We start from the raw sequence: 72,089 nt of genomic DNA on the forward strand, positions 1-72,089 counted from the left end.
ATACGTACGCGCTCTCTTACATAAATTCGTTGGCACGCTGCATATGCTTGTTTGGACACACACACACACACACACACACACACACACACACACCGTGCCTGTGTATATTGACAGAAAGCATGCACTGTCACTTTTGATCTTGCTTCCACTCCCAACTCAGGCTACTCATGCATAATGTTTAGATAGTTGGCCATGTTAAGATCTCTCAAAATAATCAATAGTGAGTGCCGGTCTTGTCCACTGTGAACTAATCAGCATCCAGTACATCCACTGTGCTTCAGGTTAGGTGCCTCATTGCTCTTCAAACAGCGTACAAGCTCGCAGCATGTAGTACTCTACCATGCAACTCAGGAATAGTGTTCCGTAGCACATCAAAAGCCTGTTTGAGCTCACATTCACTACGAATACAGTGCAGCATTGTCAGTACAAGGAACGCGACCAAAAAGAGTGTTTTCAAAGAGGAGTCAACCGTAAGCATATCTACTTTACAGAAAACACAGAATGGCAGTAGATCACATCATTACAGTGGATTGGCGCAATAGAGGCCACAGAGTAGAGTCCTCATGAGCAGTCCACAGTGAAACCTCCTGTAACGTCTGCAAGGATCAAAATGGAATGGACATGAATTTGCGAATCATCGAGTTTGAGTCCAGTAAACGTTGGGTCGCTGAGACCATGCAGCCAGACCATTTAAAATCTGTAAACAATGTTGACACCGATGTTGCACCAAAACCCCTTTTCCTTTGGGGTTTGACAGAAGCAACACAGAGTCAGAATACTTAGCTTCTCCATCCCCGTGGCCATCCATTCTGGATTTGTTAAGTCAGATCCTTTAGGAGTCAAAAGCACGATCTTCACAGATCTCCAGAGCAGCTTTAGTTGCCCCGCCCAGCACTTCCACATTAGCATCAATCCAAGGAATCACGTTGCCGGGCATGTAAGCGGAGCAGTTGGCCATGCCCATGATGTCTACAGGCCGCAGGACCCGGTCCCACATGTTGAACTGGCTCAGCTCGCCCACAAAGGCCTGGGTGGCATCAAAGCGGCCTCCTACTATGTCCTTTAGAGAGAAAGAGAGGAAAATAGTTTATGACACATCTTTGGTTTTGAATAGAAGGTTTTAATTACAATGAATTCAGTCTGATTGTTTTTTTTTTTTTATCAAACTGTGTTGCAAACTACCAGCTGACACTGGATATTTTTATGCAAACTACCCCTTTAAACATTGTGTTGTACCAAGTATTGTGCAATCTCCTGCAATCTCACCTTATCTGTATGATTGCAACACAAAGCTGCACAGCCTTCCGTAGGCTCCAAAGCGTATGAATTAATGGATCTCCATGGGGATTATTCATATAACATCACTGTACATTTCTAAAGTATATATAAGGTGCTGTCATGGAGCTAACCGGTAGAATGACCCACTAATGCAGCTCCCAAGGGTGTAGTGGAGCTGTTTAAAGGGAGATGTATGAGGTAATGCTGAAAGGGCCATGATAGCGTGAGAAGAGCCTCTCTACCTCCTCTCCCCTGCTCCCTGTTCTGCGCCTCCGGCTGTGGGCTCAGGGGAGAACACACACCGGGATCACACTGACACATGGAAAAACACACACGAGTGCACGTGAACTCACACACACCACACACACACACTCACACACACCTACCCTCCACCATCTACGCCTCTGCCTCTCCCTACTGATCTCACCTGCTCCTGCCCCAGGATGATCACCCCTCCAGGTTTAATTGGGTGCCAAGGGGCCAGGTTGTCCCCGGTGCCCAGACGCTCGCCATCCTGGTAAGCCTCCCAGAAGCCGTCTCTAGTCGTCCAGGTGATGCAGATGTGGTGCCAACGCCCGTCACTTACAGACAGAGGCAGCTGGGCCACCTGGCCGGGGGTGAAGGGGAGAGGGTGAGCGACAAGAGGGCGGGAAGTGGGGCAAGGAGGGTATGAATAGGGGCAAGAGGGGGCGGGATGAGTCAAGACAGGTTTGAGATTAATTGCGGCACATTACAAACAAGGACAGCAATTAGATGGGTGACGGCTTCAAAGAGACGGCACTCTGCAGAGAGTTCTCCAGATGAGCCAATGCGACATATAAAATGTAGATTACCCAGGTGACATCAAGGGATAGAACATCCTTCAAAGCAGTGGGGTAGCTAACAGCAAAATAGTGTCCTCTTATGCTTTTGTGCTTTGTTCATAGATCAAAGAAAAACAACTGGTTACTCTACCAACCCAACGCAATGACATCATGGTCCACTGAGGATACAGCGCAACACATGAGATTGCAAGTGTATAACTCATTAGCCCTTTTTTTTTGAGGCTGCAAAATAGCTTCACACCCCTATCTGTCAGTGCTGCTTTGTTCCAGCTAGGCGTAAACCTGAAAAGATGGGAAGAACTGTTGAAAACAAAACTCAAGCCACTGCCAATCACAAAAGCTATTGACCTGATTACGGTTGCCAGGGGGCGTCTTTACGCCACTGTGGCTATCTTCATAGACAAATCTTCATAGATTTACTTGTCGTCTTTCTAAAATCTACATTTGGAGCATGCTGGACCAGATTCGTAAAGCTCTGAGCATCAGATTACAGATGCACGGTTGCCAAAAGAACACAGTGTTAATGTTCTACAAGACCAGTCCAACCCATTACAGATTAAAACCCTGGCGGCCGTGTTTGATTGGAAAACGGAGATGCGGGAAATGTTTACTGAACTTGAAGCTGAACGTACAGGAACAAATGGAGTTGTGAGGCATAAACAGCACAACCACTCCGAACTGAAAAGAGAAACGGAGCATGTCTATTCGGTTTCAAGGGCAAATCTGACTATCTTGATGAAGATTTTCCTTTAGGACCATACAGAATCCCTTTCTGCATAGTCATCCTCCGATAACAAAACACAGACAAGGCTGCAGTGGTGTCAACAAAAGTGGTAATACTGTCGAGGCAGCCTGCCGCCTCGCTCTCAACATGCAGCCAAATAAACAGCATGAATGATGAGCCCCAATGGACCCTGTTACCACTGTGAGCAAGTTCAACACATGGATGTGCTACATACGGTAATCATATTCAATGCTCTCGCTTTCACTCTCACTCTTCTGCACCTCACTCTCTCGCTGTCTTTCTCTCAGTCGGGGTACAGTATAACTTCCCTTTCAATACATCTTCTGATCTCTCTCTCTCTCTTTCTCTTTCGCTCCCTGCACTGTCACCTCCACAGCTCTGCAACTTTTCTATTTCCTACCCTTCTCCCGCTCTCTTTTTCTGTCCTACCCTCATCCCTCTCTTCCTCCATCTTCCTCTCATCTATCTGACTTACACACATGTATAATGCATGGTGAAGGGAAAGCTGTGAGGAGATGTGCCAGTGCCAATAACACCCAACGTAAACAAGACAGGGGGGGGGGGGGGGGGGGGAATCCACTCCAGTGAGAGAACACACTACTCCAAAATCCTCCCGATCCACCATTACAGTGCCGCAGCCACTGTATTGTCGCAAAGAGGAAAAAAAACTATTACCACAGCTTATACCAACGTAAAAATCACCATGGTTTTATTCCTTTGAAGACAAAATGCCATGAAATATTCAGCTATGTTTCCATTGGTTTGTTTTTAATTGTCTTAAATCAAAAAGCATTAGTTAAGCAGACTGAAAGGCTGTGTGACTTAGCCATACTGTATACAGAAAGGAAAGAAGTTCAGATGTGGCTTCTAATTAGCACACATGGCAGGATATGTTCTCAACTGAATTACTGGTATTCTTGGATGTGTGTGGAATATGGGTCAGTGATATTAAATGTTTATAAGGTTCAAAATTAAATATTAAAAAAACGATGGTCAGTGAATCTCGTCTCATCTGTCTCTTCATTGTCCACTGATGCACAATAACTCTCTAATTCTATCACACCACAGCGCGGACCAATAAGATCACATTTCATTAGCACAGATATGTATCTGTAACTTGTTTACTACCATCACAACAGCCAGTGATGAATGGGGGTGGTTCCAGCCAAATGATAAGTGACAAGGTGTCAATGTCAAGCTTGTGACTGGAAGCTCACCAACTCAAATACATCTTTTCCGTTCAGAAATCAAGGTAGGAGGAGTGAATGAGAAGCGCTCTGCCCTCTATCAACAACTACCCACAAAACACTCTTGATCAATGCACTGAGTCAGCTGCTCCAACAGTTACTCACTAGCTAACAGTACAAGACTGTGGTGTGAGTTTGTGAATGAGTGTTAACCTTCGTCTTCCTGCAACTACTATCCCAGACTGTTGCTGTAAATAAGACTGGTATCATAGCTTCCACGGTTACATAGGAATGAAAAAAGACCAACACAATGGACCTACCTTATCATTTACTAGTAGCTCAATGGGGTTGTTCCCCCATTCGATGAGCACTATCTCGTTTGCCTGGCCTGGCACGCCGTAGGAGAAGGGGGTTCCTATGCCGGGACTGGCACTGGACTTGAGCCACATGCACACTGTGAAGGCATACATCTCTGGTAGGCTCTTCTTGATGCGTCCATACAGGTAGTTAGTACGCAGGGAGAGGGACACCTTGAAATCCTCAGGTGACTTGAATGCATTATTACCTGTTGATAGATAACATTATGGTTATATGTTGATTGTGAACTTTCCAGTATTATAGATCTGATCATGATCATCCTCTGATGATAATGATGAAGATTTTATTAGAGAGTGCTATGAGAATGGTGGTGAGTTGAATGATGAGAAAGAGTAAGGAGGAGGATAAAAATGAAAATGAGAAAGAGGAGGATGATGTGAGGACCATATATAATATATTATAAGAAGCATATTGGTTGATAGCAATGCAAAATTTGTGGTGCAGAGGTAAGCTAGCCTTTTCCAACGTCAAGTCGGTGAGAAACTGGGTATTCTTTTAGCTGTGACTAGTCACTCTGTCGGTTGGTTGGTCTGTCGGTCGCAAAAAAAACAAAAAACCCCTATCGAGCTGCGAAATACAGAGATTCAATATATATGAGTTTCTCAAGCAGCCACACTGATGCTTTAACTCACACTTAGTAGAACAGCTGATTTTCATGTGGCGTCTTCGGTTTTAATCCAGGCTTGGCAAATTGGGCTTTTGTTTTTGGATTCACAGAGCCAAATAGGTCACAGCGTATCATGAATTACGTGCTTATTTGTCAGTTAAAGGAAGATTACAAGAGTGCAAAAATGTAAGAGACGCAGAAGGAAAAAAGTCAAAAGAAGAAGTGTAAACATGGGCGATAGATCAGGCATGATCAAGACAGAAAGAGATAGAGAGTGACAGTGATAAACTTACTGAAAACAGAATCTAAAGAGAGAGTGAGAATGAAACAGTGAGTTGAGAGGAGGGATGAACATAAATACACAGATACACACACGCGCGCCCACACACATGCACACAGGTACACACGCACACACTTGCAAACACTCCTGCTGCCATAGTAACCACTATAATAACAGCTGATGGGGTCCTGAGCACATATAGGTTTCTTAGCAGCAGGTTTGCACCAAGGAAACATGCTGGACACTTTTATGGGATTGAACCAGCAGGGTCTTCGCCAACATGTGGATCAGTGTCACCTATTGCCATCACCCTATTGTCATCACTACCAGCAGCAGCTGTGTGTTGGTATCATCATTTCCCTCGCTCCATGAAAGGTTTATACACTGAATGAGGTCTGGGCAGCAACAACAAAACACGTTGTTTCCTTGACAACAATACAGAAGGTGGGAAACCTGGAGCAATGTTGGAACCAGGGCTCATTTATGTCAGACCAGCCAAACTGCTTTGACTCACACTTCAAAACAAAAGAAAAGACAGAACAATCCATGTGACTAAAAACGATGATTTAGAGTAGAGTTGTCCCATGTCAGCCCCCTGAGCTCATCATCCATTCATCATTAAATCCTTCTCAGGATCATCTATCCCAGCATACATTGGACTGAGTGCAGGGAGACAACCTGCACAGGTTACCAGTCCAACAAAGATCAACAAAGTGTCACATTTAGAGTCTCCACCTGTGGACTGTGGGACAACACCCATGTGAACACGGTGGAGAACAGGCAAACTCCACACACAAAGGGCTGGGAATCCAATCTGGGTCTTTCTTGCTGTGAGGTGACAGTGCTAAACCACTTCTGAGCTGTTAACATCCGCTGAATTTAACTAAAGCTTGTATCCTCAAACATCGGCGCTGTGCTGGAATCGACTGAGCCTCAGGGGACGTGCGGGCCTACAGGAAATGTCCAGTGACTGGTAAGATCATTTTCCTTCAGGGGGTGGTATTTCATGTTATTTTGGCATCCACCATCAAAGTGATACCCTGGAGTGTGGACATCTCTCCAATATTTCTTAAACTAATTAAGCATTCAGTGTTGCTTTCCAAGCCTTATTTTCAACACCGAGGTGCTGCTGCGAGAGTGGCTCTGAGAAAAAACACTATGTTGTGGGATTTTCACTTGCATCATCAGAAATTTGCACTGGGATAGTCTAATTAGTGCTAAATCTGACGGCAAAAAAAGAATCTGGTGTTAAATCTGGCCAACAACTCATAGCACCCATTCCAATCTCTTACTTCTCTCTAGCTCGGTGATCCTCTCCAGGAGGGAATTGAGCGTGTGCTCGGTGCGCTGGCGGTGGGCCGCTGTTTCATTGTAAAGCTGGCTCTTCTCCTCCTCCAGCTCGGCCACCTTCCGGAGGAGCTGGCTCTCTAGCGCCCCCAGACGCTGCCGCAGCAGCTCGCGCAGCTCGGCCGGCAGGGGAGACGGGGCCGAGACGCCCCCGGTCGAAACATTGGTACTGGGGAGACGCAACTGCTGCTGCTGGTAGGTGGAGTAGGAAGGGTTGCAGGTAAGAGCAGAAAGACAGGAGCAGAGAGAGAGGGGAATAGATAGATAGATAGATAGATAGATAGATAGATAGATAGATAGATAGATAGATAGTAATAGAGTTAGAGTGAGAGAAAACAAGAGAGGAGGTGGAGTGAGACATACAAACAATGACAGAGACATTTAATCCTGTTAATCCTGTACACTCAAACAGGCATTCGGTCTCCATAAAGACCTAGATTTGGGCTAGCCAACTGATCTTCTCTACCTTTTAGGTCAGATATTCATTTAGCACCATTGTTTTTAATACAGCAATATCAAAATGAAGACAGCGTGTCCCAGTAGAGGACTTTGATTGGTGACCTGCCAAACGCCCGTGGCTGGGCTGGGTATTAAAGGTAGACGCCACTGTGTGACGTGGCCGACTGAGTTCACACCAGGCGTCATCGCAGATGATTTTAAAAAGGCCACCGCTGCAGGAACCCTTGTTTAAAGCTGGTGCATTCACCCCACCGCAAAATGCCTTCAAGGTGTTCTTTTCTGTAGTGGCACGTTGATGTTGCCCTGCTGTCGAGTCCACTTTGGGATTCAGACACTTTGTGACACATTCACAGTGCTTGATTAATCTTTCCAGACACAATGGAACCAACTGAATAGCCCAAATGATGAATACCCTGCCCATCTGGCATTTTGGCCAGGCTGAAGCAAACACTTGCAAGGTCTTGAATGCCATTTCACCAAAGTCTGATTACTCTATGTTGATGTGCTGGTCCTGCTGTGATTACTGGTTGAGGCCCTGCTCCAGGACCATATATCCTATCAGCAACACTGATCTTGCAATAATCATTATGTTAAGCAGATTCTGATCAATAGAGATGTGATTAAAAAAGCAACATAATATGCAATCTATATCCTCACAGCTGCAATATATCCTTGATCATTGTATTAAAGCTTTCAATCAAATATAAGTAAGGAGAGGCGGAGGGGGGAAGGGACTGAGAGATGGATGGAGGAAGAGAAGCGGCAATGCAGCATGTACGGACAGAGCCTCCACTCTAAATGAACATTAGTGTGATTGTTTATCTTGGGAGCTTGTCACATTGAGAGAAATGTGCCACACTGTCGTTATGGCATACAGGAGATAAAGCCACAGCTTACATCAGCATACTGTCTAAAGAACCAGTCCTTCACTGCAGATGACCTCGATATCAGTTGAATGTGATCTCTGAGCCACGTGGAATTAATGCACATACCAGCAGTGAGGTCTTCTGGATTGAACAAAAAGCTGGCTCTAATACAAAGCTCTCAGTGTGGAAATAAACGAATCAACCATGAATAAGCATATGATTCAATTTAAACATTTAGTGTAGCTATATGTAGGTGAAAATTGCGGGAATGAATTTCATCAGCTGCTATGAATAATTAGTCATGTGACTGCCAAATAAAACATTATGTAGAACACATACAGCACCTCATAAATTATTCAAAGATGCATTGCCAATCCCTGCACCACACGCATGATTAGACCTTTGACAACATTTTTTGTTGCTCATTTCTTATTTATGGCTTTCACACATGGGATTCACCATCATTTTATCATTCCATGACTGAAAAAAAAAACCTATAGATGTGACATAGCCTATCTATTTCGTGACCCTTTGATCTCATGTTTCCCTGTGAGGTCTCTTGCAGCGCAGAACATTATCAGACGAGTGTGATGTGCGTATGCTGCATATTGGTGGTGAAACGGCTGAAAGACATTGCTAAGATGCACAGAGCTTTCATAACATAATTGTATATAGTGGTTTGTGATAACGGAGTGTAAAATCATATTGATATGTGAGAAAAGGAAAGAAAAACTCCTGGCCTGTTATGTTTATAGCGGCTGTCCATGTGTGTGCCATCTCACCTCCAAGTTCTCCAGCCGACCTTTGAGACTCTGCATGGTCTTGCCCAGCTGATCGATGGTCTCGCTGGGGTCCCGGGGCAGGTCTCCCATGGTGTTCTTGCTGTACTCCTTCCGCCTGGAGCCCTGACCCCGGGACTTGCCCTGCGACGACTCGTCAGCGGCCGCCTCGCAGCGCGCCAGCTTGGAGTTGAGCTCCTTTATGGTTCCCTGTTGGCTCACGATGGTCTCCTTCTGCTGCAGAATAGTCTCCCGGAGCTGGATGATCGTGTTCCGCAGCTCGTCCTCCACGGGGCTGCTGCTCTGGACGCGGTTCCCCGTAGGACCGTACCCGCACCCCGGTTCTGCGCCCGGGGGAATGGCGTTACAGACGAAGCGGCTACCTGTAGCATCCTGGGTGCGCACCGTGCGTCCACTGACCAGGTATAAAAGTCCAACTAATAAAGCAAGCATCCCGACTAGATGCACCAACTCCACGTATTAAAGGAAAACAAATGACTCGTAAATCACTTAAATCGTTGGAAGTCTCCCGTGAAATGATTTTAGATCAAAGAAACTTCTTTCATTAAATCAGGTGGTTGCGGACATCTTTCTGGACTTCGAAACTGACACGAGAGCATTAAACAAATTTTAATTTGTCTCAAAACCATTAAATTAAAAAAAATACAAAATCAGACTCCGCAGTGAAAATCATGCATCCATCAACCACACCATCTGTCCTGTTTGAAAGAAAATCTAAATTCTTACTTTCAGAATGGGAAAAACTCTGCAGGTTAAACTCTAAATTTGTTATCACCTTGCTAAAAAAAAAAAAAAAAGTTCTAATAATTTGTAAGGTTTGTAATATTGGAAAAAATAAATCCTCACTGGGTTGTAGAGAACTCTGTCTTGCCTCTCCGGTTGGCTGGTTTGTCAGTGAGCGGTGCTGAAAAGACAGCGGCGCTGCTCGGGCAGATTATTATGGGGAGGTGCGCACTGGCGCTTCCGCTCATCATCTGTGCGCTCCGGCAATTCAGCTTCAGCCCACGTCATCACCGAGTCCCAGTGGATACAAGTCATGCTATGGGTATTACTCTCCGACTCTTTTTGATCTGTTTGAATTGTGAGGCTTACAGCTGCCAAACAAAAACACATTTGGATTGGGTAGCCTACTCAAAAGGGCTTTTCAATCTTACACTTTGTCCTGCGCGTTTTTTTTTTGTTTTTTTTATTAGTTTGCTGTATCAAAGCAAGCCTCCGTAAAACAATGTAAGAACCTTGCCTTTTATGATATGTTGGATAGTCTTGTAACTAATGCCAGCAAATTTTGACTTTTCATGGATGACTTGACAACTTTCTGGATTCTCCGTTTGGCTTTGGGGAAATGCTGCACTCTCTATGCCCCGCAAAACTGTTTAAATTAGTTCAAAGTAAAGTTTTCTTCTTCCAGCTGAGCATATTCCACATCTAGCCTAGTTTAAAACTCCAGCTCAGTACATCCAGTTTAAATCTACAATTCAAATGGAAAGTTTAATCGTCCGTTTTGAATTAAAAGCATTACCCACTGCCTATTTCCATTTAAACACAATGCTTCATGCATAATAAGACAAGGACTTTCATTTTCTACACAGCATGCGTTGATGCATGAGTGGAAGGTGATACTCGGGACTTGGAATGACATGGTGCCTATTACCTCTCCAACCGGATTCTTTAATTAAAACATGATTTTGAATCATGTTGCTTTATGCCATCACAGATTGGATGTATTCAAATTGAAGACATAACTTTTCAAGCAGTGAACCCAGATGTCTTACTGTGGAAATTGATGATTAACGCTGAATGGCATCTGGGTCTTGCTGGAAAATGTCATAGGTTGGATCTTCCTAAAGATGTTGCTTTGAAAATGGTATGCTCTAATGGAAGTAGAAAACATCTAATTTCCTTTGGTGTTAATTCCTCAGTCAGTGCTGTTCACATTACAGGGTCCCTGTTTGGCAGAGTGCTCTCATTTCAAGAGGCTGCCTTCCATTCCTCCCTCCTGTGTCACTCGCTGTCAGTGCTCTTGTGCTTGTAGGGCTGTTCAGTCAGTAACAGGTTCTCATTTTATCAAGCTGATGGGCTACAGGAGGCTGCTGTTTATGAAAAAGCAGCGCTGAATACAGTAACTCTAACTGGGGTGTATGTGAAAGATACCTGCAGTGGTTCAGCATATAGATAGCTGTCATTGCTCATTCTAAAGATGAGGTTTATTGGAAGTGAAATTTCATGGGAACCTGATTCTTGCACAATCATTGCTCAACATTGTTTTTGTCATTGTCATTTGACTTGGGCCAAATAGCATTTGAAAATAATCCTTAGTGTTTGTTTTAACCTGCTTGAGTTACCAGAAGATTATGGTTTAGGTATTTGTTAACCTTTTCACATGAACAAGTGAAAAATGTGTGACAGTGTCAGTTTCGTGGTGCTGTCACATAATCCAATTTGTGGGACAAGAGGATAATGTTGACATAGTTCATGTCCACAACACACAATCTGCATTCCAGAGTTTGTACTAATTTTACAACATTCTATGAGAAATTCTATGTCTTGGCAATCAATCAGAAACACCTTTTTTAAAATGTAATTGAATTTTAGGATCACATTGTGTGATCCTAAAAAACTTTAGATGTCAGAAAAACTCAGAAAACAAAGAAACTAAACTATTTACATACATACATGCCCTTATGCTTATACAATTTATCTGGCATGAAAGGGGACCTCATCTCAAAATAAACTGAGAGAGAACAATATTGGGAAAATAGAAAAGAATCTTTCTGCAGCCAAGTAGATAGCAGTCCTATCTTGGTAATCCTTTCTGTATATTTAGAAATCTGCCTGCAAACGCTTGTCTGTGGCAGATCAAGCCATTAGCTACTTTCACAAAGACAGACAGTGAATAGTATCACAGCAGCCTTTGTTTGGCGCTCCCTTTATGTTTTGTCAAACCAAGACAAGGGAGCAGTCGCCTGTCAGATACCTGCTAAGAATCTTTGTAATATCAAAAACTTCAAAGCTAAACTTTGGCTCAAATCAGATTATGAACCAAGTTTTGGCTCAGCACAGCTCAGCTGTTATCAAGCGCTAAGACTTCTTATTCAAAACTGCCTTATCAATCTCTGTGTTCTCAAGATGTTCCTTCAGAAGTCTGGAGCAATACGACAGTGATAGCTCAGATGGGATGTTCTCCAGCGTGGAGCGCCGTGTGACCGTGCCGCCCATCGCAGCCGCCAAGTCCTATCTGCTCTCCGAGCCTGTGAGCTAAATGTCAGCCAGCATTAATGCACACTCAGCGTACAATGGGCACACAGTGCCGGGACTGACAGAGAGCGGCCGGCGAAGTCACTGCTAGGGAAGGCACTTTCTAATACGACAGGTCCCCAGGGAGAAGGGACAGACAGTCACCATGACAACCTTATCTCCCCTCCACCCCCCCGGTGAGCGGGAAGGTATGGAGTCGACAGAGGTGAAGTGGGTAGGAGAGAGTACTGAAGACTGAGCGGAGATGACAACTTTCACTTCAAAGTCGATGGGCTCAAGTTATTTCCCTTTCATGTTTCAAGTGGTAAGCATCGGGGTGAAGTAACTTTTTAAAGTGTTTTTAGTGAGCGTTAAGAAGTCAGCAGGGATTGAACTCTTATCCTAAGTCAAGTTCCCCATCTAAATTACTATATCTATATCTGAAGGAGGTTACTCTACCTGCCAAAAACACAAGGTAATAGGAATTTGTCTTTCCACATATACCTCCTATAACACAGGCCTCTATGGATATACATTTTATCCGGCATATAGGGGCCCCGGGGCCAACATGTCCTCTGGGCATCACCACCCTGCACTGCCACTGGTCACCATTCGACCGTGTACATTGTGCTTCTGCCCCATCAAGTACTCACCCAGTCAAGCACCCACCCCATCAGACAGGATAGGGATCGGCAATCATGTGCCATGGAGGACCGCGAGGCTGCAGGTTTACTACAGCAGCTGATTTCACTGATTAGCACACTTTCAACCAGAAAGGGAGCTGCTGCACCTGGACCTTATTTTTCAACACAGTAACACTCACTGCAATGGGACTTGCCTACATCTGATTTTCCTATTATCAATTTCTTGAAACTTGTTTATATTGCGGTATTAGATATGTTATTTTAACTAGCGTGAGCTATAGTTAGAAAGTAGAGCGCACAAGTACTCTGATGCTGCGTTCAAGTCCATCGGATGTTCTGTAAATACGAACTGCCGCCTGGGAAAAGCCGTTCACATCAACTTGCTAGTGGTAATTACAAGTAGGATATGTGGGATTTTTTGTGTGCTCCGTTAGCTCCCACCTGGCATCACAAATTGTATTATGTATAATACTCTAGTGTCATAGTGTCTAGTGTCATTTATTATCTTTCACTTTTGTTTCACTTGTTATTTTCAGATCGATTATTGAACAATCAATTATTGACAATGATGCGTACTTACGACAAATGAGAAATATCTGCTGTAGTTCATTTATGGTTTATTTTAAATTCATAAATACAAATGATTTTGGATGCAGGTGCAGAAAACCAGCAGCCAGCCAAGTAAACAAGGAAGTATTTGAGTAATGCTAAAAATGATAACTGAAATGTCATGATAATAGCTTGATCACAGCTATTTAAAGACGTGTAACTGCAGTGTGAGTGTTACTGTGTTGAAAGAACTTGTTTTATTTTGGGTTCAACTGTTGTGGATTGTGCTTGCCTTTGGGTGTGTATTGGACAGCAGCGCTCCCAGTGAAATTTTGAACACAATCAATCGTCATGATGACAAAAAGTAGGAGAATATGGCCCAGGTTGAAAATAGCCAGAATTATCATTTAAGGTTCTTGGTCTAGGCCAGGGCTATTCAATTACAAATTCAATTGGGCCAGATTTTAAAACCAGGAAATGTAGATGGGCCAGACATTTTCAGCAGCCTATTTAAAACCTTTTTTTAGCTTTTGGTAATGACAAATTTTAAACAAACGCAAATGAATGTAGTAAAAAATAGCAATGTTTATTGTTTCACTTTTGAAACAAAAAAAATATTTTTGGTCACATATCTGACCCAGGCACATCACAAAGTGCAGAAACAATAAAAAAGAGCTATCAATGCAGTAACCAATAACACTCTATCTCTCTCTACCAGTATCTCCCTCCCTCCCTCTCCCCTCTCTCTCCCACACACACACACACACACACACACACACACACACACACACACACACACACACACACAAAAAACAATGTTTATTGTTTCACTTTTGAAATAAAAAAAATATTTTTGGTCACATCTGACCCAGGCACATCACAAAGTGCAGAAACAGTCCAGGCAGGGTTAAACCGACGGCTTTCATTGTCAATTCTACGTTTCAGGGTTGACAAAGACATATTTTCAGAAAAAGTGGGGCTCGTCTTATATTCGAGGACTAGACAAACGTGTTCACAACATCAGATATTCTTTTTGAATGGATAAAGTACCGGTGTAAAACCGACTCCTACACAGAGTGTTGCATTATGGGTTGTTTGTAGCCTTAATGTTGCTAGGCTAGCGAGTGTCCTAAAGTCTGTTTATAGTTTAGAGTCAGTCAGCTCCAGAAGTGTTTCGTTAGTCCAGTTTAACCTGCAGGAGTTTCTGAAGGCTCGTGTAACGTGTTTTTCTGCCACGTAGGAAATAAATTCATGACGAGTGAAAACAAGTCCAAATTTTTATAAAATAATATTACAATTAAAATATTAAAATTGCTATTAAAATAGCCTATAATTCAAGCTCGCTGGGCCACTCGGAGGTTGCTTCTGGGCCGGATGTGGCCCGCGGGCCGCCAAGTGAATAGACCTGGTCTAAGCCAACTTGCTAACTAACTTTATCTTCTAAATAACAGCTTCGCATGTTTCTCAGCCCCAGCTCATGGTGGTATTTCAGTTCTGGGTTCCACCTGTTGAGCATGATGTGAGTGTGACCCATCCGCCGTGCTGTTGGCCACTCAGAGCCGCTGACTGGCTCACATTCTGGAGTCACAGTCACTCCACATGAGACAGTCACCCAGGCAGTTGATCAGTCAGCCAGGCACACAGTGTCCAAAATGCTGAGAGCCTGACACATCTCCTCCTGTGTTCTCACCATCCCTCCATCCCTCCATCCCTCTATCCCTCCATCCCTCCATCTTTCCATCCATGCCACCTGCTGCTGGCTACCTGCTCAGCAGCCTGCTAGTGGCCAACAGCCCCTGTGAATCAGAGTCAAGCTGAGCTGTCTGTGTCCGAACAACTCTCTCACTAACAAGCACACCCATGTGCGTGCATACACACACACACACACACACAAACACACACACACACACACACGCACACACACGTCTACACGTGACCACACACAGCACATATCCATCCATGCCTGCAAAAGAAAGCAGGACTGATAAAAGACACACAAAGCAGAGGAATAAATGTGAAATCTGTGAGTCGTATTTTGTAATACAGGTTATCAAGCTCTTTATTCGTGCTCCTTGATAACACGTACACACGGACACACACACGCACACACACACACACACACAGCAAAAGAATAAAAGAATAAATCTGATAAAAGCACTGATGGTGAGACACACACTCACACTTACACACACATGCACTGACACACACATACTAAGCAAAATAATAAAAATGGAGGAAAAAGTGTCAGAAATGCTCTCATCCTCAGTCTTCAGAACTGAACTGATGGAAGAAACAACAAAAAAAAACTGTGGTGGCTTTTCAGAAGTTTGTTCTTGGTTTGTTGCAGTAAATTTACAAGCACTGAAGAAAGTTATGATTCAAAAGACAACTGAGTACGTGCTTGCTGACAAAAGCTTTTAAGGCTAATTACTGTGGGAAAATAATATTTTGTGAAAACTGTGGTTCTTCACCTTATTCTTAGAATGAATTGAATCTGAAGTCAAATTATTTTATTGGACCATCTAAATATTGTGTATGTTCATGCTCTTGAATTGAGTTTGAATCGTAGATGGAAAATAAGATTTCAGGAAATTTATAGGAAATTTTACTGCAGTACTCATAAATATTACAAATGTAAACAAACCTTTGTAGACCCTGAAAATTCATGTATAAATCATGTTTAGCTGGACTTCCCGTGTCACGACGCATGACACGGCAGCTGAATACTAATACTAAAAAATATTCAATCCAATACTAATTAATAGCTTAATACACCTGCTCTGCAAGGTAAATTGGCTAACAACAGCACAGTTTTTCACCAACAATGAGTCAGAGTGTGTTTAAAAGGAGTCTAAATATGAGCTCATTGGGAAGGCTGAAAAATATATCAGGTGAGAGACTGGGACAGCTGCTCAAGCCAATCAAGCTAGCTTTAGCCAAACCGCTAACAATGAAGTTGTAAGAGAAGAATCGGTGATTCTTGCTGAATTAAAAGACTCGAGGAAAGAATTTAAGAAAACCGAGAAGCCCACACCGTTAGAGATTTGTAAGTAAACCTGAAAAGGCCATAACCCAGTTGACTGAAAGGATTTAGGTGCAGTACTGATGAAGTTGAGACAAGACTGGGCAAAGCAGAGGATACAGGAATGTGCCACGAGAGGCTGCGCTCACTGCCAGATGAGAGAACCTGCAGAACAGACTGAGATGTAATAACATTCAGATCTACCAAGTTCCTGAAGGCAGTGAGGCCAATGACACCTAAGGATTTGTGAAATATCTTCTCAGCAACACTCGCACTACCACCTGAGGTGGATGTTATGATTGAAAGGGCACACCGATCCCTCACAGCCAAACCAAAAGATCCCAAAGCCCCCCTGCACTCTCCCATAGTTCAATTTATGGATTCCACTGTTAAAAAAGCTGTGTTGCCTCAGTATCGGCAGGTTACTTTACAAGGCAAGCCAGTATACTTTGGTAACTACTCCCCAGAGTTACAGGAAAGGAGAGGCCAAATCTGACAGGTTATCAAACAACTGAAGGGAAAGAAGTTCAGACCATGGACCTGTGACCCTTTAACATAATCTGGGCTGTAGAAACCACTTTAAATACTGCAGGCTTTATGTCTCCATGCAGAAAAAAACAGCGAAACCTGGAAAATCATATGAGACAGCCAGAGAGCGAAAACAAGAAATCAAGGGATGAGAACATTTTGAGAGCTTTACAGGAAAGTGGGCAAAAATTATACGAGTTGCCAACATAGAAAGCTGAAGGGGCCTTTTGATTTACTAACCGTACCTATTATGAACAGGGCAATAGGGTGGGCAGACTGCAAGCCTTCCAGCTGTGTAAGACACAGTCAAGTCTGGCAGTCCCAAAGATTAAACATCCCACTTCAATTTCTGTGGTCTTACAACCCCAGGATATAGTGGATGCCTTTGCAGCCCATTATAATATTCTTTATAAAGCATGAGAGGTAGAGAATAATAAAGAGAAAATGAAAAATTTTCTTGGCAGCCTTAATCTCCCAAAACTATCCAACAACAAGGCAGAAGAATTAACCTCTCCTATTACTTAAAGGCAAATACAAGAAACTATTCAAATGTTAAAAAATAATAAATCACCAGGTCCGATGGCTTTGCTGGTGAATTTTATAAGTGGTTCTCTAAAGACTTGGAGTGTACGGAGTCGAGCAGAAGTTCATGTTACTTTTTTATCTTGTATGTATGTACGTCTGTGAATGTATGTATTTCTAAGTCTTGATGTATGGATGGATGTCATGTTTTATTATTTTAGTGCTATGTCTTCTGTTTGGGATTGTGCAATATGTTGTGTTGTTGATTTGCATTCTTTCTTTGTGTGAGAACCAGCGGCACTGTGAGTCTAAGGTGCGTTTCCCCACGGGGACAATAAAGTATACTGCATCATAACTGACACCAGTGCTATCTGAGGCACTGTATATGCTTTGGCTGAGCACGACTCTCCAAGAATTTGTTTGGAAGCCATTATCTCTGTAATTCACAAAGAAGGAAAAGAACCCATACAGTGTAGTTATGGGCCTATAAGTCTCCAGTGGAATGATTTCAAGATTCTGACAACCATGCTGACAAGAAGAAAACAGAAATATATTGGGAAAAATGATTCAGCCATATAAGATGGGATTGATTCCAAGACATCAGGCTGCTAATAACATTAGAAGAGTTTTAAACCTACATTCAGTCACTACTAGATACGCTTTCAATGCTCCTCACTTTGGATGCGGAGAACGCATTTGATAGAGTCTACAATTAACACTGACAAATATAACTTTACTGACACATTTATTGATTGGATTAGAAGCCTGAAGTCCAGGGTCAGGGTCAATGGTTGTTGCTCTCAATATTTTCAATCTTGGGAGAGGTAGGCATGCTATGTCACCAGCATTTTTCGCATTGAGCATAGAACCCCTTGCAGAGGTTTAGTCGATGAGGTGGATACAGCACACGAGATATCGCTGTTTGTGGATGATGTTTTGCTGTATGTAGCAAATCCATTTATTTCAATCCCTGTCTTCCCAATCCCTTTCCTTTGGGAATGTATGTTTTTCATGTAACACTTCAATACTGTCATTTTTTCTATCAAAAGATAAGACAATGAATTTCAAGGTAATAAAAATGATTCAATCCAATACATCACTATGTAAACAAAGCCATGTTGCCAGCAACACTCTATATAATTGTCCAACTGTCAGAGACCATACACCACCCTTCTCTCTCTCTCTCTCTCTCTCTCTCTCTCTCTCTCTCTCTCACACACACACACACACACAGACACACACGTACAGACATGTGAATGTGCACATACATACAACTCTGGCAAACACACACTTTAACATACAATGCATAAACATCCATGTGCAGACATACTGTACACAGGCAGACAACAAGGCAATAAAACTGACATAAATACTGAGAAGGAAGAGAAAATATAGATGCTGACAATAAAGGAAGAGACATAAAGACATGTATATAAATAAAGACACAACCAGATGACAAGAGACAGCTGCACCGTAAAAGTCAGCTTTGCAAAACAGACATTTGCCTCACTCATGATCAGCCTCAAATTAACTGGTGGAGGAGGAGACGGCATGGAAAACAAACCCACCCACATCACATACAGTGCTGGGTGACACATGCATGCTGGGTTAGATGATTATTTCACCACATGTGCATCATTATTGGCCTTTTATGCAGCGATCACGTTGGGTGCAGGACAGCTGCCTTCCAAAAAAAAACCAAAAAAAACAAAAAAAACAGTCTGATTTTGTTCAAAAGCCTGCCAATCCCTTTGATGTCGAGTATGGCATTGAACGGAGGCAGTCAAGAGAACCCTTCGATTCAAGTTGAAAATAACTCAATCTCTGTCCGGCTTGGGAATGTTAAAAGATGCTCATAGTGTTGGCACATAGAGCAGGAACTCATGAGTAGTCATGGAAAGCGTCAATGGAGACATGTGACTTTTTTTTTCTGAGCTTTGGGATGGCTCTAGCCATGGCTGTGACTAAAGGCTTGCAAGCAACCTATTCACATTACAATATGAAAACCCACATGAGACTAATCAGGATGCCACATAGCACCAGCATCATTCAAACGTCGGGAGTTGTTCTCAGAAGTGCCAGGCTACATCCGAACATTTTACTCCTTCACTCATAAACATATATTAATAAACATTGGCTACATGTTTGTCCCAACCACTCAGCATTCAAGTGGGGCTTGCATGCCTGTGAGATTTATCGAAGGCAAAGTATTATAAACACATTTTAACGTTTGCAGTCCTATACTCAACAGATTCATACTTTACATCCTGAAGAGCTCAGTCTTTGTGCTGAGCAATAGGCTGCATTGCTCTGAAGGCTGGGAACATTGCATCATGTAGAAGGAGAGTGTGTATCCAATTCAAACTCTATGGGTGGCCATATACAGCTCTTAATGTCTTGTTTGTAATTGAAAACAAACAGAGCAGCTCACAGGTTGTCATTATGTAATGCACATGCCGCCATAAGGAATGACCGCCCACAAACACTGTCAGCCATCAGGAACTGGCCAGGAGAACGCGGGACTGTTTGTGTGTGTGTGTGTGTGTGTGTGTGTGTGTGTGTGTATGAGTCAGCACGTGCATGCGTGTATGAATGTGTGCATATGTGTGTACTTTGCTGTAAAAGTTCTTAGCTGAAGTGCAAAAAAAAGAAAATCCTATTAAATAGCTCTAACACCCTACAGTGGATTTATGAGAATGCAATTAGTCCTGCTCTGATCCTTCCACATGCCTCAGTTAAAGAGAATAATGGCATGCAGATCCATTCAGCTGTCATAGGCAGGCCCTTTAGTACAACCATCGTGGAGAATAATCATCATCTCTTGAGAGTGTTTTCTCTTTTTTCAATTTAATAACTGACCAGTGTTTGGAGGGTTACCAAGGCACTGCACAGCCCAGAGTGAACGTCTGGTCTAGTCATCCAGTTGCGTGATCAGAAAGACAACATCAAATTCCCACCTTAAATTAAGTGACTGAAAACCAATTAACCTCCAAGGCTAGACAAATCCATCCCGTCATTGTTCAAGCTTTTTGCTAAATTATGTTACGGGGCTCTTTTGAAGGTGATGTGCAGTTTCAGTGCTTTCTGGACTTTCTGGTGATGTGTGTGTTATTACTTTTCATGGACATGCTATTAGAGATAATCCCAGATGTGTTGCATCAAAATTATTCATTACAGAATATTGATTCTGGAAGAGATAAATGTTGAGCTGAGAAGCTTAGCTGCTGGTAAGGTATTTTGGAAATGCTCTGTGGGCTGTGTTGAGCCTCAAAGCAACACATGGCCACTTCAGATGGAGCTAAAAGTTTGTGGTCACAGAGTTACTTGCTGTGCTTATGTGAAAATAGTTTGTTTGTTTGTTCCTCTGTTTCTTTTCAAAAGACTTGAGTTGTGACCTAAAAATATTCAAATTCCATTTAAATGTTTCCATTCATGCCAATATGCCAGTATTGTTCTGAATAAGCCAATGCTCCACATCGGTCATGTAAACAGCTGAGTGTTATTGCTAAACCCATGCTATATTCATTTGTATTCAGTGAGAATATTTATTACATGGCTTTGCTGAATACTCAATTCTGACTGGCCAATGAAGGCATTCTGAGGTCTGTTATTTCTTAATCACAGATCACAGTTTCACCTCTAATCATATCACTCCACAGCCACAAAGTCCGGACAGTTTTTCTGATTTCTAATGAAATTAAATGGCGGCACCTTGTACCAAAAAGTCGTTACTCCTTGGTTACTGCAGACAGACACTCGGCTAAATTAGGTTGGACAGATTGGAAGATTGGAAAAATCGTCCATGTTTCTACATGGACATTTTTTTTATATTACTTAAAATTTATGCAGAGAGCATGACACTTTTGATTGCTGGTTAGAGGCTGAACAGTAATCTTACTGGATTTGCTTATGTTGCTATGGTTGCAGTTCTTCTACAGTGTAGCCCATGGGTGCTACTGTAGCTACAGATGTTTCTATGGTTGCAGTCCTGCTCAACTATTTTGGGGCAGAAGCTTGGAAATTACTTAAGCTTCATTGATCAGGATTTAAATAATTATTTTGTGTCAAATGTTAAATGTCTGGTAGGTAGCCATTTCAAAAGCGGCTACTTACCGTCAGCTTTGCATCAGGGTTGTGATTCATCCTATTGGGGCTTATTTTGTGATAATGACCAGCTCCTTGTAGATTATTCCTTGCTTACAGAACAGCTATATGTCAGAACTATATGTTACACAAATTATTTCCAGAAGCCAAAGATATCTTTGTGCACAGTTAAGGTCAGGCACAGGAGGTTTCAGTGGTACATCAAAGTAGGACAATATGTCTATTGGGGGTTCAGGAAAAATGAAAAATAAAATTCATTTCATGTTCTGTTGTCGTTTATATGATGAGCTGAGTAGTGTGCTTTAAAGCAAGATTAGCTCTGTTTCTGCCAATTTCTTTTTACTGTATGATCATGAAAAAATTGAAGTATGTTGCAGAAAAGGCAGATTTTATGTGGAAAGTAAAGAGTTGGGCACGACAACAATGTACTTTGATTGTGTGATACCTTTATATACGTATCGCAATGTGATGTATGGGTTTGTTTTGTCAGTGCATGCAGGCTGGGCCCCAAGAGTGCATGACTGAAATAAAATGAATGAATGAATGAATGAATGAATGAATGAATCAATCAATCAATCAATCAATCAATCAATCTGTCCAAGTGACATTTATGTATGCACCACTGCATGCAACCTGAAATTTAGAAATTTGGACATAGAATTTTATTTGGAATAAGGGCTAAAATCAGAATATTGTGTGCATGCAAGCATGGACATTGGTGCAAAAGTTTCTCACATTTCTAATACTCTTAATCTCTTATCTCAGCAAAATGTGATTAATTGTGATGGTTTTCAGCACTCTCCTGCTTGGCGAGCACTCTACACCATCAGAAAGATACAGTCACTCCTTTTAAAAATTCTCAGTCGACTCCTGGGACCCACCCCAAATAACTGACCACTTGAGAGGAACCCAAAAGGTCTGCTGCTGTCTCATAATATCATAACTGCGGGTCCTGTCTGCCAACTCTAGCTGTTTTGATTAGAGACAGGCCACAGGGGAGAGAGCAAGCCAAGGCCCAGCTGCCACAGGTCCTGGCTGGGCTGGTGGGCGCAGGAGGAAGAGGGGATGGTGGTGGGACTGGAGCTCGAGGCCTGGAGCACCCAGGGGAGGCAGGGGACTGAGACGCAGCCTTCTGGATGTGTAAGGAAGCCAGATTCGTTGTCTGGACCCAGGCTGAAGCCAGCTGCTGCAGTGGGCTCTCTGGGCTTGCTCTAGCCAAGAGGACGGCCGCCGCAGCGCCTTTGTCACAGCATCCAGCGGGTCATACCAGCTGGATTCACATTGGCTGCCTGAGTTTTGTGAGTTTAGAGTTTGCTCTCCATGGTGCTGAAATACTTGAGGAATGGCTGACAAACCTGATCTAATTTTCTTACACATTTTTGTTTACTATGCTTTGCTTTATTATATTATGTAAGTTTGCTATGCCATGCTTTGTATTAGTCAAACATAAGCAGTTATATCAGGCGGTGTGGAACTTTTGCGACTGCTGTGTTTGGTGTGTGGTTCTCGCACAAAGATGTGCATTGCACTGAATCAGTCCTGCACCACCACATTGCTTCAGTCCAAACCAACCACAGTGTAGAAAATGTCAGTAGGCAAAAAGACTATAGCACAGAAAGTGAAAACTTTACAAGAGAACTACGACAGACTTCTCCAACTTTGCTTGATAATGAATTATGTAATTCTCCCTGCCCAGCGCTGCAGTCACAAGAGACTCCAAGTGCCACGTCATGTCAAACATGTTGCCAGTCTGTTTGGTATCAGAGCTTAGATCACAGTTCTCACATTCATAGAAAAAGGTCAAGGAGTTATCACAAAATATCACAATGTTACCATAGTAATCTGTCAAAAAATGTAGAAAGTTGAGTTGTAGAGTTACTGCAAAAAGAACAGAATTAGCATATGTTTTTTCTGCAAAGATATTGCATAACAGGTTTTTGGCCATATAGTGAGAGCTAAATCGTTTGAGGATTGATTTGTAGCCAAAGGCTCTGTGTGATGTGAGTAAAGATCAGTGTCTTTGTTTTTTTAAGCTGTCTTCTCCTCTACCCATGCATGTCTGACTGAGGAGAGCATGTCTGATACTACCCTTGTTTTCCACTGCTTTCCATGTGTGTGTGTGTGTGTGTGTGTGTGTGTGTGTTATGTGTGTGTGTGCAGTTTGGATGCTATAGTACCACCTTCATAGCTGAGCCAGCTCTGAACCAACTGTACATCCAAATTAGTGGATACTGTTGCAACCAACATTTTGTTTCAATTGTGTTCAGAATTCTCCACAATGTAAAGTACTGGGAGCGAAAGGCAGCACAAACATTTCTTTTTTTGTGATCAAATATTTTCATTGGATGACATGCAATTAACATATATTCATTAAACACATGAACCGAACAGTATGGCGATTCTTTGCAGCTCTTGTGGAACAAAGAAAGAATTCAGAACCAAGAGAGATATGGTTACAGGTACTGTTGCTGATATATGTTAATTTGGAGGTGACCTTCTCCCACAATTGGGCAAGAGGAGGACATTCCCAAATCATATGGAGAAATGTGTCGGGGGGTTTCAAAGATCACAAGGTGCATAAAGTCTCATTGACAGGTTCACACGAGGGACCAGGTAAGTTTTGTGTGCACAATTAAAGTGGATCTGCACATGATTAGGGTTGCGGGAAGCAAATCGAATATTACATGTAACTGTACCCCTTTCTAAATTAGTTTCCAAGTCTGGAAGAATCCTTCTCCACAATCTGCCCAAAGGAGGATATTTATATGAAGCTTGTTATAATCAACTCATGAAATGGATGGGTATTCCCATGGCACAGTGTTGAGAGCCACTTGAGAGCCACCCTAAGCTGTAAATAATTGAAGAAGGATGTGCCTGGCAGGTCAAACTCTTCTTCTAGTCCTGAAAAATGCATAAGCGATCATTGTCATAATCATCACAGAGTGTGTGGATACCTCTATGCTTTCTATAAGGAGGAGAGGAGAAAATATTTGTTTCTCTAACGCATGCCACAACACAGCTGCATGAGCGTTGAACCATATGATTAAAAGCCTCAGTATGAAAGACCAAAAACTTGAAATTATGCACAGTTAAGTCACCATCCAACTTTAAACATGGACACTGCAGTACAAACATTCCCTGAAAACAGTTGACATTTGAGACACATAGAGCTTTTCTGGACAAGTAAGTGGGACTCTCTATATCTGTGTATGTGGCAATGTCTTAATGTGTATGTATACTGTAAATAAGCCTGTTTGTGTTCCGCATACTCATGCATATGTATGCATACATGTGCGTTTGGGACACAATGAGCTCATGTTTATGCAAAGGTGCATACATTGTGTTTTTCGTTGCACTAGTATGAGTCCAGTGTTCCAGCAGCCAGTTGGGTTTCTGAGCTGCATGTGAACAGAACCTGTAGAGGCTTTAACACGACTAGGAGAAGAACAAAATTCAGAATGATGGGTTGTTATATAACCTTGTAATGTTTTGGAGCAGATTTTGGATCTGTGCAGATTTGGCTGAGCTTAACATTATTTAGGCTGGCCAGCGTTTTGGAATGCATACTTTTGTATTTGTTGGTTGGTTTACAAGTACTGAGTTAGCAAACTATGCCACGAAACATGTGCTTATAATATCCTCAGTAAGAACCAATTAACTCCCAAAAAGCCTAAGTTAAGAATACTATAGGTAATATTTCCAATGCCAAAAACTGTGACTATTGCCTCAGTGATTTGCTTTGTGCTACCAGATTGTACAATTTGAGGGTTTTGGGTCCAATCTGCAGGCATTTCTCCCCAAATTCCTCCAAACAGAGAGAAGGAATAATGAATTCTGTTAGTAGAAAAGTAGTGGCAGTTGATTCAATACAAATCATTTTACTCCGAATTATTTTCAGAAAATCCCACACAAAATACCTTTAATGATGTTCTACAACAATGCAGTACTACCTCCACTACTCTGCTCCACAGGAGTTCTCACATTGCCCCAGCGCATCACGCTAAGCGGCCATCATTAGTGTGATGCCCCTCTGAAAGTTGTCATGGCCACTTCCACCCCCTGAAGGCCTCCTGTCACTTCTCCGCTTCCTCCTCGCTGACTCACCCTCTTCCCTCTCTGTCTCTCACCCCTCCCACACACACCCCCCTCCCCCCTTCTTTCTCCCTGTTTCATCCGTGAGCCGCAGGCCCTCTCTGGCTGGGAGAGGATTTGGCAACAACCGGATTTAAGACAGCTGTGCCACGTGAGACAAATGGAGCAGAGTATATCCCAGGAATCAGATGATGATGCGGTGGCGCAGATGTGCCTCAGCTTGTTAATTTGTCTGTTTATATGGACCGAATATATGCCAGAAGTCATGCAGAGATGGTGATCAATTAGTCATAGGTTACATGAAAATATCTGATAACAAAAAACGTCAGATGGGCGGCAGTGGAGTGGGGGCTTAAATTGTGAATGATAATGGTATAAGTCTTTAAACAGGTTCCTGGACACTATGCATGGCTAAAATAAAAATTTTAAGCTGCATTTTGTGCCTTTATCTGTCTTGAAGGATAACAAAAACCCTGTGCTCCCACACTCAACTTGGACATCAACTTCAAGGACTTTTAAATATTTTTCAAGGTCTTACAGTATTGGGTGAAATTCAAGGACTCAAAATTGCTATATCAATGCAAATGTCCAGGTGTTTTCCTCAAGGTGCTGTGTTGATCTTATAGGACCAGACAGCTGAGGCATATTGATGAATTTGGGTGCTATATTTTAATAAGAAATCAAGCACTTTCAAAGCCATACATTCATTTTCAAAAACTTTTAAGACCTTATTTTATTTTTCTCAAATTCACAAGAATTCTTTGATGCACTTTGGACCAAGTCTATTCATTTAAACTCAGTCACAAAGTATTTGCCACATTCATGAACACAATATGAGAATACCAATGACAAAAAGCAATGGATCACAAAGCCTCAGGCTGGCTGAATTTGTGGCATTCTTCAAGGTGGAAGAGGGTTTAATTCACAACATCAACTACAAGCCTTCACAACGCAGCTGTAATCTTTTTTGAAACAAACATTTTGAGAAATCAGGATTCAGTCAGGATGACCTATTAGCAGAAGACGCAGGCTATTCCATGCTATTCTAATTCAAATTAAGTGAATGAATTAAGTTCATTTAATTATAAAGCCCTTCATGACAAGCATGTGTCAAAAGATTTTACAAAGAATGAGCCTACTTAGATCTTACTAATCAACAATCAATCACAGAACAATATGATGTCATTCTTTTAGACCTATGAGCGTGATACAGTGGCTCATGCAACTTTAATTGACCATCTGAGGCACTGGGTCGGTGTTACAGATACAGAACTTACAAGGATAGTTAGTTGGCTATTTACTCAGTCAGACAAACTCATGGATGACATTTTTATGTCTCGGTGTGCAGTTTGAAGGCATGGGAGCGGTTAGCTTAGCTCAATTGCTGGAAGTCTATGGGATCAGGTAGCAGCTCCTCTCCAAAGTAGGGAAATATACCTGCTCAGTGTATTCCAGCTCAAATGAACCTGGTTCTGAAACATACTGGTCTTCACTCCACTCTCAAATGTGAATCCAGTGGCCAGAAATTTAGGGGTGTATTTTGACACCAACTGTAGCTTTGACAAGCAGGTGAACAAGCAGGTATGCAAAATGAAAACATTTTTATCTTCTACCGACCTGGAGAAGTCATCCATGCCTTTATCTACTCTTGATTATTGTGACTCCCTCTATTCCTCAGTCAAAATTCCCTCTCACACCTCCAGCTCATAATGTAGCCGCCAGGTTTTTCACCATTGCCAAACATAGAGACCACATTTCTCCAATCCTCGCTTCCCTTCATGGGTTATCTGTCACTTTCAGGATTGATTTCACGATTTCACTTTTAAAGCTCGTCTAGGTATGGCGCCTAGCTACATTTCAGACCTTTTAACCCCATATGAGTCAGAACGCAGCCTGAGATCCACGGGCAGCGCTCCACTGGCCGCTCCTCAGTCTGCACTGAAAACAAAAGGTGATCGGGCGCTTGACATTACAGCATCTACAGTGGGGAACGGCCCGCCTGAGGAAATTAGTCTAGCAAAACCAGTGTCTTCTTTTGAACCACAACTTAAGACACACTTTTATTATTTCTGTTGTTTTTAATCTTGTGTTATTGCCCTTGCTTTTTATTGTTGTTCTATTGTTCTACTGTGTCTTCTGCCTTGTTTCTCTTGATCTCTGTAAAGCAATTTGTAAACTATGCTTTAAGAAAAATGCAATATAAATGAAGTTTATTATTTATTATATTATTAACTGAGCTGCGTGTCTGTATGTATCCCTAACCCCCCCCCCTATAAGTTCATACCCCTGTTGAGTTGGTAAACACCTTTGTTGGGCAGGACAATGCTGCTCGTTGTGCCCAAATCAGTCACCAAAACCTAAATCAAACCTAAAGCCAAGAGCCATTTAAGCACTGAATTATTTAGGCTCAAAAAATCTTGCTGTCCACAAAACCAACTCTGCAACAATTTTCGCCTAATCGCATCCGGGCTTCCATCTCAGTAATTATAAATTTCTTGCTTACTCTCTCTCTCTCTCTCTCTCTCTCTCTCTACCCCCCCTCCCTCTCTCCCTCCCTCCCTCTCTCCCTCACCCCTCTCTGGGTTGAGAGTGTGAGAGCACATCTGTGTGTTTTGAATAGAGCTTGTGTAGATTGTTGGCATAAAAAACACCCACTGGCTCAGGCAGCCACAGTGATATAGCATTCCTTTTGTCCTCTCAGATTCTCCCTCGCTCTCTGCATCCACATCAGATATTCTTTTATAGCTGTCTCAAAGGGAACGGGGAGGGAGGCTGCGCGCTGAGCACTGACCCACACTGAATGCAGACGCTCTCTTCTCTACCCTGCTCTAATTCCTAATTTTACACACAGTCGTACATGTACACATGCGGGCCCTGCTCAAAACACACACACACACACGCTCCCCCTAGTTCTCCATTCACCACCGCTGCAGCTGTGATCAACCCACACTGCTCATTTTCTCTCTTGTCTGCTTTAGCCTCAGCCGTTTGCTCATCATCTGGTTCACTGTAAGAACCAGATGATGTGCTGCTCAGTGGAAAGAATGACGTCTCTACCTTTTGTGTGCCCGAGGCTGGGTGACACACAGAGTGAGGCTGTTTTTACAACAACATTAGTTTGTGTCTTTTTTTAGAACTGCACGATATGGAAGGCTTTTCTATTTCTGCAAAAAAAAAAAAAGACACAGAGACTTAAGTCTTAAAACTGTCAAGGGGGCCGGTGGTTCTGTACTGCATGAAGTGTATTTTCTGCCATGAGTTCAATGCTATTGCTAACTAACTGAGCAAATGATGGAGTGACCGCTCCATGTTTATTTCATGACGTATTAATGACAGCTGTTGTTATGCCCTGAAAAAAGACACAAGTTGCCTCTGAGTGGATTAAAATAATAAGGTCAGACAAAACAGGACATTGGGACATTCAGCACACGAGTCACTGAGTATTAATGTAGCTGATTTTGAAATGGTGTCTGTCTGACATAGCGTTTTGCACTGCCATCACTGCAACATTAAATTGGTTGTCAGAGCAGCTTGGATGTGTCACAATATGGAATCAGCTGGTATTTATTGCTCCACAGAAAGATCATTCCCCCTCTAAAAGAAAACAATCATTCAATTATTTGTTTATGACAATGGTAAATACGGTGTCCAACACCTTTTCTGAATCTTTCATACACATAGCCATATAATCCTATATGTTAGGAGTCCTAATCTGGGATCAGTTTGCCTTTTATTTCATATTGTACTGTAGAATATACGTATAATGATATATTAATCAACATCATTTGTATAGCACTTAAAAAGTAATTAATGAAGTCAAGAGTCACAGTTACAATCAAGAAAGGAAAAAGTAAATCAAAAACAAAGAATAAAACTTGATTATTTATATAAATTATATAAAATATAAAATAATTATATAGAATATGTGTAGATACGGTATGTATAAGATAGGTAGATAGATAGATAGATAGATAGATAGATAGAGACTATGCCATATTACCACTATGATAGTCATGGCATTACACAGTATTTGCACATCCTCAAAACATCATTTAATTCTTTGTGTTTAGTTTTCATTTAGCTCATTTAGCTAAGGTGCTTTGGATAAAAGCAACCACCGAATGACATTAAAGATTCTTTTAAATTCAAAACATCATTTTACATGTTTTTTTGCGTAAGTGGTTAGTGATCTTTGGAAACCTGCCTGTCTGGTGGACATTAAAGTTAGTTTTCTCCCCTGTCTGTGTGAATACTATCTGTTTCCTCTCTAAACTCTTATTTTTCTGTCAATATATGTTATTCCTGCTGGGTGTATATCTCACAGTTTGACGTATGAACTTAAAGGGGATGCCAGACCTTCTCTGCACACTAGACAGACTCTGTGTGTGTGTGTGTGTGTGTGTGTGTGTGTGTGTGTGTGCAAAACCTGTGTGTGCATTGTTTGTGCATAACTTCACACTTGCTCACCGTGTTTGTTTGTGTTCAGTGTGCGTATGCGCATACATGTGTATTGGTGTTTTTCCTCCCTGTGAGGACTGCTGGGTATCATTGTCTTCAACTGCTGGTGGAAAGACTTCTGTGGCTCCCCATTCGCTGACTGAGATGACAGAAGGGACTGCTGTATGACAACCTATTGATGTTTGGATGATCTAAGAGGACACTGTGTGTGTGTGTGTGTGTGTGTGTGTGTGTGTGAGAGAGAGAGAGAGAGAGTTTGTGTGCAAGTAAGAGTGAGTTTGAGAGAGACAATAGAGTTATAGAGGACAGTTTTTTGAGAGACAAAGATAGAGATTGTATTGAATAGCACTGCTGCTGGGAACATATGCCTTCTAATCTCTCACATGCCTTTTTTTAACATGTCACACACACTTTGTCACTCATATCTCGATAGGGGCTAATACCTCAAAGCATTGTTTTTACATCAAAACCACTGGTATCCATTTTGCCAAGATTTATCACTGACACGCTTTCAGTGTGTCTGGAAATGTACCTTTAACTTTGCAAAATCCCATCCATATCGCACTTTTGATGAAAATGCCATGCTTATGTTTGCCTTCACTTTTTTTTCAGAAAAATTGGTCCGTTGTGTTGTATATAGTCCTGTCAAGTAAAGTTTATTTCCAGTTATAGGCTCTAAGGGCTTCACAATGCTCACATTATGAAACAGTAAATGAGAACGACACCTCCCAACCTTAGACCCTAAATTGGAACAAGGAAAAACTCCCATGAATATTTCATTAGTAAGAAAATGGAAGAAACCTTGGAAAGAGAGGAATCTCCCTTCCAGATGGTCAGGAGTCCAGTGGGTGCTGAGAGTAGGCAAACAAATAAATTCTTCTAACAAAATGGAACATAAACAAAATACCCAGAATAGACAGAATAAGAATGCTTGGGTGAATGTCTGGAGTGTGTGTGGGGCATCAACACCGCCTCAGTCACCATTGTCACCATTGTCGTCATCAAGGTAATAATAAAAAAAGAGAGATAAGAACGACACCGTCAGCACCGCCTCGAGGAGGGAGGAAGAGTCGAGGACCATGCTGATACTGCTGATGCTGCTGATACTGCCCAGCCGCAGCTTCAACCTGAAATACAAAGAGATAGGAGATGAACCCAATACACACTGCAGATGAACTCGGTCACTTACTCCCACTCACACAAACACACACTCTCCAACATGAATGAACACATGCACACAAACAGGCCACACAGACTAAATTCTCATTGACGGGAATCTAAACTAGTGCTAAGTAGTTTAATCTTAATCTATGAAGAGACTGAGTCACTCCCAGTAATAGTGCAAAGCTATGGTTGGACAAATGATAGTGAAAATAAATAGGTTTTAAGCCTGGATTTAAAGACATCTATAATAAGTATCTTAAAGCTCTGCCACCTGCAGTTTTCTTCTTGACTGTTGGGATGGATAAGCGATTGGAGGGTGCATGGCGGTGTATTATGATGCAATAAGGTCTGATAAATATCTTTGATGTGCGACGATGATGTGAAGGAGAGAGTATCATCAAATGTAATGGCAAGATTTTTGATAGCGGGACTCTGGGAAATCACAGTTATCAAAATTTTGAGTAGTACAGACATAGACTTGCATCACGATCTCACACAAATACGTGAAATGAACACGAACTCTGAAATGCCGATTTACGTACTGTGGACACGTATTATGTGAAAATAAAGTTTATCCACCACAAATTGAATTACGTTCCCCGCAATGAATTGAAGTATACGTTCCTCCGCCACAAATTGAATTACATTGCAAAGGTTGGCTAACGGTTAAGTTAAGGCAAGTAAAACAACTTTGGTTAAGGTTAGGGTTAAGTTTGGGCAAGGGTTATGGTTAGGTTTAGGGTTAGGGTTAGGGTTAGGGGGGACCTTCGATGATGGTGTTTGATGGGTTAGGGTTAGGGTTAGGGTTAGTTAGGGTTAGGGTTAGTTTTGGTATTTTCAACCCAATGTGAGTGATGAAACAAGTGAATTTAACTTGTGTAGCTATCTATCGTTTGACTGACTGTAACATTAGCTGAATATGTTGCAATGGTGTATCATATATTATATTTGAGTTTATCTGAATATAGTCATTTAAAAGGTCTCCTATAGACAGCCATCAGTCCCATAACATATGAATAAATGCACTGCTCTCTTTAACAGAGCCAAATGGAGGCAGAAGGATCAGCCTCAGATGAGGGGAGACAGGCCAGCAGAGTTGAGTCGACTGGATGCCTAACTGGGACCCTTGTATACAATAATATCATTCGTAACTAAGTCTCAACGTGGTGTATTAATTTAGAGCAGTGATAAGGACTACTATGTCATAGCCATGCGGTTATCTGAATACAGGCTTCGTTAAGCTTAACTTAGCTTTGAAGTACCAAATTACCTCTGAGAAAGTTTGCCCAAGCACCTAATTAGTACATACATGCAGGTGTAGCACTTTACTCTAGCTTCAAATACTATAATCAAGCCCTGCAACACAATGATGATGATGTCAATTGGAGTCAACGTGTGTGTCTATTTCTACATAATAAACTCAACCTACTGTAGCCATGCAATGCAATATGTATACATGCAAATTTGAAATCCATCCTTCCCCCTTTATCTGTTAAAGCCTGAAGCGATACCACATGACTTTCCATCTATACTATTTTTCAACCACATTTCCCATTAATAATATCCCTTCAATTTTCACTCTTAGACCAATAGAAATGCAGTTAGAGGAACAGCCAGAGGCTAAAGGTAAGTTCCAGGTTAGTTGTCTTTGTAGCTGACTTCCAGTAGCTGAAGCACATTATTCACAGTTAGCTGCTAAGGAGGGCTTGCACTATGGACGTCAATGTAAAAACAAACACTTTAAAATGAGCACCCAAGCAGTCTTCTCTAACCCAAGCTTTGTTGCATTATTAATGGTCACACAAAGAGCAGGGAGGAGGTAGAAGAAAGGCAGAGAGAAAGAAAGAAAGGACAGAAGGAAAGAAAGAAAAGCAGAGGGAAAGAAGAGGTAGACTTGTCTCAGTTGAGCTCATTCAACCAATTTAACCAAACCCAACCCCCAACTTTCTCTCTCTCTCTCTCTCTCTCTCTCTCTCTCTCTCTCTCTCTCTCTCTCTCTCTCTCCCTTCTGTCTGTGCCCGCTGAGCAAGCCTTTACAGCGTCTGTGCCACCCAAATCCACCATACCTGAAGGTAGGAGCTATTTAAGCATCCTGTGAATTATTCAGAAACCTCAGCAGTGTGCTGAACAAACTCTCTAAAATTGATTGTACCTGAACTTTTTATATCTGGTCCTGCATTTCTGTAGTTATAAATCTCTCTCTCTCTCGCTTCCTCTCTCTCTCTTTTTCTCCTTTTTCGACGTGTGTACTCGCTTCATCCATTATGAACAGATCGGAAATAAAGGAACACTATAACATGACCAAGTGAGATTAATGCATAACGAGTAGGCTGGAGTTGTACAGACAAGAGTTGCACATTTAGGCCCTTGTCTCTAGTTGTCTCCAATCTAGATACTGTATGCATTAGAATATCAGGCCCGAGGCGCGAGAATGAAAAATAGGTCACAGACTGTGCTACAGTGTAAGCTCTAAATGGTTTCAGTGGAGATATCTTTCTATTGATCTATTACAGTGAACAATGGCTCACAGGGTGCAAATGATATGTGATGGGAGCCGAATTGTTTTCTGGCTGTGCGTGAAATGCCTCCTCAGTCACGCAAGTCATTAGGCCCTAAATGGAGATTTATTAATAAAAGAGAGAGATTTCGGAACATAGCAGGGAATGCCGGAGCTTGAAAATCTTACCACAGTCGCAGCATTTGCAACTTTCACAATACCTCACCTCTCATTCCTTTGTTCTTTGACCCAGTTTGCTTCCTCCTCCTTCCGCGCAAAACCTCCTACCTCCAAACTTACCTCGGGGGCGCCCTCCCCATGGCCCACAAGCCTTTATCCACACAGGGTGCAAACAGTAACTCTTCAAGCTAATTCCTCTTTATTTCCCATGAGTGCAGTAGTGAGCCTGATACTCAATAAAAAAAACAACATTTTGTTTCCTCCATCAAAAAATGAAGTCTTGAATCTTTAAGCTGTGTTCATTCATCCCTACACCCCCTCACACTGTCATCGCTATTGCTCAGTGCTGGTCCACGATGAATCAGGAAGTTTTATTGATACTGTACATCACAAAGTATCTGCCCATTAGATCATATGTGGGAGTTCTTCAAAGCTCAAAATTGAACAAAACACCAAGGAGTTTCTGCCATAAAGTGCAGCATCGGTGCAGTTTCATAAAGTTGTGTTTCGCTCACTGGATATCTCTATCGCTTGCTGTATGAGGCATGAGCAAGAGGAAGCTTTTCATCGCGTACAAACACCTGCAAACTTCTGTGACGTGATTCTCATGGAGAGCTGGTGGAGTTTCATCTCCTGCTCACCATAGCGCAGCATGCAGCCAGGAAGCTCCAGCTGCCAGATGGGTTCAGGGGGGACCGCTTCCACTCGACACATCACACACATCCATCCATCACTCCATCCGTCCCTCTTGCCATCCACCTGTCCGTCTTGGTGTCAGATTCAGCTGCTGTCTGGAGGAAGGCTCAGAGCGCTGTATGGAACCTGTGAGTCGGCATTGACAAAGCCATGAAAAATGGATGTGTGTTTTTGTGTTGTGCTCCAGGGGAAGGTATCAAACCGTCTTCTACAGGCACCAAAAACAGCTTTGTCTTTGTAGAACAAAGAACATTGGGTTTGGGGAATCTGAAGCTGGATGGTGCTCTCAACCTCAGAAGATAGATAAAGATAGAGAATTTGGTGCTGCTTCAGTTGTATGAATGGCACTGGATGTTAGATGTAACTGGTCCGTTGCAGTATCCAGGATGTTTCTAAAAAGAATTGTTACCTTCGAGTATCGAAAAGTACTTGCTCCATTGATCACTGGTTTATAGCCAGCCACCATTTGGAGAAAAAAGGCTAGCAATGATCGATACAGCTACATGATATATTGGTCCTATGATGGGATTAAATAATCATGCGGCAATATCAATAAGCTCTAATATTGTGCACCCTAGATTTAGACAAGTGTGACCTCATTTTGTAAATTAGTGAGTGAGAGACTGCTTGTGTGAGATGTATGAAGGGAGGAAGTACCTATCTATCTATCTATCTATCTATCTGCATAATGAATTTCCATCATTCTCTTTTAAAGATTTTGTCTCATCACACTGGTTGACGAAATTGACAGGTCATTTTTTTGTCTGTTTTGGTATTCACAGGTAGAAACGGTGGTGGGACTGGCAGTGAGGTAGGATCATCATGTATTTGCGTGGGACTAGCTTAATGAATTGTAGCTGTGCCCATTTTCACAAGTCCTTGTGATTCGGGGGGAGGGGTCTCTCTGTCACCTGAGGACTTGGCGGGACTTTTTCCACTCGCTACGATTCTATTATTTGATCGCATTTTAATTTAATTAGAACATTGGCTGCTGCTTTTATTTTTTTCATAATTGAGAATGTCAGTTTCAGATTCAATAATGAAGAGGTGTTTTGTGAATTCAGCATGAGTGCCAGGCTAGAGAGAGGGAGTGTGTGTGGGAGACGTCTGTGGGGGGTTGTTACATGGAGTGTAGCAAATTACCAAGTCCATAATCATCATTGCTCAACAGTTTGATAAAATGTAACCACACTGAGCACTTGTCCTGAGTGGTGTAGCATGTTAATGTGCCACTGTGGTGATAAGGAGATGGTATGTGGTGTATTTCAATTCCTGATGGGTTCAGACAACAGTAGTGAAGAAGATGAAGTGTCATTAAATGACTGTTACACGTTAAACTAATTATTATTCTCACAACAATTGAATATGTAAACTGTTGAAAGATTATTTTCACCATTGTGTAGTGGCAACGTGATCGCTTGCAAGTATAGATGGTTAGCATTAAACCATTGACTACTGTTGTCAATATTTGAACTCCCCTGCTGCAAAAGCATCCTTGGGCCGAGTGCGCTCCGAAGACTTTGAGAGGCTGATGTGAATAAAGAAGCAGGAATCCTGTTTGTGCTCTGAGTTCACAAACACTCCAGTTTATGAGTGTTGCAAGTCAAATAAATTAAATATAGAAATGGAGCTGATGAACGTGCAAGTGAATTTTTAAACAAGCTGTTCAACTAACATTCCATTTACTAAATAATATGAATTATTTCATGACTTTTTTTGTCTTGCTTTGATAAAAGCGCTCACTGGAATGTATTGAGATAATAAAACAATCTTGATTTGGTTTAATGTGAGTATTTCTGTTTCCATCTGGACTTTGTTAGAGAAGCAGGAAAGTGGCAGAGGGATGGGGTTTGACTATTATCTACTTATCTATATGTATTCTACACAATATGTAGAATCACTGCTCAGTTTCTAGACGTCATCTCTGAAATGTCTCAAGCTATCAAAATCAGACTGAAAAGCAGGAAGCAATCAAATTCTGTTCAAATGGTCGTCATGACAATTGTTGTACGTTAATGTCAAATTTTAAATTCAAGTTGTTTATGAGATACTGTCTTCAAATAATGTGTCAAAATCAAACATGCCCGTGGTCTCGCATTTGGTACTGAAGGAGTGCGATGTCAATGTCAGTGTTGTAATGTAATTTGAATTCAGACACTAAACTGCAGACACTAAAACCGCATATCCAATGGAATGAAATGAAATGATATGAAGTCAAATGATATGAAATCAATGACTTTGACATGGATATTCATGAATGATATGAACACCTCATTCATGTAGAAAATGCAAAAAACAGTGAAAATAATCTGATATAAATATACTTAATAAAGTCTCAAATCTCTTTTAGTAACATGTTCATGTCCTAGACATCAACAATGGTCATCAAAGTCTCATTTCATTCTGACTGAGAGGCAATGCACATATTGCACATCCAAGGTCCACTTGTCCAAACCCCTGGGCAAGCAAGTTTGCCCAGGGGCAACTTAACCAAGCCGACCAGAGCCTGGGGGCTAGATGTTTTGACTGTCAACCTTTTGAACCCTTGACATCCACCCAGCACATCCCCCTATAGTGAAATGGGAGTAAGGTAAGGTATTAAGAGATATTACAATTATCATACAGCATGATTGATGTGGCATCCTTTTATCACGGCACAACTCATTAACTAAATTATTCGCCTTCCCTAAGGCCTTGCTTTGTTTTGTACAGAACCTAAGTTTCCCGTGGGAAATCATGAGTTTTGCGCAGGCTGAGGCCACCAGCCCAGACTTCGGGTATCGCTGGCCTAAACCTGTAATCTCTTTGAAAGTTTAAAGTCAGTCCACATCCCGTCGTATCCGATCTCCAGTCCCTCTGTGATGTAGCTACTTACCAGGCCAGCTCTGTGAGAAAATAAATAAATAACTAAAAATCTTCTTCAAGGCCTCAGTGTCTCTTTTTCATGTGCAGGTCTGGATAGAGAAATACCAGGATGTTACTAATGAACACAAGTGCTAATGCCTGGAGAGCTAGCCTTTTCATGGCTACTCAACGAACTGATTAGCCATTCCTTTTCTGCATTTGAAGCCAATCAAAGAGGCTGACACAGCTTAATCACTTGATACTTCCTTTCATTCCTCCAGCATTTTTTGTTCGGTTTACATATTTGTTTTCAATGATATTCAGTGCTGCTGTCACTCTTGGGGTGGGAATTGCAAACAACCACTTCCATTGAACAGCAGGTCATAGAGCAGTAAGAAAACAAACAGATATAGTCGGTGGGCTCTCTTGATGTTTGGCACGTGCCGGGATAATAGCTCATTAGGCCTGCAGTGTGCTGAATGATAGCTCATAGTGATCATGATAAGCCGTCATTCGCTTTAATTAGGGAAAATGCATTCATCTTGTGGAATGTTCTCTGCTCATGCTGGATCCTCCTTGGGGATACTCCCACTCTTTTAATTCCTCTCGCCTGCCTCCCCTATCTGTTGTAAGACGATGTAAGAGCAGAGGTGCACGCGGTAATACGCTGCTCTGCCGGAGTGTTAAAAGGGCCAAATATTAGTGGCACCAGGGTGGCACAGTGCTTAGGGAGACAAGTCCTTTAACCGGCAGACCTGGTTAAAGGAGCACCCGCCCTGTTGGAGCCTCCTTGAGCAAGAAACTGAATCCTTACCTTACCTTACCTTCAAGGGTCGCAGTTCTGCTGCTGACCCGGCGCTCTGACCTCCCTGTGGGGGGTGCAAGCAAAAAAATGAATTCCTCCTTTTGTCAATCCATAAAAACAGTAAAACCTGTTGTTTGTAAAATAATGTGAGGCTTGACATTCACTGGCTTTCCAAAGTCATTAACCCTTCCACTGTAACCACTGGCCCAATGACATGTTAACTCACTTGACAGACAGGAACGTCTGCCTCTTACTTCTGGAGTCTTCTTAACATTGTTGATTGTTTGTTGGTTCTTGCAGAGCACATGTTTTTTTTTTGATGATGCATGCACTCGAGCTGGATAGGATTCAAGCCTCGGCCTGCACTCATTCAAAGGAATCTTTCTTAGTCATTCATATTACATCAGCATTAGACTTGCAAAATGTAGTAGTATAATTAGCCTATTCACAGAATACCCAAATGAATGACAACTGACTGTTGAGAATCTACACTAGCACTGCAGTAGCAGTGCAGTGCTGTTACAAAAAAATCATGCTATGCTGTTAGAATGAGATGAAGCTGGTTTCCAAATATAGTTTCCTAACTATTTTCTGAGCTACTGAGCTAAGGAGGATAAAAGATTTAAGTAAACTGTATGTTCTGATAATTGGTACTTAAAAGAAATTGAACCCCAATTAGCAGTGGGAACTAAGCTGCCCAAGAGAATCACATTTCCTATATAATTTGGGTAACACTTTACAATAAGGGTCATTAAGTTAAGGGTTAGTTAATGCTTAATAAGGGTTAGTTAATGCTTAATAAGCATTAACTAACCCTTAATTAACAGTTAACTAATGTGTAATTTACTAATGGTGTTCATGTTAACTAAGGTATTAATTTATACATTATTTAATAGTTTATAAAGATGACTTAAATAATGTATAAATTAATACCTTAGTTAACATGAACACCATTAGTAAATGATTACCAGACACATTAGTTAACTGTTAATTAAGGGTTAGTTAATGCTTATTAAGGATTAACTAACCCTTAACTTAGTGACCCTTATTGTAAAATGTTACCATAATTTGTATTTACAAATAAAGCAGAATGTTCTGACATGATGATTGTTTTCAGACATGAACGTCACACTGAAGTGGCATCAAAAGTTTTGGGACATGATGTGGTTTAGAAACACAGATACACTGAACCCCTTTCATAGGAGGCTCATGGGACCAATGCTCCACTCCACTCCACTTTCCTCTACAACTACAACCATACTGTGGGCAATGCTACACAGAGTTATTGAATATTGAATGCATATATATATGTATTCATATATAGTCCGCTGTCTGCCTTGCACTATTCTTCTGCAGTGTGTGCAAGGTCCTGTTGTCCTTGTATCATGAGTCAGTATGTTCAGTAAAATGTGTTATGCAGAGAATGACACTTTTCCCTCTGAAATGTCTAGACATTATATGAATCACAACTGAATCACAGTTTTCCTTCTGAAATATAGGACTATTGCATGGTATTATTAGGCCCCTAAAAAAATAAACTACGCTGTTGCACGGTGTTGCTCCTAGCACATTTTGGTGGTTTTGTTTCCTAGTTGAATTGTTGACATTAGAGGTATTAGTAGAAAAATACTTTTGTACACAGTTGTAAAAAACAGTAGTATTAATAGTAAACCGAAAGAACCCTTTGAAATGCCACAAAACCTGAAGTATTGCTATATGAAAGCCCACAAAAGCATGATGAAAATACACGTTAGCAACAGTGTGTCTCTTCAACTGAGTTTGATCTTCAAGTGTCTCCTCCACTGAGTGTGATCCTTCGACAAAATGAAATCTTGCTTTTTTGATGAAAGGGAAATTGAATTTCCCAGAATGCTCTGCCTGGTGGGCAAGGCGGAGACGAGACCTGGCTGAGCTGTGGGTTTGGTAAACATTTCACATTTCATCATGAAGACCTCTGGAAAACGCGGATGAGAGATGCAATCTGGTATCTCATTACAGTAATAAATGAACTGGCTAAACAGAGTGGCTTTACATGAGAATGAATTGCTGCTGTTGTACCAGTCATTGTGTGTCAAATAAAGAGCCACATAGGTGGCATCTCATTCACACAGCTGTCCGCTGGCTTCTGTCCAACACTACGTGATTTCCACATGGTTCGGCTTGCCTTTGATTCCCTGAACAAACAACAATTTCTCCAAGCTGGAACATTGATAGTTGCTGGTTCAGATGTGGGATACAAGAGAGTCCGGCCTGCTGAGGGGCACTGTGCAACCAGGAGGAACACGTAAGCAATGTTGCATTGCCAACAGAAGAAATACCTCCTTATTATGCAAAATCAGCACTATGAGATTCAGGTACAGTTGACTATAGCAAAAAGAAATACACGCTGTGAGCACTTTGTAGATTTTCTCCGAAGTGCTCATGGCTAAACAAAACAGCTTCCAACTGATAGACAGACAGACAGACAGATAGATAGATAGATAGATAGATAGACAGACAGACAGACAGATAGATAGATAGATACATAGATAGATAGATAGATAGATAGATAGATAGACAGACAGACAGACAGACAGACAGAGAAGGGGAAAGAAAGAGAGAGAGAGAGAAAGAGAGATGACAAATGTAGAGGGTTTAAGTAGGATAAAAGTGCGGCTCCTCTTTAAATCCAACACCATCATTACTAAAGTATGCTGGGATGTAGCGCTGATGAGCCACTGCAGTCCGCTTCTCCTCCAAGACACATAAAAGCTGAAGAGGATTAATCATTCATGCCAAAGGTGCAACAGCCTGAACTAACAGGCAGCAACAGCGAGGTCTCATGCACACGCCTGAAAACCTGGGGACCTTGACTGTTTGTTTGGAACTCTCCCACCACGACCCCTCCTCTTCACGCTGGGCTGCAATATTGATTGGCACTCATGTCGGTATTCAGGTCACAATCATACCACCAAGCAGTGGCATGCCTCTGGAAGCCCTCCGTCTATCAAGTCGTTCTTTCATGTCGTCCGCTCTGGTTTCTGCCGCCGTTAGGGCTCCAGCAAGAACTCGCCACCATAAACATGCTAACGCCAGTCATGTTTCCAGAGTTTCAATGTTGGAAATCTTAGTATGAAATGTATTATCTGCTGAACTGGAAATAATTGTTGCTGTAGGTAATGCCATACAAACTGATGGCTGTATTGAACAGGTAGATGGGTGCAGGTCAGTGTCTTTTTGAAAGGCATCCAACCAGTTGCATCTTGCCATATGCTACCTGCCTAATTCAGTGGAGTGCAGGATTGATGCACACTACAAGATTTTGTGAAGTTAGTAAACATCAGTTCTGGCCAAATGGTCAGGGTCAAGCAGTTCAGAGAAAGGCTTTGAGAAAAACTGCTATAAAATGTGACCCCAGGTTACCTGGAGTAAAATATGGTCAGGATTACAAAGTAGCATTAATATTGCATTGCTGGCAGTTTCAACGTTTCAATATTTTACTTCGATTTACTTCACAAAAAATGACATTCTTATCATCACATCATCAGGTGATATGAATACAATTTTGCCATTTACAAACATGGAGTACAGTTTCTTACACCCAAATGATAAACTCAATATATTTGCAAATACAGAAATGTGTGAAGAATATGAAAAGCTAGAGAGATTTTTCAGCAGTTTTCTTGCCTCAGCAGAAGGACGCAAGATAAAGGAAAGTGCATTTGACAATTTCTTTATTAACCCAGCCCTCATAGTACGTTGAAAGAGACGGCAAAGAAAGGAGAGAAGGTTGTTTGAGAGCACTGGAGTGTGTTAGTTGTGCTCGCCTCTCGTTCACCAACTGCGAGCAAACATCTTTTTAGCATGCATGCTGTTCGCTCGGCCTCTTTGCGTTTGCGCAGACGCTGTTTATGTTTCCTGATGCAAAGTGTTTTGTTCTGAGGCATCCCAAAAGGTTCCATCTGATCCCCGCTTTGCCCGGACAATGCTGAGCTCTTGTAATGATAAACTGTGAAGACACCTCAGCCGGTCTACTGACGACTGGACCCCCTCCCCGCCCTGGAAAGTTTTGTATGTTGTGCGGGTTATGAAAAGATCCCCTGTGGTCGGAAGAAAAAGGGGGTTGCTGAAAGATTCATAGAACCCTCGTTCAACAGGCGTTTCCATGGCAACACAACTGTCTCTGGCTAAAAGAACCGAAGGCCTCAATGCAGACGCAGTTCCACTGCCTCAAAGACCCTTTGATTTCTGTGTACACAGAGAGACACACGCACGCACAGACACACGTGCACACACACGCACACGTGCCCACACACACACACACACACACACACACACACACACACACACACACACACACACACACACAAGCCTTGTTGTGTTTTAATATTGTTTCATAAAATTTCTGTGCTCATTTCTTGTCCCTCTTGGAAATCAGCTTAATCTCATTCTTGCATTGCAATAAACACTTTACTTGATTACTAACAACTCAAAGGCAAATGTGGTTTTCCTCATTTGAATTCGGTGAGGGGTTTAAACAGATTTACATGGCGTTACACCACTGATTGAATATAATTGCTTTGATGTGGGATATTTGGGTGAACGTAAGCAAATTGAGTTTTAAACAATCTCAAACATGCACAAATACAAATACCCCCACCCGCTGCCCCACACACACACACATACATTTTCCTCCATCATGTGGGTGATTTGTTAAAATTTAAGCAGTGGGATTGTGTGGAGGCATGTATTTGGACATATTTGAGTAAAGGGATGCATTTCATCCATTTTTCCAAATGAAGATGATATTATCCCTCTTCATCTCTCCTCAAATTGCCCCTCGCCACCCGTACACACAGGCACAGCACCGTCCACCCACGGTGTAAGGATCCCCCGTTTCATAAATAAAGCATCCTCCTAAGTGAAACGGTTTAGTGCACAAGTAGACAAGGCAGAGGCATTATCTCTGCAGCATCTCATAGCCCCCAGCTAAGATTTGGGTGAGGTCTCACCACATCTCTGCCTAACGCTCACGCACATGGAGGCAAGGGGGGCACTCAGAGCAATATCTGCTTACAGAGTGTGCGTGCTGAATAACAAAATGCTAAATATGTCTTCGCCCTGTGAGACTAGGCAGTGAAATACTTTATGAAGTAGCAAGATGTTCTGCATTTTTCAACCATGTGGACAATGAATGGAAAACATTGAACCTGAAAATTGGATATGAGGTACCGACTCTTGCCACATACAGGCAGCTTAGATGTTTGCGTTTATATAAGTAATTATGGTGGTGTTTTGGAGGATTCAACAGTTTTGAATGAAATGGGCACCAATAAGCAGCTTAATGAACTATAATTATTACAATAATTAATAGAATTTGAATTTCTCATTCACTGCAAGAGGACATGTTTTGTGATTCGTGAGGCTGGAAAACATGGAGGTGTTAAAGGCGGATGGCAGCTTTTTAAACAGCTCCCATGTGACTTTGCTTGTCCGCACCCCCAGCTCTAGTCTTTGTGACAAAACTTGTAACAGGACCTGGCAACACTAGGTGTAAAACCTGCAGACAACAGGACCAGGAAGCTGTGAATAAAATATAGAATGAAGTGCATGAGTTAGTAGTAAAAAGGTTTCAGCTCTTTGTTCAACTCCCACTGCCTGGTCCAGCTTTACATTTCACAAGCTAGCTGCATCCTTGTACTGTGTGATTGGTTGCTTTCAGTCCAGCAAAAAGGACTGGCCTGGACAAATTGCATTTTTTATCCTTCCTTCACTTTGTTGAGTTTTGTTTAAAGGCCATTCACCCTTGAAGGGCCTTTAAACAAAGCTCACTACACACACACACACACACACACACACACACACACACACACACACATACCTGGGTCCAGATAGCTCTGCTTTCTGTTCTGAACAACTCAGCCATCCTGACTCTCACTGGAGGGATTAAGAGATTAGAGGATAGTGTATGTATGTGAGTGTGTGTGTGTGTGTGTGTGTGTGTGTGTGTGTGTGTGTGTATGTCTGGGTGTATGTGTGTGATGACTGTGCGTGGGTGGGACGACACATGGCGGGACCGTCTGTAAATGGAATCTTTTAATTGCAGGCAGTCAGTTTAATAGTTTGTGTGTGTAACCTATATGTATGTATTTGCATCTGCACATGTAGGCCTATGCATGGTCATCTGTCTGCATCTGCTTCTGCATTGTGTGTGTGGAGTGGAGACTTTCCCTCTAGTCTTGTCGACATAAGGCCAATATTAAGTCACATGGGAGATATCATTTGATGCTGCATCGTGTTTGTTAGGATGTGCAAAAATGTCTCTGCATCTCTGCATTTGTGCATGTCCACACCACCTGATGTGTGCTTGCATGACTGTGTTCGTGTGTGTGTGTAGTTGTGACCTCAGCAGGAAAGAAACACAATTATATGGTTGTTTCTCTGATGCTGTTTCTCATCATGCACATTTTAAAAAAGACCACAATATAGTTTTAGTCCAGCTGTAAAGCCAGGTGCCTTTAGTGCATTAATTGACCAGCTGTAGGAGGATGGCACCATCATGAAGCCTTTGGACAAAGAATTCTTATAATTTCTTATAATTTGTCTATAGGCTTCTATTTTTTATTTATTTTTTTGGCCTGTAAGTAGACAGTACAACCCACATTCTGAATAATGTCTAATCATCCCAGACCATGAAGTGTGGTTGGTGCTTAGAAACTTTGCACTGGTGACGAGTGATGCTGGGCGATGACGCCAGAGCAGAAGGCCATGTCGTGGCCCCGTTTCGAACAGAAACTCTCACTTGAAGAGAATATATTGCATCAGCTCAAGGACGCAGCAAATAATAAAGCACGTCTCATCGCTGTTTGTTTAAGGAGAGAAGAAGAGTTTTTCATAAATGTGTTCTTAACCTTCTGGAGTCATGCAGGTTTTTTTTTAAAGTGTATCCAAAGAAAACGTCTGCAATTTAACAGCTGAAATAGGATGTGAAAAACTGGATAAACTCATCAAGTATTGGGACTCGAGAAAAGTTTAGGCTTGTATTGCCCCCTGCTGGTATAAGCCTGGAATTGCAGTTGAGTTTCTTCTTGGGCTGGGCCATAGTAACATATTGCCAGTTTAACAGTTTGAAGTGTGCACAACTGGAGCCGAGGCCAGAATTTGAAGGGTAATACCACTCAGTTAAAGAATTCATATATGTTATTCCATCAAACTATAATCATTGTTTGAAGAATTCCATTCCAAAATGAGATACACGCCATTTAGAAAAAAGACACCCACTCGACCATATTGACTGCTGGCATTAAAGTTAAGCACATTATGGGTTAGTAGGAGTTAGGAGTCATCTTAAGACATTTGCTTATAAAATAGTTAATCTTTGAGGTCATTTAAATATTGCCTGATTATTTTCAGGTAGCATTTTGGAATGAAACCCTTCTTTTGTGAACATCAACAACTTTCTGTCAAAGCCAGAACCTAGCAAACTAGTGATGTCATGTTTGTTGGAGTTTTCATATGCAAGGAGCTTTATTATTTAGTATTGCTATAAGTAAAAAAAACAAGATGTATCTTTAGCCCCCAAAACTCCCCTAAAGGCTCTCACAGTCACCAGTGTCCATCGTTCTCAATTCATTCTCTGTGGCACAGCTGCAGATTTAATATGAAAAGTTTTGTTTCAAGCAGTTATCCTCCATTTAAAAAACAGTGGCACCAACTCTTACAAAATGATTCACAGCATAAAATGAAAACTAATTATGGTGCCTTTTTAAAACATAGTAGCTAACTTGGTTGACAGTGTGAGAACACTTTTACAGACTGAATCCTAGTTTTTTTTAGATAATGAATGATGAACTTAATTAAGGAACTTAAGTGTTTATTTGTTTTTAACTCATATCTTGATGAATTCTTACTTTCATTACAATAAAAAGATGAAAGTTCAAGCTGCAAGGACTATAGACAGAAAATAAATGAATGTATGAATGAATCAGTTATGACACAACATACACACACACACACACACACACACACACACACAGACACATACACACACACACACACACTATCCCTTGGTCATTTCTGCCCCTGACCGTCAGCACCTAATGAGAGAAGACGTTTTATTCTGTAATTGTCCCTGTGGAGAACTTTAATGGAATTCAGTGGGAAATGAGCTTCTAACGGCTTCACACTGCCCTCTTCCACGCCTTGTCTCTCTCTTGCTCACCTCTTCTTTCATCCCTCTCTCCTCTCCTCCATCCACCATTCTCACCTCCCTTTCACCCTGCTCCTCCCTCCTCCTTTATCCTTCCATTTCTCGCTCTTCACCATATCTCTGTTTACTTCTCCTTTCTTGTGCCTTCTTGTCCTCTCTCCTATTTCCTCCCCACCCATAACCCCCCCCTCACACACACACACACACACACACACACACCCTCCCTGGCTAGGCCCAGCGCTCTCTCTCCTAGAGCCGGTCCCGCGCTGAGGGCCTCGCCAATTAATGCCTGTCATGTTTGCTTTCTGGTGGAGCTGCCGTAAGTGGTGCAGACAATTTGTATTACAGAGGGCCCATCTCATGCATGGGTGGGCTGGGTGATGGGGCCTGCCTGAGCTAATAGGCTGAGACTATAGACCCCAAGCACTCCAGAACTGGTCGTGGTGGTGGAGGGCTGAAGTAGTCGCTAGTTAAATCACTATTCGGACTGGACGGTTACACAAAATGGCAGCCTCGCATGCATAGGCATGACAGGCAATTATTACACACAAGTTGTACAAAGGCAAAATGACACAACTGAGACAGTTGTGTGTGCGTGTGTGTGTGTGTTTACATGTGTGTAACAGATAGATAGATAGATAGATAGATAGATAGATAGATAGACAGACAGACAGACCGATAGATAGATAGATAGATAGATAGATAGATAGATAGACAGACAGACAGACAGACCGATAGATAGATAGATAGATAGATAGATAGATAGATAGATAGATAGACAGACAGACAGACAGACAGACAGACAGACAGACAGATAGATAGATAGATAGATAGATAGATAGATAGATAGATAGATAGATAGATAGAGAAGTACCCTCATTTCTAAATAGACAGTGATGTGACTAGGCTATAGTGGGCCATTTCTGTGCTTGGAGCTACTATATTCCCTCCCTCTCTCTCTCTCTCTCTCTCTCTCCCTGCCTCCTTCTGTCTTTCTCTTTCATGCATGCCCTCTGTCCGCCTCTTTAAGCCATCCAGGCTACTATAATTGGATCAAGCGGGCCAGATCACCTCTCATTACCTGGACTGACAGGGCCTGTCTAGGCTGGTTTCTGAGAGGACAAACAACAAGACAAAGGAGAACATGGAGGGGCGGTGTGTGTGTGTGTGTGTGTGTGTGTGTGTGTGTGTGTGTGTGTGTGTGGGCGTGCAGATTCCCAGGATCAGGGCTAGTCTGCAGCATCCTTTTTTAAATTTGTTTATCAGTTCATTGTTCACAATTTTGCTGATGACATACACAGCCACCGCTAATACATACCCTGCGTATTTCTAACCACATTCTGAGATCACCTGTCATGCCTGGAGACATGCGCAACATAACATTAAGCTAATCATTATAATTTTATATCCCACGTTTCCTTGTTTGTGAAAGGCAGAGGTAACAGAGAAAACATATTTTTTGCTGCATGCGAACACTGCTTTGGAGAGCAAACCAACAAATGATTTCTCAACAAGTGATGATTACAAAGCTGCTAATAGAACAGCGGCTGTCTACTGCAGTGACAAACATCTCCATTTATTGTTTACATTTCACAGTGATTCATACACATCCATTGAATATCGCTTGCAGTGACTTTTCTCAATTGGCATTCTCAGTTAAAACATTTGTTTATCCGCACATCTGTGAATCTGAACCTCGCTTGAAGGGTAGCGAGTTGTCGGCAGTGCTTGTTCTTGTTCTCATTTGATCACATTCATATGTGTTCTGACACAGAATGTTGTGGCAATTTTCTTGAGACTGCTACTTGATGTCTCTGTCCAATAGTGGAAGGTGTACTGGAAAGGAAAGGTTGAAATACAGAAATGAATGAATTGGAGGGATATAAGTTCACATTTTAAGGCTAGGGAAAGGCTTTGGTCATGGTTAAATAAAAAAAACAAAAACCTCTGCTTAAAATTAAAACATCATTAATTTACAGTAGAAATCTTCTTTGTATGAGTTGGGAATCAAATCCGGGTCGTTAGAGTTGAAGGCAAATGCTTAATCCCATCCACCATGTTATTTCAATGTCACACTCCTTCCTGTTTCCTTCCTGTTGTGCCTCCTTCACATAATCCTTTCATGGTGGGAAAATGTATTTCTCTCACTTTTCATGCTTGGAGCACATATTTGCATTATCTTGCTCATTTCAGGAGATTTCAAGAGATCAGGCTGAGACTTACCAGTTTCATGTTAGCAGTCAAAAAGAATCCAGAAGGTGCCTGAAGCAAAGTTGTTTACAGTCTATGAATATGGGAACATAGGGAACATATAGGGAAAAGGTTTTTGTAGCAAACACACAAGGATGCACAAGAATGAGAGTGTGTCTGGGTTTCTCTAAATGAATTTTGCAAAGGTTAGTAATTTAGAAGAAATGTATTCAGCATCAGCGACACACAAGCCGTCTATTTCGGTGAAAATTAGAATGTAAACAAATTGAGTCCGCTTAAGTTCCATGGGAAAACTACAAACTAAACGAAACAACCATTTTCCAATAGATTGCTTTCATTTCATTCGCTCCGTTGCATTTCCTTCACTCCGTTTTGTATCCTCAACTGAGTGAAAGATTTCAACAGTGAACATTTACCTGAAGGGATGCAAAATGACTGCTGCAAAACGGCTACAGATGGCCACTGTGACACCGAGTCACAGCAAAGGATTGCAGATTGAGGCTGTATGATTTCCCACATATTGCTTATTTATTTGTTTATTGGTGTATTACTGTCCAATCCCCACGGGAGGCTGCTGAGGCTCCCAAAGCAGGGGTTTGTGGGAAAGGTCAGCCAATCTGCATAATTTCCTATTACTGGTAATGTGGGAAGTGATTGGATTCAGGCAGGTGGCTAGTCAACCGACAAAATGTCTTATTTCATGCGCCTCTGAATGAATTCTCACCCTCCGAGATGTATGTATGTGTGTTTGTGTGTTTGTGTGTGTGTGTGTGTGTGTATGTATTTATTTATGTGAATGTGATATATGATGATGATTTACCTTGTCATGTACTAGCCTGTGTGTTTCTATGAGGGTTGTTTATGCGAGCATGTATTTACCTGTGTGTCTGCATTCACCAATCAAAAAATACATGCTCACATGGTATGAAACCCAGTCGTCTTGAGGTGCGTCCTGTATACACACACACACACACACACACACACACACACCTGACACATAAAAATGTATATCAGCAGAGACAAGAGCTTTGTTCATCTCAACATGTCACTCATCTTCTATTTGTTTACCTGTATATTCACCAGCGTGGATGCAAACACTTCGAGTGTCTCACGGGGGACTCGCAGGTAATTGTGCTGTTGGTCGGAATAATTTAGCTTCTAGATGTGGAATAGTGTCCACGCTCTTGTACAGCAGCGGCACCACTATTCCCCAAAGGATGTTTTATTTCCAAACTATTTCAAACGGTTAAATAAAATGCTCTCCCTCTATAGGCTATGTGAGATTCCCAAGTGATATTCAACATTTATCGCATATCCTGACTGCAGTGCTACTGCATAATATAAACCGCGGGAGAGTGTTCAAAGCACTAAGCATACAACAAAGTACATCAAACCCATTTGAAATCTAATGTTGATAAGGTAAACACCTGCCTCCTCTTCCTTGCATCTCTCTAAGTGGGGGAGAAGTCCTTAGGCACTGACACTTCATTCTCATTCAGCCTGCGCTCCGCTATAGCTGTCAGAAACACTCCCCGCGGATTAGCTGCTAACGCTAACATCTCAGTCATCATCGCATATAACAACGCATGCAGACAAACACACACACAAACACACACACACACTCACCAAGCGCTGTGCACCTTTTCTGTGTGTGGGTGTCTGTCTGCATTGTGTTTGTTGGTTATTAACCCAAGAGATATTTGCATAATTTATGTCACGGGGTCACGGGCATGATCAGCCCTATGCATCTCATACACACACACACACACACAGGCACTGTACACACAGACAGACACACATTCGCAATTGCAGGCAGGCTGAGTCATTCCAGGTGAGACCAGTGGCACTGATCTCTCCCTGGAGTCTAATCGTCTTTTACTCTGCTTGGTTATCCCTGTGGATGACCGTCCCTCCACAGGCTTACATGCCCCATAAAGGAAAAATGCACCCAAAACACTTTAACACTATTTAAAGAGCAGCTCTTGGCAATGTGCCTTGCATTCCTGGGTCCATTTTGTTGTTTGGTGGTGTATTTTTCCATTGATAATTGGCCAAAGATGACGTGACTTGACATCATGATATTTCCAGCTACAACAGAGTTTAAAAAAAAAGAGAAAAAATGTTCAACTATCCAAAACATCAACGGTAAACATCAGGTTGTCAGTCCCTTTCCATACCCACCATGTTTTCACCATGTTCAACAATCCTACACAGAGAAATCCACCGTAGAATAGGAGGAGATATAATTTCTCACCACCAGTAGTCTCAATTGCCCAAAATACAATGTAGCCACAAGACATGTTGCGTTTTGCATGCTTTTTCTCCATTGGCAAGGACAGCTAGTGCTATTGCTTGAAGTTAGCTTGATATTGGGTATTGGTTATTCAGTGGATATTGGTTTTTCCACCTTCAGTAACTTGGAAAGCAAACGAGTAAAGTCACATTGATGAATACATTTGTGGTACTGGAAAAGGAAGAACAATTTACAACCGCTGGTTTCAATACTTGATAAAATATTTTTGTTATGCATAAACACATTCCAATTTCAAGCTCTAGGTTGTTTCCCATTTAGGTTACATCAGAAAAATATTGTCTCAAATATTGAGAAAAGTGGTTGCAAATTGTACGTGAATGTGCTTTTACGTGTTTGCTTTACAATTTTTCTATTGAAGATGGAAAAATGAATATCCACCAAAGATCTAATATCCAATATTAAGCTAGCTTTACTCTGGTCACATACAACCCACAGCTGAATGAAACAAGTTCACACACAAGTAGAAGGCAGGTTAAGGGAAAGTTGGTACAACAAAATGGTAAATTATAACAGTTCATCACAAAATAACTGAAATGCACTGAATATTACAGATCAATGGTATGTAACAATGTATAAGGGAACATACACATCCTTTCCCCAAGCTTCCTTCTCCTTAAAAGGGATATTTCACTTACTCATATTTTCATTTTTAGTAGTTGAATGCATACTAAATTGGTTGAAATTAGTGAATTTTGACAAGTCTAATAATCTACTAACATATTCTAACATATATATGAATAAAAGTGCAACCAAAAAGCAGATAACACACACTTTCCCAGTGTGCTTCCAGTATGTTTGCCTGTTTGCAAGCATTAGCTATATTAGCAGAGTAATTTGTCGCCATTTACCATCATCATATGTACTCAAACTTTGGCCTCAGGTGTTTACTTGCCACCAGTTTAGATGCCACTGTAGATACTCTTTAACATGGCCTTTTCACATAGACTTCAAATTGGAATATCCTACATACTTATTATGTGTCTAATTTGGAGATGTTCCTTTTACAGTGGATTTGATGTCCTTAGTAAGATGTCCTTCTTGGAATATGTTACATCCTGAAAACACATCCAGTAGGTTAGATATCAGCTCCTCTTTCATTCTTATTTCTTCCAACTTGTCCTCCTCCTCTCGCCTGCATGGTAAAATAAAGAGGATATAGAAAAAGGGACAGCGCTGGAAAGTATTGACGTGGCCTGAATGTATCATTATTAAACGTAGGTGTAAGAGGGCAGCCCATATTTCAGCTGGAGGAAATAATTTCTGCTTATAATTGAGAATCAGTGTTTTTTTTTTTTTTTAGCTTTGTACTAATGGGGTTGTCAAGGTAAGAGTCCATCAACAGAAAAAAAATACAGAGAGAGCGAAAAATGTAGGAGCTAATTATGAAACCGCGTGCGTGGGTGTGTGTGTTTTTTCTGTGTGGGTGTGTGTCTGTGGGGGTGCATGTAGGGTGAGCGTGTGTGTAGCGTGTGCATCTGATTAGGTTCACGTGTGTGTTTCATGTGTGTGGGAGAGAGACGCAGAGACAGAAACAGTGAAAGAGACAGAAAGACAAAGCGAGTTTGTGCATAATAGTCATTTTCAAGCTCTAATGGGCGACGAGTGGCACCGACTGCATCATGTGTCAGCTTTGAGTCACTTTGGGAGCAGTGTGTGTCAGAAAGGGGGGGTTGTGTCTTCCCATCCTTTTTGTAGTTAAGAGAGTGTGGATGTATACATGAGCAGTTTGAACACACTTCTTCACATCTTATTGTTTCATTAATCATTGGTTTTGCTTGCTGTTTACTGCCTGTTCTCCCTTAGCATTCCTCCTATAGGTGAAACATACCATGGAGCAGCTCTTACCATCCAACCATACTTTAGTCTGCAGGTGTATTTCTGGACAAATGCAATAAAAAATGCTACTATAGGCTGAACCAATGGCCTTTCATCTCCTATACAGTACATAGAATGAAGATAGATGCTTACTGACTCCAGCATGAAGTATAGATTGTGTGTGTGTGTGTGTGTGTGTGTGTGTGTGTGTGTGTGTAGGTGTGTGTGTGTGTGTGTGTCATGTGATGGGCTCCAGCCTGTGGTAACAAGGGGGGCTCTGCATGGGTTTGTGCACTAACAAGCATAGCTAACGCTACAGGGGTTGAAGAATGGGCTGCTGTTTCAGCACCTTGAGCTACATACACCCAAATGTTCACACACACTCACAGGCGCAGGGGCACACACACACACACACACACACGCACACACACACACACACACACACACACACACACACATACACACACACTCGCTGATACACACACAAATCAATCTGCAATAATCAATCTAGTTGCAATGAGGAAAGGTTTAGCACATAATGAGCTCTTTCTATGCTTCAATGTGCAGGTTATAGATGATGGAGTCCCATAGTGGTTTTGTTTTGTTGTCATTCTCCTTACCTTTCTTCCTGATTTATGGGTCTCATTATAACGTTGCCTTCACTCTCTTTTATAACTGTCGTACCTCATGTATGTTTATTAAATTTGTCCCCCGAGATTGAAATGCTCACTAAAAAAAGAGGTATCTGGCAGGATGGCAAGTGTACAGAACACTTCATCCATCCAGATCAGAGCAATTAGTACTATTACAGAACACAGTGTGCGATGCTGAGGGTGACAACTTCTACCCAGTAATGTTATTCATCTTTTTCAAAATTGCAGAGGTAAACCTGTGGATGAGCTTATACTCTCTGAATTACAGTGTTTCAAACACTAGAGGGCGCTCACAATCCTCCTCACAACAATCCACTGGGCCATATTTCTTCATTGCTCCTGAAACGTACTCTCGCTGTAGAATACGACCCCCCCACACACACACACACAAACACACACGTACACACATGCACGTACACACACACACACACACGGGCCTTTGTAAAGCCACTGTAAGTCTCTCGGGTCAAACTACTATGCCAATTTGAACAGTAATTTCTTCAACAAAACAGTGGCTTAGAAAAGAATGTGTCATAGATGAAAATATATCAATTGCAGTATTTGTGTGCTTCTGTGTAGATGCAGGGAACACTGTATATGTCTTTCCATTTTTTTCCATTTCATTTCCCCCCCCCCCCATTGTCAGGTGTGTATAGTCTTTCTCCCATTCCTTTTTGTCTAAACTGTCATGTCCTCCAGAGGTGCTTTCTGCTGACAGGGCAACCCTCCAACTCTGCTAAGCATAGTAAACAAGTAGAAGTGTGGGGCATATGCATGAGTGTGTGTGTGAGTGTGTGTGTGTGTGTGTGTGTGTCTGGAACACTGTTCTGTTTCTGATAAGACTAGAGCGCGAGAGAGAGCCCTGTCTGAATATGGAGGAGTGAGCCACACACAGCTGTCCTCTGAGGCATGGCATCGCCCTCCTCCCTGTTCCTGGCACACGGCTCCCGCCCAGGAGAAGCCCTCCGCTGAATATGGATGGAGCCCCGGCGCTGCCAGCGGGCACGCCACCCCACTGTGGTCCCACACCGCCTGAGAGAGAGGGAGAGAGGGAGACAGAGAGAGAGAGAGAGAGAGACAGAATGACAAATAAAAAGTGATACTGTAAAACATCCAGTCCGGGGCAGAAATCCTTGACCGAGCCCACACCTTCAACTGTATTGTTAACTCTAATCAACAATGCATCCTTTGTAAACATTCGTGAGGGAACGAGGGAGGAAAGGAGGGAAGGGAGGGGGCAGTAAGTATGTGGCTTAGAAATGAGAGACTTAGTGACTCAGTGAGTGTTTGTCTATGACAGAATTGAAAGAGTCTGTGTGTCTTTAGAACGGGAAATGACTCGCCCAGCACAGCCCAAGCCAACGCCGCGTCTCTGCTGTCTGTTACTCAAGGCCAAGTCCTGTTATGCTGATGTACAAGTAGCACAACGCCTCGCTGTCGAATCGCAGCGCTGCTTTCCTCCCCCTCCCTCCCTCCTGTCCTCCGTATTCCAGCTCCTACCTGGCATCCAGCAGTTCATTTTTTCCCATAAGCAATCCCTTTTATCAGCAAACACCTGCCATTTGCTTTTCCCCGGCTGACATTTGATTAATTGACAAAATGATTTACCTGCAAATGTCATGTACCACAGAGACTAGGGCAGGGGACTGAGGATATTGGGATTTAGGTATGTCTATATATATATAGTGTGTGTGTGTGTGTGTGTGTGTAAATATGTCCCTTTGTTCCATCCCACCAACGTCCCTGTTATCAGTAATCATATTCCACCGTTCCTGTTTTGTCGTAAAGAGCACAACATTAATTTCTATTCACTGTAGCCTTCTCTGGCCTTTTTTTTCCCACTACTTTGCTTATATGACATGCAAGTAATGGCTGTTAAGGTCTTCCAAATAGGTATCCAATCTGGGTTTGTCTCCATCGATAAGTGTAATGAACACTGCTAATAGAGCCTAGGTGACCACACACACATACAAACACACAGGTACACATGCTTGCTTGAACACGCACACACACACACACACACACACACGCACCCTTCATTTGCGTATGTACACAAAAACTCCAGGTAAAAAAAAAAGGGCTGTTAGGGGCACACACAGGAGAGAGAAAAATAAACAGATGGCTCAAGGGAGGCAAAGAAAGTGCAGAAATGTAAATTACCGGCAGAAGAAGGAAAGAGACAGACTGAGGCGAGAAGGTAAAGAGAGCGAGGTCATGGATGTCACACCTGGCCGTAGAAAGTATTGCTTTTCTGGAATGCACTGATTTAATATCAATTTTAAGGCAGTTTGGACCCCTAACCTCCAAAACGGCTGTGGTTGATGTCTTTCAAAACCAGAATAATGTAAAAAAATCCAGAGAATAGAGTGATAGAATGCATTTTTCTATACATGTAGAGTGACCTGTATAGTCTAGTGTCTAGTCTACATCTACTGTATGTCCAGCAATGTCCTCTTGCACTGAATCTGAGGTGCTGTCGTGAATAAAGTGGTTCTGATTTGGAGAATACTTCCTCAAAAACATTGTAGATGTGCTGCATGTAATTCATTTTCTGCTGTCTCCATCCTTGTCTGTCTCTCTCCCTGCCTACCTGTCAGTCTGTCTATTTATCTGAAGCATTTTCAGGCAGCAAAACTCTGTGCCTGTCCGATGAGAATTACCCGTACTGTACCTGAGTGCAGAGGACTTCAAAGCTCGCCGCTCTAAGAGAGCAAGCGAAGACGATCATTTGTATCGACTGGGTCGGTATGCGAGCGCGCCGGTCTGATGCCGCGGGGAAATGGTGGGAGAGCTTCACTCTTCAAAGCAGAGGAGAGAGTAGTTTGTGAGTAAATGACTCTAATGATTTAGCCGATGGAACTGTAATTGCCAGCAGGCAGGGAGGCATGGATGAAGGGGGCAACCTGATTTCTTTGTTATAGAGAATGGTTCCACTCGGGACGCCCTGGTGGCTCGGCGAGCGAAGCTGCATACCAGGGTAATAATGATATTAATGTCATACCTTATTGATTCCCATTGGCTTGCCTCCCACCGTCAGAGAGGTCAGAGCGCAGGGTGAGAAGAGAGCAGGGATTCCAGGGTGTTCTCACATCAAATTTGTACTTATAGTATATACTATAGTTATGAAAGGGAATGCATCGTAATTTTGTGTGATATTCTACGAATCAAATGAAACAGGAGGTGGGCCTCATGAAACAGTAGTTTGACATTGTGAACTGTGATGCTCTCTGCTTAGTGCTTATTTAATCATGACTAAAACCTCCTAAATCCTAACCTTAACTAAACTGTTTTAGTTGCCTCACCTTAACCTTAACCTTAACCTAAACCTTAGCCCAAATCTTGACTGCAACTTTAAACAAAAATGCCTCATCTTAAAGATAATGGCTGGACAGCAGCAACCTGGAGGGACTGAATGTGACACACACACACACACACACACACACACACACCCTTATGAGCTAACACCCACTCCCACATGCTATTGTTGCAGGGAAAGCAACCAAACAGTCACCCTGCCTCCTGTGAGTGATGATGCCTCTGTGATGAGGGGACCGCTCTGCCACTCTGCCAGCTGGTAGCGCCGTCCCGAACTCGCCACGGGCCTCATCCAACCTCGCCACACTAATGGAGAGTTTACGCCCCTGGGCAGCTGACTGCAGGTGCCGCTTTTTGTCATTAGAAAGAAAGAAGAACAGAGGGAGAGGAAGTGGGTGCTTTCTTTGCCCGGCCGGCGGGGGAGAGCTGATCTAGTCTCTAGACTCTAATGTGCTGTTATTGATCTCCCTCTTTTCCTCTCTTCTCTTTTCTTTCTTTCTTTCTTTCTTTCTTTCTCTCTCTCTGTCTCCATGCCACCCCCACGCACTCCAGGCGCCTGTTTCATAAAGAATCTTCTGTGCTATTGGCTCTCTAAATTGCCTCTCAATTTTCATTTGGCCCTTCGATTAGCGTGCGCGCCAGCCCCCCCACAACACCCCCCCCCCACCCCACCCCCACGCTCCTCTCTCATGCACCACCAGAAGTGCTGCTGGCAGGGAGATCAATGGCACCCGGCCCCAGGAGGAGCGGGAGAGGGGCTGACTGCGGGTGTTCTCCTCCTCTCACCTCTCCTCCCTCTTCCGCCGCTTTTGGCACACTGGCTCTCTGCACTTCTTCATCACAGTTTGGGGGCCACACTTTCTACAGCACACTCAACCCTCTCTCCTCACTAGCTCTGCCTCGCTCTCTTCCTTTGTTGTGTCCTCTGCCATCCTACAAAAAGATGTGTTAAAAAAATGACGTGCGAAAGCTTTTACCGGTCTTCTCCCGTCTCTCTTGCTCAGCCTTGCTTACATAAATTCCTTCCTTGCTTCTCTCCTGAACATCTGATTCTTTCTTCCTTGTTGCGTCTTCAGCACTTGGCAGAAGTCCGTTCAGTCTCTGTGACCACAGGCGCGCTGGCCAGCGTTGACCATGGTTCCACTGCTTCCTTATTTGTTCGCGAGGGATAGATGGCCGTAACTTAACTTCTGTCTGACATCACCTGTCAGCAACCAATTACATAGCTGCTTTATGTCCCACTTATCCCTGCATCCTTAGCTATAGCTATATATAATATGTATTGTCGCTGTGTGAAAACCATGTAACTAACTCTAATTTTGGTGGTTTTCATGTTTTCACTTCAGCTGAAGGATTACTTGCTCCTCAGAGGGTTGAGAAAATTCTCCAACCTCTTGGGGTTATGAAGCCAAAAGTCCACAGGATAAAGTCAAAAATGCATTGTGATCAAGCTAAAACAAGGCTGTTTTTCTTAGTTCCTGAAAACTTGACATGTTGGAGATACAGGGTTTTGGGAATAGGAAGAATAGTATGGCGATGTGGTTCCTATCGGTCTGAAAACATAGAACTTTGTCCTTTTGTGTACTTTTTCTGACTTTGTTCCTCATCACATTCCTTGTTCTACCCTCTCTTTCTTTCTATCATTCTTTATTTCTTTCTGTCTCGCTCTCTTTCTCTCCTCCGTATTTTATTTTCCTACCCCAACGACGTGTTATTTTCTTTCCGCTCTCCATTGGCTCTCAACACATCTTTCCCAATCTCTCCTCTCCTCTCCTCTCACACAGGCTTACTTTATGGCCAAGAGTTTTTATGAAAAAAAAAAAAAAAAAAAAATCTTTAATAGCGGCAACACAATCAAGGGTATCTCTTATCCCCCCCCCCAAAAAAAAATTAAAACCATAGGGCTGACTCTTTAGTTAGAACCTGATTTAAATGAGCTGAAGAGATTATTAGAAAGAGCAACAACAGCGTCAGAATTTATGCAGCGTCTCGAGAAGTTAATTTTGAATCTGAAAGTGAAGAGATTAAAAATTCCACCTCAGCGGTGATAAGCAAGTGGTCTGATAAGGCAGAGGTTTGCGGAAGGATCTCTAAATTCAGAATGGCAGTCTCATAGGACAAAATAGGACCAGAAAGTGTGAATTATCAGTGTTTGCCTCTTTTCTCTCCTCCCCTCCCCTCTCCTCTCCTCCCTTCTCCTCTCCTCCCCTCTCCTCTCCTCTCACCTCCATTGTGTCTTAACTGTCATTACCTGTGCCCTCTTCCCTCCCTCTCCCTCTCCTCCTCCTCCTCCTCCTCCTCTTCCTCCTCCTCCTCCACTGTCTCCTTGGCAGAAGTCGGCCACAGTGCAGCCAGAGGCGTTTGGACTAAGACCTAATTATATTACACCATACTCTCCACTTCACATTTTCCCATCCTGGTGTCCAACCCACACTTTTTACAAAAGGACGCTGGCCCTGTAGCCTGGGGATACTGCTAGTTAATGTGAAGAAGTCAAGTTCAACCACACACGCTGTTTGACATCAAGAGAAAGGAGTTGCTTTCTGTCCTCAGAGGCAATATTCTCTCCAAATGTAAGAGAGGGTTGTTTGGATGCTGCTGTTGGGGAAAAAAAGTGCATATGATTTAAGACTGTAGAGCACACGGTCGAAATGACTCATTTATCACATCTAGAGCCGTATGGGGAGAAAGTGAAGAAACGGAGTGACACAAAAGGAATATAAAGCAGAGAGAAAAGAGGTAATTTCTCGAGGTGGTTTAGACTCATCAACCTCTTTTTCCCTCATCACCTGAGCCCCACCCAAGGCTCTGCCCCAATGGAGCCAGCCAATTACACTGGGACAGTGGTGTGTGCGTGTGTGTGTGTCTTTATGTCTGTGTGAGCCTGTTCAATTAGCTTGAGTGTATGTTGTGTGTGTGTTAGTGAATAAAACACCTGAGAGGCAAGGAAGATTGATGCACTGCCATGAATCAACAGACGGTGTTGTGAGGGATTGTGTGCCTCAGAGCTGTGATCGCGCTGTGTGTGTGTGTGTGTGTGTGTGTGGGTATGTATGTGTTTGTGTGTGTGTGTGTGTGTGTGTGTGTGTGTGCATGTTTGAGTTGATGCAAGGCTGGGTTTGACAGCTGTTTTGCTGGAGTGCTGTACGTGATCTCTATGGTAAACTCAGCATTTTGCAATTATTTTGGTCATAAACTTTTTTTTTTTGTGTGTGTGTGTGTGTGTGTCCGTATCCGTGTGTGTCCGTGAGGTATGCAGGTTGGAGGTAATTTCAGACAGCTGAGCCAAATCAATACAAGTTTAAGTACAAGGAGGGCAATCAATGTCTTAATTTGTCTGTAAGTAGAGAGTGGGCGAGCAGCATGTACTGCTTTCTCTGCACCGGACAACTGGAGCACTGCATGTGTGTGTGTGTGTGTGTGTGTACCGTGTGTGTGTGAAAGCATGTGCGCGTGAACATGAATGTGTGTGTGTGAAAGGCTTTTCCATTGATTGATTAGACAGGTATACACACGGGGTCTAAATGAAACAGGGACATGGTCTGCGTAGGCAGCATCGCCTGGGGATAATCTAAACATGTAACCTAAATGCAGTACTTCCCCTGCACATATCTAGGCATCCATGGCATGAGCACACACACACACACACACACACACACACACACACACACACAGAAAGGCAAAGTGTTGTACACCCACACACACACACAACATCTACAAAAATCACAAACTCCTTGCCATGAGAATGCTGACCTACTCCTCTTATACTTCACTGACAATTATTCGAGTTGGATATTTTTTTCTCTGGTGCCGCCGTAGCTTCTTCTCATCCGTATTTCCCAGTGTGTTATCTTGGCAGGGCTTTGAAGCAGATCTCCGGTGAGTCCCGCGGGCCTCTCAGGCCTGGGTTCCCACGGCGATGGTGGGTAATGTAGTCATTATCGCTGCTTTTAAAAAGTTGCTGCGTACGTTCTCCAGGGTATGCTTTGAGTGCGAGCTTGTGCGTTCTCCATGTGTCTATACCGAGCGCACGTGTACTCGCGGTCGTGTGTGTTTCATCAGTGTGTGCCTGTGGGGACTTTTGTCTGATGTGAAGGGTTTATATGTGTGTGTACTGTGCATATGTGACATGTGGGCATGCAAATGTTTCTGTGTGTGTGTGTGTGTGTGTGTGTGTCTGCGTGTTCATAATGCAAGAGAACCAGTACCTGCAACTCCTACCTGGAGCATCTGCATTACACTTGACACACTCTCTGTGGCCACTTTATTAGGTACACCCCCTTTTGCCTCCAGGACAGCCTGAATTCTTTAATAAGGCATGGATTCAACAAGGAGCGGGAAACGTCCCACAGGGATCTTGGTCCACGCTGACCCGATAGCATCACACAGCTCCTGTACATTCATACTAACACCCCGTCACCTCATGCCACAGCTGCTCTATTGGGTTGAGACCTGGGGAGTGGGGACAGGGCATTAGAGGAAATGAAAGGCACTGTCATGTTCCGGGAACCATCTTGAGACGATGGTGCATTATCCTGGAAGTAGTCATATAAATACTCTACATACTATTCTTTATGTTAGATAAGACAAAGCAACTGTAAGCGATTATCAGTGTGAAGCTACGTCTAACGCACACCTGCAAGAGAAACGCTGAGGTGATGCACTGTCTGTAATGTATATGTTCAATATAACAGTTATGGCCGCAGGTGGTAGAAATACTCAGAACCCGTTTGTATTTTGAAATATGAATCTCATCCTGACAATGTTAGACTAAAACACACAGGAAATGTCATAGACTGGAAGACCCATGTTTTAACAAAGCTGTTACATGTTTCGATTTGAGAAACGGTCAAAATGGCCGTGTCAAACCCAATGTGGAACCAGTTTTCTTTTACCACATCTGTGGTAATTATGAAAACAAATTCATATGTTTATGAGGTTGTTTTTTTCCCAGTTTGACATAAAATATAATATTGTATTGGAAATTATAGGCCAATAGGTTAGGTCTATTTTCATTATCTAGTCCTAGGCAGTTGTGAAATTCTTCTATAAAACACTGCAGTCAAGTCAAGTCAGAGTTTTGAGGCAAAAAAGGTGGACAAACCACAGCAAACTGCTGTATCCTAGTGAATCACTGTCATTCCCTCCTCCAGTGAGGCTTGAGGCCAAGGCTCTCCATTTAAGCAAAGCCTCTTGCGCAGATGTACTGTCAGTGCTGTCATGGTCGTCAGTCTTATCAGCTTTGTCTGGACACATACTTGACAACTAGTTATAACAGCAACCTTTTTAAAATGATTTATTTTGTATTTGCCACCAGGCAATGGATCTTTTTTTTTTTTTTTTGCGGACTTCCTTTACCATTGTTTAACGTATTCCAGACACTGTGTATCAGAATTTCTGTGCATTAAGTGGGTCAATCTAGAGCAATCAGTGGAGACATAAATTCTGCCTAGGATGTTAGGAGATGATCAGAATATATTTGATTTGATGATGCAATGCTAGTTAGTTGAAAGAGAATTGTAAGTGGTAATAAATGGCTCAAGAGATTCCCCTTCACGTTCAGAATGTCTGTAGACTACGGTCTGTAGATTATTTTACAGGTCAATCTCAAACAATCAGTGAATAGAGAGATAATCCCTTGGGTCTTGGTACTAATGTCATTGTAAAGCAGGCCTATATGCAAATAATATGGGCTACTTTGATATTTTTCATTTTGGGATTGGTACGATGCCCTGCAAGACTGGTGCACTTCAAGTCTGTGGGTTTACTATCAAATGCAATTTGGTTTAATCAAAGAAACGCACACAAAGTCAACAAATCTGTAGGCTATTTTGGCCTATTTCAGCCATTACAGCTAAAAAAGTTTTAGTTGTCCTTAATGTAAGAGTATACAAGCGTTAAGGGCTTGTGTCTTTGTCCCAAGCAAAGGGAAAGGGCATGTTCATTATTCTCTTATGTCACATAATTTCAGAGCTATAACAATGAAAATATAGTGTTAATTCTGTTCTACCAAATTAATAGCCCACTGTTTGCAGTGTTACATTGATCAGCACAGGAAATCATTACATCTTGAGGTTTTGAGGTCCCTTAAATTGCTACAGTAAAGTTACCTTTACATCAATTCAGCCACTAATTTGCTCCAAAATGTACCTCTACGTTTTGTTTAGACAAACATAATGAGCACTCTGCTGGATAGGCTGCTATGACCCTCATGGATTTTCCTGACAGTTGCTTTCATATTGCTGAGGTAATCTGAAGGGTCTTGGAAAGCTTGGTGAACCATTCTTCCATGTATTTGTCAATTCTGTTGTTGAGCTTGGGGGTTAGGCTATTTTTCAGGCTATTTTTCAAGGCAGGCGTTTACATGTGCAGACGTCACACCTTTCTAAGGAGATAATTATCAAAGTGGTGCTATTCTCTAACAAAATAAAGCATGGTGTGGCGTAGGTGTGGCACAGGCATCATTCACACTCTAAGTCAATGCAATACGAATGCTATATGTACATATACATTATGCCTTTATTATACCTATGTTATATGTGTCTAATGCCTCTGTCTCCAGTATAAGTCTATATACATTCTTGCCGTAATCTTAGTTGTTCAGTCAGATCTTACAGGACAGTCTGGCACTAGGTAGGTGTTCCACGTACCGGTTCTTTAGGATATTGTTAGTCATGGAACATACTGTATATATCTAGTATGTGTATTTGCACATACATGTATGCATGCCTGTTGTATTTCCTTTGTTCCTCTTTCTGTCAAAGTGAGTGGCTGTGAGCTGTGAGGAGGTGGATGTAGACGCCTTCTGCCCTCCGCTCGCCGCTCTCCGCTCTGCCGCCGCAGCTCTTGCAGCAGCGTGTTTGTAAATAGATTTCTGGCTCAGATGAGATGATTGCAAGAGCAGGTGAACTGGGCACACTGGACTGACAGTGTCAAAAAAGTAGAAGAGATGCACGGAGACACACGGATGCACAAAAGCACATACACCACACTTGCGAGGCTGTTTCATATTCGATGACTCTTTAGTCCTCGCAAATATAGAAGTTCGAACACACACACACACACACACACACACACACACACACACACACACAATCACACGCAAGCAGAGTGTGGCACACTCTTCAGTAACTTCTGAGAGTGTCTTCACTGGCTTTGAGTCAACCAGTCTCTCTGACCCTGTGAAACTGCTTTTTCTCGGGCCCTTTGAGACGGCCGCGCGTTGGGCCTTTGAAAACTGGTTCGGCAGGCAGGCACAAAGGCACCGCCAGACTACAGGAACCTCATGGACCATCTGGTACGTTACACTGTAGCTTAATGCAGGCAGCGTGTTGCTGCCCGTTCGCAAACAAACAGCATGTCACTGTTATGTGAAGCAGCAGCAGCTTGGAGAGATGGTGATGAATGGAAATGGCTCTCATGGGTATAATATACTAGATACATATAGGGGAGCGCCGGTACGAAAGTAACGCGCCGTGAAAGTAACACGGACCTTTTCTCGAAGCACACAGGAGCAGAAGTGACGTGATGAAGTCAGTGTGTGTGTATCTCCGACAGCTATCCATATAGCAAAAATAATGTGAATCGGTGTTGCCTTCCCAAAGTTATTGAACGAAAACAAATGTGTCATGCGTTAAGTAAAAATACGGAAGCGGGACTATTTTTCGAATTATGTTTTATTCTTTCAAGTATCAATATCCAACTTTATGTGGATTTCTTAACACTTTTACTGTCTCAATGTCAGAATAGTTTTCAAGAGACAGGCTACCACATTTAGCATGCTGTCCAGGCTGAATGGAGAGCAGACAGTGGAGGGACGAAAGTAACAATGATATTGGCTGGGTTATGGACATTGAAGCTGGCGGGGGGATTTATTAGAGACAGGAAGGGGCTAAGTACAGAATGTTATGTGTTCATGTGTTGCCGGCATATTTCATTGGAGGGACGTGTTCACCGTAGTGGGTAATTGGCCCAGGTAAGAAGATGGAGACTAGGAGAGAAGAGTGTGTGGTATTGTTTTTCTCCTGAGCTGCTAAGGTTACTAAAGTTGCTAAATTGTTAGCTTACTTTATAAGAATAACAGGCTAGTCAGTGAGACTGGCCGCCCTTATTGTTGTTTTCCGGGAGTACCTCCAACTCCGGGTAGACTGTTCGCTGTGGCAGGGAATAAATCTGGGCTCGCTCACTCTCCTTCTTTCTGACTACTAGCCACGCCACAGTGCTACAATATATTTTCATAGCTAAGCTGCAAGTTCAGCCTGATTAGTTAATTGAAATAGAATTGTCAACCTCAGCCACTAAATGCTTTGGTAGAAAATGAGAAAATAGGATGCTTGTTGCCAATCATTTGTATCATGCGTCAAAATATTGTGTTAACGCAACATTGGTAACTTGATGCAAAGAATATTTAGGCTATGTAGCCTAATATGTTGGCTTGGTGAATTGGCACAAATATAAAACTGGGTCTGCAAGATTCGTTGTTAAAAGTAAACAGTATTAGATCACAAAAAAATAATCATAAGACGCATCTTACACGCTTTCTGACAGCTGTTACTTTCACACCGCAGCTGTGTTACTTTTGTCCCACATGGGAGGTACGAAAGTAACACAGCGCAAGTTGTGTTCTCCGTCTGTTTATGTCCATTTTACTCAGAAACATACGGAAAGTTGCATCTGGAAGGGGACACATGCATGTTGTTTCTTATATAATATGGTATTTATTACTCTACCGGAGTAAACTGGGAAAAAGTAAAAAGTGTTACTTTCGTACCGGTGCTCCCCTACTTATATATACACATTTAATATATTTCATACAGCCAATATCTAAGCCTTTATTGAGAAATACAATGATAGTCATGCTGCCCTATAATGTACATCTACAACCTCTATGTACAAATTTGCAACATTTAAATTAGAATGAATTGAATCATGTTTCTTTAGAGAAAAATGAAAACAAATGTGATGTTCACTTCTCATGAAGGGCAGCGCTCTGACTTGACGTGTTCACAGCACATATATATAAGCCCAAATATTCCCTCAAATCATCCCGCTGACATCAATGGACAATTCATTCAAATCTATAGTTAGGAGGAGACATCTCAAACCAGACTTCAGCCTGCAATGAATCAGGCATTATGCGTGAGATGCCAGTGATAAATGACATACATGTCAACTAAAAATGACAAAGGACAGCCAGCCTCCAGGTATGCACATCACCCCGAATATTCCATAGTTTCTGAGTAAAGTTCATCAACAAATTTCCATATTAACCACCAATATCTTATTATGTTTTTTTTTTTTTTACCCCATATATCTCCACTTGCCTCTCAGTGGCTGGTGAGATAAATCTGAGCTAAAGGCTGAGAGAAATGGAGAAGGAAGGGGGAGAAAAGGAGGGGAGGAGGAGAAGGGGACAGAGAAGGAGGAATGGACGCTATAGCACTAGCCCCCCCGTCCTTGTGCAGCTTTTTAATAGAGTCATAAATACATGAAGATGTCAAGGGCTCGGTGATAGTGGCCGTGCGCAGCTTCAGGGCTGCCATACATCCATGCCACATAGATGGAACTAGCAGAGCAGGTGGACCGGCGCACTTAGCTAGCAGAGAGCGCGATGGGGCCTCAGCGGTGACACATTCTCTGGGGGCACGTTGGATGGATACTGCATCAACGTACATGAGCACTTGCAAGGACATGCATGTCATTTCTGAGCACACACATAAATGAAAACTGCAACTTGATGTATAAGTGGACGCACGCTCACACACGTGTATACACAAACACTCAAACTGCACACTATTGTTACACATGGCTCACAAAGTAGACTATACAATGGATGCACACACACAAACATGTACACAATAATCATGCAAAAACACTTTCTGTATGATACTTTACACACAAAAAGGGTGGTATATAGTACAAGAGAGATATAGAATGGCGTTGCTTTGGCGAATGTAATGGCAGTACTCTTTTTGCTGCAATAAAGATCGCTTTTAGAAAAGTTATCTAGCATGCTCAAAAGGCTCAATGAAACAACTGTATTAAGAGAACCTTCTTATGAAACATACAGGATTCATAACCTCTCTTTGTCCCAAATTGCTTGCTTTCATTTCATATAGAAATAAAAATAAAAAACAAGTAGAGGTTAAAAAAATAATGACAGTTCTATAAAGTACTGATTAACCCACATCTCTGTCTCAATTTACCTAAATTTAGGTCAGCTAATCTTTTTTAATGTCTTGGAAAACTCACAAAATACACATAATTCTAAGGAAAACTAATCATTAATTGCTCTGAAAAGTCATATAAAACTAGCATGGTCATACAAGAGGCTAAGACATGAAGAGCTGCTGCTCCACCCTCAAACACAGAGAGGGAGCGGGAGCAAGAGCGAGAACACACCCAGTCCACCCACACAACTAACGAGACTGATCACTCATGCAAATTGTATTCAGCACAGCCATCTGAAATTAATGCCTTGACATCAAAGGAAATAGGGTATGAAAAGTGAAAATGATGGCAAGGTAATTTTCAGGCATGAATGCGCATTATGCCAAGTTGCAATCCCATAGAAACACACACTAACGTCTACTGAACATTATTAGGCCATCACCAAAGCACAGTTAGTGAAATGACAACAAGGATAGATGAGAGCCTGAAACAGGTGCTGTAGCTATGCTAAGGCAAAATACTATATAGCCATAAATTGCTTTTCCAGATAAACAAGTTTGTTACAGGAGCTAATAACAGTCTGAAAACAATTGCTGATGCAATAAGCTCAGGCAACAGTTTACTGCCAGTTCAGCACTGCACTCTTCTTAACTCTGCTCTTTTTACCTCAGAAACACAACTATACTGTCAGAGCTGGCTAGGCTTCAGCTAATAATCAGCATGAAAACACTTGTTGATGCTACGACAAGCTACAGTAAGGCGCCAGCGAGTTGCCATTGTACAGCACCGAACAGGATTTGACTGCTAAGGTTGACAGATGGGCACTGTCCCTATCTCTTTACTTCTCTTTGATCTTTGCTGTCTCCGACTGTCAGTCTGCCCCCCTCCAGCTGTTGCAGGCAGGGGGAATGCCAGACGATGCCGAACAGTGGCAGAGATGCCAGCTGCCAGGTTGCCCTCAAACTGGCATGTCAGGAGCTCCCGAGGGGCTGAGGCAGGGATCCACTATACCACCCTGCAAGTGTAGCTGGTCAGCTCAGTGGGAGCAAACCATGACATTAAAGGGGAATGCCACCCATTTTAAGAATTCATATTAAAGTGTGGGGCGCTGACTTTGTTGACCCATAAGATACTAAGTTGAGTTGTCACACCAAAGTGAAGTTTATATGCTAGCATTGCTAACAGATATGGACCAGAATTTAAACCTCATTTGGGTGCAAGAACTCACAAAAATCTTATGGGTCAACAAAGTCAGTGGCCCATTCATATGGAGCAGTGCCAGATTTTACATCCCTGTGATGACACAAATTCAAGAGTTAGTTCTCCCATTTCTAGCTTTAGGAAAGAGTGGTGCACGTTCACATAAAAAATGGGTGGCATTCCCCTTTAAAGGTCCCATATTTTACACTGTCCAGTGTTTTATTTTATGTCTTGAGGTCCATTCAAAGCTGTTTGTGTGGTGTCATGTACCAAAAACACTCTCAATCCATTTTTACACGTTCATTTTCCAGCATCTCTCTGAGCCTTACCAAGAGCAGGCTGTTTCTGTCGCTGTGTCTTTAAGGCTCATTAATATTAACAACCCCTCTGTTCTGATTGGCTAACCACAGCCCGGCAGCTACAGGTAGGGAAAACTCTCCGGTAAATAAACAATGGCAACCGGTCAACTGCTTTGAAAAAAACACTTTGTTAGCTTATTATTTCTTACAAAAATGATAATGAGCGAACCTTTGTGACGCCACAAAGTTACGGAAGTCCAAACGGCTCGTTTAGAGGCTCGCTTTTCTAATATGGATTGTGTGGATTTAGTTGGCGACCGTGCGTTTTGATACTTTCAGGATGTTTAGATAGCACATCTAACTCCTTTATAATCAAAGAGGCAAGGGAAATCCTGTTTTCCACAATATGGGACCTTTAAGAACTTCATAGGACACACAAGACTAGGGCATCTATCTCAAAAGCCACTGACAATTCACAGTTTAAAAGATCTTTCCATTAATTGTCTGTCTTTTGGATTGAATAAGTCGAATGAAGTTCAGCTGTAACACAAGTTGATTGCACACTAGGGCTAAGCAGAAATCCACGGAAAAGAAAGACAGACAGATAGTGAGTCAGACAGAGCAATGTGATGTGTGACAGGCTTTTACTAATTTCTAATGAGGCTTCACTACAACTTGCTGACAGACGTATTAAAAAGGCATGACACTGTCAGTGCAGCGGGGTCTCATGTTACTTCAGGAGAGTGTGCACTGTGTGAAGTTGGGAGCTCGAACAGGGTCACACAGTGCACTAATATATAATATTCATAGTGTGTGTGTGTGCTATAATGTGCTGGCACAATGCTACGGTACAGCACCTTACAGAATATGGTAACTACAGCTGATGCATCTGGCCTGCTTCATTATGCAACACAATCTGTCCTCATGTGTCACTTCGTGCAGACGCGTAAAGTAACTGATTAGAACATGGAGAGGAAGGGAGAGGAAAACCACTGTGGACCACCGAGAGAGAGAGAGGGAGAGAGAGAGAGAGAGGGGGGGGGACAGAGATAGAAGGAAGTAACACATGGGATGGAGTGGTAGGCCAAAGCAAAGAGGGATAGAGTTGTTGTTGTAAGGATGAAGAGAGGATGAAAATAAGGACCGAAAAGCAGACAAACAAACAAGACTCAGTGTGTGAGTCTGGCATTTCAGACGCGAGGTTGCCTGAGCCCGCCAGGTCTGGTCCCCCCGCTGCTCCAGCATCCCCCGTGTCTCTCTGGGTGTCTGATCCAGCTCAGACGCTCCCTCTGTGCTGCAATTTGTCTCCAGCTTTCTCGCCCCCCCCTTTTTCTCTACGACTAAAAACAAAAGTTTAACACACGCGCTCACAAATCTCTGTACAAGCTAGTAGGCTGGCTGTTCCTTTCATTCTGCTTCTTTGTTTGTTAGTGAGCTTGTTTCCCCTTTATCATTTGTTCTTTACGTCATTTTGCTTCTTTTTTTTCTTTCTCTTTTGTCTCTCTTCATTATCTCTCTCTCTCTCTCTCTTGTCTTTTTCTCTCCTAATCCTTATGCACCTTTGAAACTGCACTCCCTGCCTAGCCTCATTTCAGGCTTCAGGCTGTTTTAACGCACCAATTAGAGTCTGTTGTCTTGACTCATACAAAGTTAAAAGAACAGAGAGGGAAAAGTAGATTCTTTGGGACAGGGCCAACTCATCATAGCCTTTACTGAGTTTAATGCAGTAAATAACTGACTAATAACTGACTCGTGCAAAAGCTAACAAGCAAATACAAAACAGCTCACAGGCCATTTATGAGTGGGTTGTGATCAGTCACTGCCCTCAGTGTGTAGGTCAGAGGTATATCAACGCCTGGCCACACACACACACACACATACACACACACCTACACACACACACACACACACACACACACACACACACAAACAAACCCTCTGACCCCAGTCTAGGCCAGGTGGGATTGATTTGATTGGCCTTTGGCTTCCAGCAGCCTCCCACCTGCTGGGGTCAATGGAGCATTGACCTCTGACAGGACACTGAGGCTCAGAGAGTTTGGGGTCTTTTAGAGAAATCTCTTGTGGACTGCGGGGCTGCTCTCCTACAGAAACCTCAGCCAGGTAAATGATGAAGCTCCACACGTTCAAAAGCCCTGACCTGGCCCTCTAACATCCCCGCGGATACCTTATGCTGTCATGAAGATGGTTATGAATATTCAATACCTGCTTTCTTCCTTTCTGACAGAGTCAAGAGAGAGGGAATGTTCCACCGGCTGCTCTGTTCCGCAGACTTAAGCCGCCATATGCTTTAAAAAGTCATTGTTAACTATGAATCCCTTTGTTTATTACTTATTAAACTACTTACTTATTACTGAATCACAATTTTATAGGTGCACATTACAGATCCCAGGTAAATATGTTGGTTTTGTATATGAATGGGAATGATTTGTACATTTAAATAATATCTGTGCGGGTTAGCAAGTGAAATAGTTCCCCCCATCTCCCCTTAGTCCCTCCAAACTCTTTCACCCATCCTATCCCACTTTGATCACCAAGGGCATGTGTTGCAGGAGCATTGACTTCATTAGCTTCCAAATGTTGTGGTTGCTGAGATAACCTTCACGTTGAAAGGGGTCATGGGATGAAATACTTTTCTGTCCAGGCGTTGCATATTAATTATAATATTACACAAAAAAACATCTCTACCCTGTAATGCTCATCTACAGGAGATGCTATACCTAATGAAATTGGTAATGTAACATTCACTATAGCATGTTTCTGTCCTCTGAATACCTTAACTCAAGCAATTATCATTTGAAAGGGCATCTGAAGTGAACATCTTGCCCATACATTTATTCCCTATTCATTAAAATGATTTAGCATTTAACAGCTATAATTTACATATAAATTATTTCTAAATAAATCATAAAATATTGCTTGCACTTTTTCATGTTCACTTTTTCTCTTTCAGGGTTATATGCTTGACTGCCATTATGCAATCATTCAAATAACAATAGCCCTTTTATGGAAGTAATGATTCAGAACTTGGTCAGCTCACCTCTGGGATCTGCTGAATGCAGTTATGTCCATGAAAGGAATAGCGATGATGAAGTCGTTATAATTCCTGTCTCCCACTCCACATTCATTAGCATTGTAAATGCTCTTTGTACAGACTTCTGAATTCTGACCAGTGCAATACATTTTCATAATCATATACTTCGTGATTTGTCCTCAGCTTACATTTATACTCAGTTTTTCAGTGGTGTTAATGCAGTTGTGTGTGTAAAAAAGCCCGATTCTGATCCACTAACCTGTGCTCATGAGCATTTTGTGCGTGGAAATGGGGTTGACACTTGGCAGGAGACTTTTGGCACATTTGACCAGGGCACAAAAATTGAGGAGATTATTAAAATGGGTCAGTTCCATCAATTTACTAAACCAAAACGTACATAATTGTGGCATTTCATGTTGTATTTAACTTCTCACCCTGAGAAAACTATGTGCTGCGGTGATATTTGTTCAAAGGCACAACAGGCAGAGAAAGAAAAAAGAGAATAATAAGTAAACAGAAGACAGACGGTGTTCCATTTGAGAATTACGCTCTTTCAAATGTCATAGGATGAGATAAAAATAAATATAGATTGCCAAGTCATATTTATTGTAAATAGTAATAATAATATTGATATTATTTTATCACTGCTTGATGAAATAAAAACAAACTTGTACCTTGCACCAAGAGGAGTCATCTATCATATCTGCACTGACGAAACTTGTGATAAAACTTCATCTCCTGGCTTCTGGCTCAGCTACAGTG

The 72,089-nt window shown here is 42.2% G+C and overlaps 1 protein-coding gene across 1 annotated transcript; it reads right to left on the minus strand.

The window, feature by feature from the left end:
* Nucleotides 1–832: 832 nt before the first annotated feature.
* Nucleotides 833–9,230, minus strand: nptx2a (neuronal pentraxin 2a). Its single transcript, XM_071921241.2, has 5 exons — nt 8,754–9,230; nt 6,592–6,838; nt 4,355–4,599; nt 1,706–1,885; nt 833–1,060 (listed from the first exon to the last, which is right to left on the minus strand). The coding sequence occupies exons 1-5, from the start codon at nt 9,201–9,203 to the stop codon at nt 833–835; spliced, it is 1,350 nt and encodes a 449-aa protein (XP_071777342.1). The 5' UTR covers nt 9,204–9,230.
* Between the last annotated feature and the right edge of the window lie 62,859 nt (nt 9,231–72,089).

This window comes from Centroberyx gerrardi, chromosome 7, assembly GCF_048128805.1.
Source record: "Centroberyx gerrardi isolate f3 chromosome 7, fCenGer3.hap1.cur.20231027, whole genome shotgun sequence".
Classification (NCBI taxonomy): domain Eukaryota; kingdom Metazoa; phylum Chordata; class Actinopteri; order Beryciformes; family Berycidae; genus Centroberyx; species Centroberyx gerrardi.

Bases quoted from the DNA above. Each gene is read 5' to 3' on its own strand.
- nptx2a (XM_071921241.2), bottom strand. From the start codon at position 9,203: ATGCTTGCTTTATTAGTTGGACTTTTATACCTGGTCAGTGGACGCACG. The intron at 1,886-4,354 runs GTAGGTCCATTG...ACCCCCGGCCAG, and splicing joins AGCTACTAGTAAATGATAAG to GTGGCCCAGCTGCCTCTGTC. The intron at 1,061-1,705 runs GTGAGATCAGTA...TTCTCTCTAAAG, and splicing joins TCATCCTGGGGCAGGAGCAG to GACATAGTAGGAGGCCGCTT.